The sequence below is a fragment of the Salvia hispanica genome, chromosome 5 (genome assembly GCF_023119035.1).
Source record: "Salvia hispanica cultivar TCC Black 2014 chromosome 5, UniMelb_Shisp_WGS_1.0, whole genome shotgun sequence".
Lineage (NCBI taxonomy): Eukaryota > Viridiplantae > Streptophyta > Magnoliopsida > Lamiales > Lamiaceae > Salvia > Salvia hispanica.
The window spans coordinates 8,059,035-8,121,034 of NC_062969.1; the positions used below are offsets into that span (position 1 = coordinate 8,059,035).

General features: G+C 34.9%; 7 protein-coding genes across 14 annotated transcripts; 2 read left to right on the forward strand and 5 right to left on the reverse strand.

Moving 5' to 3' along the window:
• Positions 1 to 12,379: 12,379 nt before the first annotated feature.
• Positions 12,380 to 15,274, reverse strand: LOC125191244 (cinnamoyl-CoA reductase 1). Its single transcript, XM_048088759.1, has 5 exons — positions 15,041 to 15,274; positions 14,802 to 14,956; positions 13,850 to 14,035; positions 13,253 to 13,605; positions 12,380 to 12,789 (listed from the first exon to the last, which is right to left on the reverse strand). Exons 1-5 carry the CDS (start codon positions 15,159 to 15,161, stop codon positions 12,606 to 12,608), a joined length of 999 nt encoding a protein of 332 aa, XP_047944716.1. The 5' UTR covers positions 15,162 to 15,274; the 3' UTR covers positions 12,380 to 12,605.
• A 15,106-nt stretch (positions 15,275 to 30,380) lies between these two features.
• On the forward strand, positions 30,381 to 32,143 carry LOC125188898 (probable CCR4-associated factor 1 homolog 6). Of its 2 annotated transcripts, XM_048085991.1 has the most exons (3): positions 30,382 to 30,633; positions 30,827 to 30,939; positions 31,205 to 32,143. In XM_048085991.1, exon 3 carries the CDS (start codon positions 31,252 to 31,254, stop codon positions 31,942 to 31,944), a length of 693 nt encoding a protein of 230 aa, XP_047941948.1. In that variant the 5' UTR covers positions 30,382 to 30,633; positions 30,827 to 30,939; positions 31,205 to 31,251; the 3' UTR covers positions 31,945 to 32,143. The 2 variants fall into 2 exon arrangements, with proteins under 2 accessions (XP_047941947.1, XP_047941948.1); XM_048085990.1 differs by having other exon boundaries at positions 30,381 to 30,633; positions 30,827 to 32,143.
• A 2,915-nt stretch (positions 32,144 to 35,058) lies between these two features.
• LOC125188385 lies at positions 35,059 to 39,310 on the reverse strand. 7 transcript variants are annotated; one of them, XR_007170734.1, is made up of 6 exons: positions 38,755 to 39,310; positions 37,230 to 37,496; positions 36,826 to 36,973; positions 36,236 to 36,355; positions 35,850 to 35,937; positions 35,059 to 35,632 (listed from the first exon to the last, which is right to left on the reverse strand). XR_007170734.1 is itself a non-coding variant. In XM_048085195.1 (5 exons), exons 4-5 carry the CDS (start codon positions 35,919 to 35,921, stop codon positions 35,240 to 35,242), a joined length of 465 nt encoding a protein of 154 aa, XP_047941152.1. In that variant the 5' UTR covers positions 35,922 to 35,937; positions 36,236 to 36,277; positions 36,826 to 36,973; positions 37,230 to 37,718; the 3' UTR covers positions 35,059 to 35,239. The 7 variants fall into 7 exon arrangements, 3 of the variants coding, with proteins under 3 accessions (XP_047941152.1, XP_047941151.1, XP_047941150.1); XR_007170731.1 differs by having other exon boundaries at positions 37,230 to 37,500; XR_007170732.1 differs by having other exon boundaries at positions 37,230 to 37,515.
• A 70-nt stretch (positions 39,311 to 39,380) lies between these two features.
• Positions 39,381 to 41,683, reverse strand: LOC125188384 (60S ribosomal protein L7-1). The gene is made up of 5 exons (XM_048085192.1): positions 41,373 to 41,683; positions 40,925 to 41,022; positions 40,709 to 40,846; positions 39,811 to 39,913; positions 39,381 to 39,729 (listed from the first exon to the last, which is right to left on the reverse strand). Exons 1-5 carry the CDS (start codon positions 41,559 to 41,561, stop codon positions 39,514 to 39,516), a joined length of 744 nt encoding a protein of 247 aa, XP_047941149.1. The 5' UTR covers positions 41,562 to 41,683; the 3' UTR covers positions 39,381 to 39,513.
• Positions 41,684 to 42,500: 817 nt separating this feature from the next.
• Positions 42,501 to 45,356, reverse strand: LOC125187444. Its single transcript, XM_048084038.1, has 4 exons — positions 45,071 to 45,356; positions 44,894 to 44,943; positions 44,724 to 44,776; positions 42,501 to 43,209 (listed from the first exon to the last, which is right to left on the reverse strand). The coding sequence occupies exons 1-4, from the start codon at positions 45,310 to 45,312 to the stop codon at positions 42,853 to 42,855; spliced, it is 702 nt and encodes a 233-aa protein (XP_047939995.1). The 5' UTR covers positions 45,313 to 45,356; the 3' UTR covers positions 42,501 to 42,852.
• A 7,759-nt stretch (positions 45,357 to 53,115) lies between these two features.
• Positions 53,116 to 54,837, forward strand: LOC125187702 (deSI-like protein At4g17486). The gene is made up of 3 exons (XM_048084333.1): positions 53,116 to 53,566; positions 53,812 to 54,099; positions 54,283 to 54,837. The coding sequence occupies exons 1-3, from the start codon at positions 53,431 to 53,433 to the stop codon at positions 54,471 to 54,473; spliced, it is 615 nt and encodes a 204-aa protein (XP_047940290.1). The 5' UTR covers positions 53,116 to 53,430; the 3' UTR covers positions 54,474 to 54,837.
• Positions 54,838 to 55,031: 194 nt separating this feature from the next.
• LOC125186556 (DCN1-like protein 4) lies at positions 55,032 to 59,651 on the reverse strand. The gene is made up of 9 exons (XM_048082936.1): positions 59,410 to 59,651; positions 57,945 to 58,029; positions 57,145 to 57,219; positions 57,022 to 57,058; positions 56,338 to 56,421; positions 56,147 to 56,207; positions 55,945 to 56,051; positions 55,575 to 55,640; positions 55,032 to 55,436 (listed from the first exon to the last, which is right to left on the reverse strand). Exons 1-9 carry the CDS (start codon positions 59,489 to 59,491, stop codon positions 55,347 to 55,349), a joined length of 687 nt encoding a protein of 228 aa, XP_047938893.1. The 5' UTR covers positions 59,492 to 59,651; the 3' UTR covers positions 55,032 to 55,346.
• Between the last annotated feature and the right edge of the window lie 2,349 nt (positions 59,652 to 62,000).

The window sequence follows — 62,000 nt, forward strand, 5'->3', positions numbered from 1 at the left end:
AAGTCCGGCTTGATAATATCCTCAAGAAGTGTTCGGGAAAAAGTTGTACTATTCAGAAACTCAGCCGATTGAAATGTATTTCACGAATAATAAATAAAGTTTTTGAACTAGGCTACTCTTGGAAAAATATAGTAGTATTAATTAATTAATTAATTAATTAAAGTAAAATAATAGGCATATTTAATTAATTAATATTTATATTTTACAAGCGAAAAATAATAAATTAAATAGGAAAGTCCGGAATTACTCGTAATTTGGGGTTGGACGAACAATCAATATTATTTGACCATAGTGTATGATAATAATATTTGGTTTAGTCTTGAACTAAATTGAAGTTCAATTTAATTAGTAAAAGACCAAATATGTTTTGTCCAACTCTAACATCCATGTATCCTTGATCCGCTCCGTAATAACTCTATACAAATGAGACTAGATAGAAATCCTGCATCATTTTCAGAATTTTCAGAAATTCCAGACTTGGGAATTTTTCTTCTCTCTTCGTAAAGAGAAATTCTATTTTGGTTCTATTCGAATAATGTTTGGTTTTGACAAGTTTTGCCCACCTAAAAGTCATAAATTGAGTTTGCAAAACATATTAAAAAATTCGTGGTCAAGTACTACATCATCACATGGAGAAGTCACGAGCAATTTTTTATTTTTCGGATAACCAATTTGAAAGTTTTGATGGCAGTATTTTCATAAATTAATTATATTCGAATATACAATTAACTGTTTAACATATGAATCAATTAATCATATGATCAGCCAAATAGATCGATCATCATCTGCTCTATTGGTACACGAATCTCTTTCAACTATACCCCAATATGGTTTTGATTCATAAAACTGCAAAATCAATCTTTGATGACCTTTCACTAATTACAATTTCACAATAGCACAAATTAGACTAGTGTAGTTTCTTCTTGTGCAATAAATTAACTGGCTAATTATCAATCGTAAAATAACAGAATGCACTTACGAAGTGGGAATTATGGCAACACAAAAGGACAGCAGAAACTGACAAAACATGAGTTGGAAAAATTGGATAAAATGAGCACTAATTGACTAATCTCCTCACACGTAAATTGACGATCGTAGAATTGTCGACAGACCAAATTGTCGGCCGTTGACACCGACGTTACTTTTTTTAAACCTTCAATTCCTGCTTATTTATTTCATTATTTATCATCTATGTTTTCGTATATTTTATTCCTATTTTATAAATCACGTGACATAGATGAATTGTTAATGTGTAATATGTAATGGTAAAAATAAATAATTTACTAATATTGAAACTTCATATGTGATTTAGTATAACAAAGGATACTGTCTTTAGTAGAGATATAACAATGGTTTGAATTTTAGGTCTCTCAATAATTTTTTGGTTTCTTCTGTCAATAGTCAATAGGAGTGTGTCCACGTAGTCTTTAGAAAAAATTTAAATAGATGCTACTACAATTTATAAATAGGTTCACAATTTTGACACGCCTTTCAAGATTATTTTTTTTTCTAAATACTTTAAAGAAAAGATTTAGTATTTCATTCATATATGGAAGTTTCAATAATTTATAGTATAGAACTATTTTCATAGGAAGACCTATTGAATTATTATTAAGTTGCATCATGAAATTATATATGCCCATTTGGGTATGGCGTCAAAATTGAGAAAGGCAATTGTCGGAGTTTCTTAGATTATAATTTAAAAATGTTACGCATGTCATATTCTACAATGTAGTCCTAATTATGGATTTAAAATTTCAAATAGAATTCTTGACTTCACTATTTTATGTTGACATTAAGAAAATAGTAATCCTACAAAACAATGAAATGATGGTCCACGCGCACTTTTGCCATATTTTGATCATGACTCGTGGCTTGTGACGCCATGCATTACATCATCAATTTGGACAAACTAGTTCATGTGCTTTTTATATGAGATATTTACATTGTCTTTGTTGTCTCTTGAAATGTGAAAGACATCAATAACAAATTAGTATTATATTCAAATTAATGATTGTTAATCTTAATGACACAATCATTTTTTGGTGAAACACATTATAAATGACGTAATTGTTGAAGAAGACTTTGTTATAGTGTTAGAATTACTCTTTAAATACAAATATGTTAGTAGTATGTTATCCTTGTCTTGTGACTTCGATTGACCATATTATGATCACATATTTTTTTCCCCATAGTTGAAACTTGAAAGTTACAAAGAGACCTACGTTATGAATAGGAGGGTTGTTACATACGTGCAAATAAATTAACTCTACTAACATATTGAACTGTAAAAATTTGCCAAAAAAATGTGATTTTATAATAGAGAATTCAAAAATTAGTCACACCCACTATTTTGGGTCAATTGTTATTTATTGGTAGAAGAAAATTTGAGCTGCTTTTTTTATAATAATCCTTGTGGATTTTCAACGTGGATTAAATTGGTCTTTGGTCTTCTTAGATTCCTGTATTTACTAATTAACTTTCCTTTAATTCTTTTTTGTCCTCACTCTTCGTGTTTGTGTCTCATTCCAAGTTAGGGTCAACCCGTCAAAGAAACGTAATTTATGAAATCTAACCTAGCTACTAGTATTATAAAACCATAATCTAGGAGTATTTTTTAATGACATATTGTCTTAATTAATTAGCAGGTCTTAATTTAGAAATTATAATCGCAGCTTTTCTTTATTCATAAATTGACAATGACCAACTAATAAAATAAAAAATTAATATATGTATTTGCTTAGAGGTAATATTAATTGTAAATATATATAACAGTAGTATTAATAGTGTACCCCCCTAGTCTCATAAAAATATGTGCACTTTCTATTTTCATTCGTTCCACAAAAATATATGCATTCTATTTTTGGAAAGTTATCCTAATTTATTATCCTTATACATCAACTTATTTACAATTTATACCACCATTAACCACTACTAATAATGTGAGTTTCACTATCCACTAATATTACTTTAACTATTCTTCGCATTCTCTTTTTTATTTTACTAATTTTTACTACTATTTTAATTCTTATATTATATATTAATTATTTATATTTTTATTGGACATTCATATATTATATATTAATTATTTATATTTTTATTGGACGAAAGAAGTATATATATGCCAAAACAATGGGCATGTGATAGCCGAAATTGGAACAGTGATTTTGGTATTTATCAAGTTTATAAATTCAATGGGCCGAATAAATGCTGATTGAAATTAGACTTTAGTGATAAGGGTTGACGTGTATATATCTTTGTCGGTGTTGCACGTTTTATATCCATAGACTTTAACGTCAGTTCAAGAGGAAGAGAGACTTTATCCACGCCTATATATTTGTTTAATGATTATCATACTCAATCTGGGCATTATTAGATTGACTTATTAATCTTTCTTATAGTAAGTATTTGGTCTGAATATAATTTAATTAAGAAATTTCTTGTGTCACACTTTTTAATATTGCAAACCAATTATAAATTAGCACGTTGTATGTTTATAATCCCGACTTCTCAATCTTATCTGCTATGGTTGGTAGTGTGGACACACTATATGAAGACTTTTTTGGAGTTTCAAATTTTCCTTTTGTTTAGCTCTTTTTATTGTTTTATAATTATTTTTTTTTGGGGTAGGGGGGGGGGGGTGTTAATTAGGAGTTGAATTATTTCTTGATTAGTGAAATTAAAGTCAATAGATAAATGGAATTGGGCGAAAGGGTTAAACAAGCAAAGTGAAGTATATTATTGATAAAAATTGGTTCATTTACTTTTAGTATTAAAAAATTAGGTTATGTAGGTGCAGGTACACCGAGAGAGTGAGAGGATTGCAGGCCCAATTAGCCTTTAACAGCAATGGCGCAATTTGAATTATTATTGGGCCAACGAGTAAAGGTTATTGCCCATTGCAAAAACTGAAATTTAGTCGCCTAGCCTATTAGACTATTTATTTTTGGATAAAATCATGCCTATAATGTTTGCTATAGAAAATATCTATGGAAAAATTTAATTATTGAATAAATCATTCAATTAATGTTTGTTATTTTAATTATAGTATATAAATTGATATTTTTGACGATATTAATTAATAATCAATTTATTTCAATAAAATAAGAAGAAAAAAAATTTACCTTTCGTATATTTTAAAATAAGTCAAAATTTGACTCTCTTATATAAATTTATGAAATAACCGATGCTATTATAATTTTTTTTCAAAGAAGTGCTTAAACATTTAGATTAAAAATATTAAGAGAAAAAGAAGAAAATAATAGAAGTAGAGAGAGAAAGGAGACATAATATAGGGGAGAGTTTACAATGGAAATGTATTTGACTATTTTCTTTACTTAAAAAGAGATCCACATGCCACTCTTATAATGATGTATTAGGAACTGTAGTACACGATGTATTAGGTGATCCCTTCTGTAAATGGTATATCCATTTAATTAGTTAATGAGTAGTACTACTACTATAATATTTGGGAAGAATATATATTTACTTTAGACACGATGGGGCAATATTTATTCAACTAATCTTTGATGGGAGCTGAAGCACCTAACGGTTTTGACTGTGTGCATAGTAAGGAATAACAAGTTTCCTAGGTCCAGTGAATCCACTAGATCACAAGGTCTAGGAACTCACGGATGGTTGGAAGATCTCGGTCGTCGGACACACAGAATACCTCTTCAAAAACCCTCAATCACGTATACTAAAATTTAGCACAGGAAAGTAGGGATCGATCCCACAGAGACGGATGCGAAATGAACATGCTCAAGGATTCGGGAACTATTTTTGGGTTGGCTGCTGCCACGCATTTTTGGGTTGAGGAAATTAGACTAAACTTGGAATTGAAATCTGCTACGCTAACAGCTAGATCTAGGCAAAACGGAAATCATGCATGTAAACTGAAAACCGAGACAATCACTAGATCTAAGAAACTATTCTAAATTACCTAGACCTGGGAAATAATCTGACGGTGGGGACCATGGCTGAAAAAGCAGAGTACGGACGAAAAGCTGGAAAACAACTAACTAAAGTACTAACTAACAGCGACATCATCATCTTCAAATCAAATTGCATAAAAACTCAGTAGAAACAGAGATGAAATGTAATCGGAAAACAAAGCAGACTAGATTTAAGCAATTTAACGAAGAACAATTAAAAAACTAACAGATCTACGGCTACTAGACGGAGTAAATTGCAAAGAGAGCAAAGAGTCTGAAATCCATGCACAACTTGAATCCCCTGTTCAGATCCAACCTCGGATGCTAAACCGTACTTGTCCTCAATTTGTGCACCACGTCGTTGTTGGAATGCAAGTTATTCTGCATGAACTGTTGTGAATTCACTAGGTCGTGGACCATGTCATCCAGACTCCTTTGTGGCCTGGAGTTGAATTGATTAAAATTTGATCCTTGACCTTGGTTCTGCCCTTGGTTCTGCCGATAGTTCCCTTGATTTCCTTGGTGGTTATTGTACTGGTTGCTAGACCCTTGATTCCCTTGGTGATTCGGTTGAGAATTCTGATAGTTCCCCTGGTTATTTCTCTAGTGAGGTGGCACATAAGAGCTCCCTGGATTGTTCTGATTCCTATTTTCCCAATTAGTCTGGTCCTGATTCATGTACCCCAGTTGCAATTGCCCCTCTTGACTTTTTCCCGACCAGTTGGACTGCCTCTCCGGAGGGTGTGCATAATTCGTGAGCTGCAGTGGGGGTCGCTGACCTTGATCATTGTCAGTCCATCTAAAATTGGGGTGAGTCCTCCATGGGGCATCCCTTTGTCTTCCTTGGTTCCAACTTCCATCCGGATTCCAGCTCCCCATCGAATTTGCTTGGGCTTGGCATTCCCCTTCACAAGGCCGACCATAATAAGGCTGAAGTTGCTTTCCTCTGGACCAGGGGGTTTCTCATTTTCCGCAGAAGCATGAGGGTTGTACTTCTCAATTGCATTCAACAGTGCTTTCTCCAATTTATCTATCATGTCTTCCACATTCTTGTCATTTTGTTCCGTTACTGAATTGGCTGACCCCCTTCTCAATATGCTCCGCGGGTTATCATAGGCCTTCTTTGCCTCGATCAATCTTCCCAAAGTTTCTCTGGCTTCACTTGCTTTATTTTTGGTAAAATTTCCCCCGCTTGAGGAATTCATGAAGTCCTTTGACTCAGGGTTTGCACCTTCGTAAAACAGATAGTAAGTCTCCGCTTCCATCATCCTATGGTTCGGACAAGCATCCAATAGTCCCTTAAACCGGGACCAATAAGAGCTCAGAGACTCATCATATTCTTGCTTGCACTCCCGAATCTCCTTCTTCAAGGCATTCGTCTTGTTGGACGGGATAAAATAATCCAAGAACTCCAGCTTGAAGTCCTTCCATGTGTTGATCGAGTCTGGAGGGAGCCTCAACAGCCAAGTATTAGCCTCCCCCTTGAGGGCAAACGGGACTGCACGCAAACGGTAGTCCTCCTCAGTCGTCTCGTTGGGGCGCTTTTGAATGCTACACAACTTACTAAACTCGTTTAAGAATTCGTAAGGACATTCGTTCCTTCGTCCAGAGAATGTGGGAAAAACTCCGAGCACATTTGTCTTGATATTAATAGACCTTCGGCGCGGGTTTGAGACTATAGCATGGGCGGGTTCACCGTCGAGATGTGCGGTGAGTGACCCTATCTCCGGATCGGGATCTACTAAATGAGCCATATTTGGGTCTTCCTCCTCCTCAGTCTCGGAATGCTCTGTTTCTGTTGACGACTTCGGGTCTTCTTCTCCTGACGAATTCCACTCCTTCTCACTTTCTGATTCGAACGGAAATGGGTCCACCGTCCTTAAACCTGATCTGGTGGTGATAGTGGACGTAGACTCTTTGACTTGCCACTTGTATCGGCCGCTCCCTGACCTAGATGAACTAGCCCAACTTCCAGAATGGAAGCCCGTGTTCATAAACTGTCAAGAAAAACAAAATAACAGAAATTAAACTATTTACACCAAATCCTCAAACGCAATAACAATAAACGCCATCCATCCCCTACAACGACGCCATTTGAAGCTCCTAACGGTTTTGACTGTGTGCAACGCAATAACAATAAACGTCATCCATCCCCGGCAACGACGCCATTTGAAGCTCCTAACGGTTTTGACTGTGTGCACAGTAAGGAATAACAAGTCTCCTAGGTCCAGTGAATCCACTAGATCACAAGGTCTAGGAACTCACGGTTCGTTGGAAGATCTCGGTCGTCGGACACACAGAATACCTCTTCAAAAACCATCAACCACGTATACTAAAATTTAGCACAGGGAAGTAGGGATCGATCCCACAGAGACGGATGCGAAATGAACATGCTCAAGGATTCGGGAACTATTTTTGGGTTGGCTGCTGCCACGCATTTTTGGGTTGAGGAAATTAGACTAAACTTGGAATTGAAATCTGCTACGCTAACAGCTAGATCTAGGCAAAACGGAAATCATGCATGTAAACTGGAAACCGAGACAATCACTAGATCTAAGAAACTATTCTAAATTACCTAGACCTAGGAAATAATCTTACGGTGGGGACCATGGCTGAAAATGCAGAGCACGGACGAAAAGCTGGAAAACAACTAACTAAAGTACTAACTAACAGCGACATCATCTTCTTCAAATCAAATTGCATAAAAACTCAGTAGAAACAGAGATGAAATGTAATCGGAAAACAAAGCAGACTGGATTTAAGCAATTTAACGAAGAACAATTAAAAAACTAACAGATCTACGGCTACTAGACGGAGTAAATTGCAAAGAGAGCAAAGAGTCCGAAATCCATGCACAACTTGAATCCCCTGTCCAGATCCAACCTCGGATGCTAAATCCACTCTGGATCCAAGCATCCGACACAAACCCGGCCAAAAACATACCCATAACTACAGAATCGCCAAACAACCTCCGATCAACAACAACAACACAGATCCACAGCCGAATTCCCCAGATCAAGCACAAAATTGTCCAAAACAGAGATTAACATGTAACTGCTGAAATAAAACTTCAAACTATACAGAATCAACGTAGATCAACACAAGATAAACACCATCATGACAGAAACTAAATGCATAGATAAATCGGTAAGTAGCAACAACCAAATCGACTTCCAAAATGTGAAGTTCGACGAAATAAAATGCTAAAACAGAATGTAAAATAGATTGTATCTTCGCCCTTCGCAAGGACGGTGTTACGACTGACTTTCCCTGAAGATGAAACCCTTAGAACCCTAAACTACCCCAGAATTCCCATTTCTCAAGTGTGTGTTTTTGTGTGTGAGCTAAGAGCAAAATCGTATATGGCGTGTGATGCATGCTCCTTTATTTATAGGCGTTGAAGTGGGCCCAGCGAGGTATAGATAGTCTTTGTTGCCCTCAGCTATTGACTCCCTTCTTCTAGCCATTCTTTTCCCTTCAGTTCTGCTCACTTTCCTTTATTTCCTTCGCTAGTCCATTTCCTCCGGCTCCTCCTGAATCTAGCGATTTCGTCACACACCTGGCTTAAAAATTGTGTTAGACCCAGTAAAATATAGTGTTTTTCACCACATAATCGATGCATGAAATTAGCCTTATCAGGAGCCCAGATACAACGTAGTACATATGATGATTTGAAAAATATCGAAATTTGAACTTAAAAATAATCATCACAAGTTCACAACCATAAAATTAGTGTAATAGAAAAATCTAAAGAATGATGAATACCCAAAAAAATAGGTAGGACCTCAGCCTCGGATCAAATCAGATTAGGTCATCCACAATTCATCCATTAAATTCATGCATTCACTCAATAAACAATACTCACAATCCACCATTCTCTAATCTAACTATTTATTGATCTCATTCTTCATTTCTTTAAATTAAAAATGCAAAAAAAAAAATCAAAACTTTAAAGTACCATTTAATTTCAAACTTCAAAGCCTAAGATCATCATTAGCGCATGGGTCGGGCCGTAGTTGGGTCCCAGCCCGCGTCACGCAGAGATGGAGGCGTGCATTTTCCGGTCTGGGCCGGTCCTGGGGGACGCAGTCGCAGCCTGAGGATGCTCCCGGGGCCCATCTCGCCTGCGCGTTAATCGTGCTCGTGCCGCACACCATGCGTCCCTGCCCGCCGTTGGATGTTTTCTGGGCCGGGCCGCAAGTCCCCAACATTGATTTTTTTTATTATTTTTTTTGTTTTATTGGCTATATATATTCCATTTGTGCACCATTTTTTCACACTTTCTCAATTTCAACCATCTTGTATTCCAATATTTTCGACTTCTATGGATTGGTTTAACATCGACGAACGACAGATGGACGAATTCGTCAACGCCAACAATTGGCACGTGCCACCGTCGCCCGATGCAACGCCTAGTCCGGGGTTGAATTGTAATTTTCTTTTTCTAGGATTTTTAATTTCTTTTTTCCGACTAAACAATGAATTTTCCCGATTTGAATTGTTCAATGTTTTCTATTTTACGAGTAAAATAGGTTGAAGTTGTGAATAGTGCAATTTAATAGTTGTGGCCCAAGATGAAGCCTGCATGGTTAGAGCAGTTGTGGCCTGGAACTCAAATTTAGGAGAATGATAATATGGAGGGGACTTGGGGCTAGAAATGGGGATGCGGTTAAGGTTGCTCTAAGATGCTGGCTAACTGGTGACGGAACCAAGAGAGCTGCTAATATTTGTACAAAGTAAATCAATTCAAATTGGCGTGGCCCCTTCCAATTCAGTCTTAAAAAGGAGTAATATACATAATTGAGATATTGAAATTTTTTCAATATTATACTAGGAGATTGTTACTGGAATCCATATATCTAGGCCCAAGGCAATCACACCTCTCATTAATGACCAAATAGGATGTGGATAATTGGATATAGAAAGAAGAGTATAATCCTTTTTTGGTCCTAAATATATGACCAATTTATGATTTTGGTGCAGAACATTCACTTTTCAAAAAGTAAGTTCAAAACATACGAAAAAGCTCTCGAATAGGTCCTTTTTTGACGGTTCCGTCAATTCTCGACGGTCAACCGTCAAATAGCAAAAATTTGACTCGATTAGCTTATTTTAATTACTGTATCTAATTGATTTTTTTTTCGGATTTTACATTTTTAAATCCTAAATGGAAATAGTGAAAATACTCTAATATTAAACACAAAATCCAACACTTATTTCATTCAAATTTCTCCCTCATTTTCTCCCGCTCCTTCTTCTTCTTCTTCCTCCCCAAGAACCCTAATTCTTTTTCTCCATCTCTGCGACCGGATTCATGACTTCGGAGACATCCGATTTAGCTATGCTTTCTGCTATTGTAAGAAGACGGCGGCACTCCATATTGTCAACGGACAAGGCAAACCGTCGAGGGGGAAGCTTTACTTCATATGTGAGAGGAAGGAATGCTGTTTCTTCAAGTGGTACGAGCCAAATCGTGATGTCGAAGCTCGGGCCTGTTCTTCGTCAACCTCAACCGGTGGTGCCGATTTTGAGGAGCTGACTTTGAATTTTACCGAAATTAATGAAAAAATCCAGAAATTAGTGAATGTTTTGAGCTTGTTCTTTGTTTTGTTGTTGTTGTGACACTTTTGTTTATGTTCAAGTAATTTGATGTAGTGTTTCCAAAGTGAATCGTATTTGAATTTTGAAGTAGATAAGTAATTTGAATTTATTGTTGTAACACTGTTGTTCGTATTTGAATTTTGAAGTGAATCATTCATAATCTTCTTAGAAAAATAGCCAGAAAGCCCTAATTGGACAATCCTAAAATACAAGACAAAGTAATCCTTCATATAAATTATTTACTTCCATTTGGTCCTGAACATTTATGCACACCAATTGCAGACTTATAGGTACAAAATTTTGTAGGTGATGTTGGTTTCATACGTTATGAGATTGCTTCTTCGTATGTGATTGCTTCTTCGTCGACTATGGCTATAAACTGACATCAAATTGAATCAATAAATGGACAACAAAATACAATACAAAGTGGTCCTTTATATTCATTTTTTAATTCGAATTGGTCCTGAATATTTACATGATCAAAAAGCCATTGGCATAAGGTACTGCATCAATCCTACCACTAAGAAAGCTAAAAAACAACCATAGTTACATCCACAAAAAAATATTTTCATAAGGCAATGTATCAACCTTAACACCATCAGCATCCAAAAACCATTAAAACCCAAAACCCATCAACACCATATATTCATTGTATTTGTCACAGAACATGACACGATTTTTCGACTTGCTTCCTCGTCGTCTTCAACTTCTGGAATCGGAGAACAATGAACTTCTGGAACCAGAGAAGAAGAACTAGGGTTTGAACCCACAACATCCGACGAAGCCGACGCTCCTTGTTCGTCAGGCGGACATCCTTCTGTCGTCTTCCTCTTTCTCAAGTATGCGTGTTTCACTTCACCGAGACCGTCGGCGTAGCGTAACAGCGAGTTGGGCGTATTCCAACTCATGAAAACTAACATTAATTGGTCGGAATCGGGCTTTTTGGTCGGAATCGGAGCTAGGGTTCTTAGGAGAGGGGAGCGAGAGAAGATAGAAAAGAGAGTGACATTTCATGTTTTTCAAACTTAGAAAATTTTGGAAGAATGGAGGGTTTTAATTTTGGAAGAATGAGGAGATTTGTCTTTTTATTTAGAACTCTAATATTGAATTATTTAGCAAAATAATTAACATAATATTAACCAACTAATAATCTTAGATTAAGTCTAAGCGGGTCAAATTTTTACTAAATGACTGTTGACCGTCAAGAATTAACGATTCCGTCAAAAAAGGATGCAAATAATACCATTTTTCATTTGTTTTGGACTTACTTTTTGAAAAGTGAATGTTCTGAACCAAAATCATCAGTCATGTATTTAGGACCAAAATGGTACTATACTCTAGAAAGAATGGTGTTGACGTTGATTTTGATCATATCCTTAGTCTGCATAGTACTAGTAATTGCATTGGAGTATCAAACTAGAGATAGTGACACATTAATAACTCTCTGCTTCTCAGTAAAAAAATTGCTTCGTATGTATAACAAGTGGTTCAATCATAGTACTCCTATTTGATTGTCATTCGACTCATTCCTAGTATGGTCCCACAACATACCATCAGTAAAATTTAATCTTAGGGGATTTAAGTTTAGTTCTCGTTTGAAAAAAAGATAACAAGTCGAAAATATAGTTAAACATATTCCAATAATTGCGAAAGTAGTAATTCAACATTTCTATTATTCACTTCTTGCGTGTTAATTTCACCTAACTCGATAGTGAGAGTAAGAAAAGGCACCTCAGGATACATCATGATACTCATGGGCATGGGCACATAAAGTGGAATAAATTAAAATTGAAAATAAATACGTGAGTGTGACCATATTATTTAAAATTCGCATAGCTAAGTGCTAACCAATCCAAACGCTGTTAATGAGTAGTACCATATAAAATATAGTGAGTTTTACATGACATGGTTAACACTTTGTAAATTTCTCATTACATGTCATTTTTATCATCAACTCTTTTTCTTCACATAAACATTTAGAAAAAAGGAGCAACAAATAATGCCATAATATAATGATAGTACTACACATATTTAATATGATTTGGACTTTATTCTATGTCTCCAAATAGGTCAAGACTGAATACGAATGGGCTCCTCATTCTGAGTTGGGACTGGAATATGGCCTTTTTCTTGAAGACTCTTAACTGTGTCGTACAAAGTTTGCTTCACTGGTGTGAATTCAAGCCCCAAATCCTTCAGCTTTTGGTTTGAGAACTTGTATGGTTTTTTCCTTGGGTTTTTCTCATCAGAGCACCTGCATCATTCAAAATTATATGTTAATAGTGGAAAAAGTATAGTAGAAAAGTTGTGCAGCCTTTATCCCACCCAAAACAGGGAAGCAATTATTAGTGGGAAAAATATATATTATTCTTTGGCTACCCCACTATGATTAAAAAGAAGAGCTACAAGCATGATGGATTAATATTTGGTGTATTGGGGTTGGTTTGGGTCCATTTTTGATAGTGACCTAAGAGTTGGTGAAAACTCTTGAGCATCACAAAAAATGGTGCATTTCTTGAAGTGGAGTATACTTTTTTCCATGATGATTAATGCCCACAAGAAACTTCGTTTTGCTTTACTTATATCATAGTGGGTCAAATCAAAATACCCAAGGCAAACTATAAACGTATTACCAAGAAGCATGTGTGGTTAGTATTCAATTCATGCTTACCTACTCCACGAAAAAGACATAGTCAAACAAAGACAACGAAACTCACTTGGTAGGTATGGGATACTCCGGGAAGAATTTGGCAAGAATCTCCACCACTTCGCCTCGGTGGAGGACGCTCTCCGCGCAGAGGTAGCGCCCGGAGGCCGCGGGATTCTCGTACAGGAGGATGTGGGCCAGCGCGACGTCCTTGACATCAACATAGGCTTGAATTGAGTTGGCATAAGTCTTTGCTGAGCCAGTCAAATATTTGAGTATGTGAAGGACACTAGCATTCACAGTTGGTTGGAGAAGTGGGCCAAGCACCAAAACAGGGTTGATCACCACCAAATCCACCCCTAATTCCTTGGCTTCATCCCATGCAGCTTGCTCTGCCACAGCCTTGCCGTAGCAGTACCAGTTCTGTACACAACATGTCCCAAATTAGATATATATTTTATTCATATGTAATTATTCTTAGTATTATTTTATGCTAATATCCCTCGCGCCTAACATGATAGAGACATCAGAGGCCACCAAGGAGACAATCAATATGGTCACATATCGACAATCGATAAAAGTTAGATAAATATATTCACATGCGTAGTGAAATGATAGCATGACAATTTTTATTATGTTAATCTAGAGAATAGAATAGAAAAGAAACCTTGGTGTTTTTGCAAAACTCAAGGTCGCTCCAGCAAGTCTCGTCCACGACTTTTTCAGGGTCTCTGTTGGGATCCATGTAAATTGCACCAATTGAGGAGGTTATCACGACGCGGTGGACCTTCGCTTCCGCTGCTGCGCGTATCACATTCTTGGCGCCGTTAACAGCCGGTTCCACCATTTGTTCCTTTATTATTAACACATAAGTTAATACTACAATTCATCAAAAATTAACTTTGGCAAACTAAGCATACCTCTTGGGTAAGGTCATCTCTTAGTAGACTCAATGACATAAGTTATTACTACTCCAGTACTATGCCAACTTGCACACACTACTTTACTGCTCCCTTCAGTTTTCACACTTTCCTTTTGGTTTATTAAAAAAATATGTTATATTTCCATTTTTTTTTAAATAAGTTTTCTCACACATTAATGAACATAAAATATATTTTCTCCCTTTTTACTAAACAAGCAAAACAAGATCTCCTAAAATCTGTCTCTTATGAACAAGGGAGAGTAATACTTACGTTTATAAGTTAGGTGAATAACTTTATATTTTTCGTCATATTAAATCACAGGTTGTCACATTGATCACATAGTACTATGATAGTACTAAAAATTAATTTTAAGGCTCCAAGATTTCATTGAGCTTAATCAAATATTTAATCCACCAAAGTAGGAAATGTATCGTTTTTGGTATAAAGTGATTTTTGTAGCTTAAATTGGATTGGCTAAAATAAGAAAAAATTATACTCCACTTTTGGTTGGTGAGAAAATTGATTATGAATTGGAAATCGTGAAATTCGAGAAAATTAAAAACCGAAAAACATAAGCAGCAAGATATGTGAATTCACGTCAAATTGAATTAGCAACAACCCACCGGAGAACCGGTGTGACGTAAACATTGAGTCTCACACACACACGCAATTGCAGGATCGATTGGAAAAACTTACTGGATCATCGGTGACAGGCGACGCCGTGTGGAAGACGCCGTCGCAGCCATTAATAGCTTCGCGCAAGCTCTCGTACACGTTCAGATCCGCTCTGCACAGAATCAGCCTCTCATCCGCTCCTTCAAGCTCTCGCAAATGCGAATTCTTCGGATCATCTGGAGATCAAATTAAATCCAAAACTTAAACAAACAAGCAAAAAAAATAAGAACAAAATTAAAATCAATTTCCACAAAATTCACCTGGATTTCTAACGGTTCCTCTGACAGTATAGCCTTTCTCGAGGAGGAGCTTAACCAGCCACGAAGCAATGAAGCCTCCGGCGCCGGTGACGCAGACGAGTTTCCCGGGGACAGAAGGCATACCGCTTTGTTTATGCTGTGTGTTTATGCTTTGTCTGTGTGTGTGTTTGTGTGAGAGACACAGAGGCGCGAGCGAGCATGATTTATAGAAGGAAAATAAAATTCGTCACTTTACCAACCACGATGCTATAACAAATTGGAAATTAGTACTAGTATAAATTACATTTTCGAATTTAGTGTGACATAGAATCCATTGCAATTGTGGAAACAGAATCTTTTTTATTTTATTCACCTAAATCTGAATTTTTAAATTTTATTTTTAAATGGGATAGTGATTACAGATTAATCTCAATACCACAATAAGGATTAATGTGTATTTTTTATTTATCTTTAAGTATATTATTAGAATTGCAATAAATTGTTGTATCCAACATACTCTGGCAGGCGCGTCTTCTGTCAGTGCGGATCCCCAAAACTAGTACTCTCTCCATCCCAAGGAAGATGACTCATTTCTTGGGCGGCACGAGATTTTATGCAATTTTATTTTTTGTGTTGAGAAGAGAGAGTAAAGTAAGAGAGAGGGAATAAACTATAGATAAAGTGTTTATATTTTAAGTAATGGGTCATCTTAGTTGGGACAAACTAAAAAGGAAAGTGGGTCATCTTCAATGGGACAGAGGGAGTAAAATCCAGAGGTATTTGTATGTTTAATATAGAATGTGTGTGATTTCGTTCAACGGTAGATTATTAATGTCTGATGTCACAGGTCTCGGATTTGAGTTAATTATAGTATGACATTTAAAGTCATACTCCTTTTGTCCGTGAAAAAATATTTTGTTTTTCTACTTTTTTTTTTCATTTTTAAGTAAGTAGATTTCGTCATTCAACTAATTCATTAATTACACTCACCGTCTATTACAAAATTAATATATAAAAATAGAATTCATACTAACTCTTGTCACCATTTTCATTCACAAAATTAAATAATTCTAAACACTCCTATTAAATCAAAATTAGACTATAAATAGCAAAGGAATAAAGTACTCATTTGCCTTAAAAAATATAACTAAGTACTACAATAAAAGTGTTCATCCCAATAGGCTAAATCAATTGGCTCATTTAGACAAAAAATTTTAATCAAAATAAAGAGTAATTTTTATTTATTTGAACAAATAAATTTTATTTATTAGAACATTTATTAAGTTAAATAATTTTTTTTTCTTCTAAAATAGTAACTTTATTGACAAGAACATAATTTTGTTCATTAGAAGAACAATATCTTTTGTATATTAGAATAGAATTTTTATTCATAAGAAGAGTAACTTTTATCAATAAAAATAGTAGTACTAGTAATTTTTATTTAAAAAATAATAGTAACTTGTAATATTTATCATAACGATAATTTGGAATTTAATCAACCCTGTAAATACTAGCCAAGAAATTAACTGAATATTGTCATGCTGCGACATTGATATACCATTTTAATCCATTCTATATAAATGGTATACCATAACAGGTAAAATTATCAGTCGTAAATGTGATTCTTGATTTAATTTGCAGTTAAATGTTAATCTTCATGAATAACCTGTTGTCAATTAATAAAAAAAGTTTACTTCACAATCCAACCAGCCAGTTCCTATATATGCAAGGTTAAGAATGAGAGTAAAATCTCATCGGCTAAATCATTATAAACAAGCCGTTCAATGTCAACAAAACCTGAGAATTGAGATATAAGATAAATATTCAAGGCTTATTCACAAAAAACTTATCTACTAGTATAAATTTTCACAATTTACAATTCACTCACATGCATAAAAAGAAAATAGTGAGTATGATACCAAAACATCAAGAAAGAAGTAACTTTAATACAGTAGTATTTAGTTAATGGAGTAATTACTACATCAAGAAATGCATAATTTCGTCACAATTACTACTAATATTCTCATATTAATATTAAGGGATATTGGCATCTAATATCATGAAATTTTAAAAAGTTGGATTTTTCCACCAACTTTAAAATTGGCAACTAATATCATGAACTTTACCCCGGGTTTGTTTTCCCACGAATGAAAAAATTCATGTTATTTTAATAGATTGAAGAACAATTTTGGAGGGTGTGCTTCAAAAAAAAACTATCTTCAAAGATTGAAAAACTTGAAACTCTCAAAATTGTTGTCGAAAAATTATGAAAAAAAATCCGTATCATAATATTATTTGTGAAAAATTTCTCATTCGTGGGAAAAAACAAACCCGGGATAAAGTTCGTGATATTATTTGCCAATTTTAAAGTTCGTGAGAAAAATCCAACTTTTTGAAAAATTCATGATATTAAATGTCAATATTCCTAATATTAATATTAATATTAATTAAAAAGAATAACACATGACATGTTGCTGCATGCAAGTTGGGAGGTAGTTTAATACTACTACCTCTGTCCCTGAAAATTTGACACAGTTTACCATTTCGGTCCGTCCCTAAAAATTTGATACACTTCACTTTTACCATTTTTGGTAGTGGACCCCATATTCCACTAACTCATTCCTACTCACATTTTATTATAAAACTAATACTTTAAAAGTAGGATCCACATCCCACCAACTTTTTCAACTCACTTTCCATTACATTTCTTAAAATCCGTGTCGGGTCAAAGTGTAGCAAACTTTGGGGGACGGAGGTAGTATTAATTAAAAAGAATAACACATGACATGTTGCTGCATGCAAGTTGGCAAGTACTACCTCCGTCCCGCAATAGGAGTCATATACTCCCTTCATCCCAAATCAAGTGATTGATTATTTTTTTTGACGTTATTTTAAAAACATGATAATAAATAGTTAAAGTAGAGAGAGTACGTACTCCATATAAAAATTTCCTTATAATCACTTCTGTTTCCATTTCTTATTTCTTTCAAAAAAATCAAATACATATTTAGAAAATTATATAATTGATTAATTCCGAAATTAATAAAAATTGATAACAATGCAAAATTATTGTTAAATCTTGATGATATATATTAATTATACGTTATGTAAGACAAAATCATTTTCGAAATTTATATCGATTGATACCCAAAATTTTAGGATTGGTTGTTAATTGATTGATATATTAGTAAAGACATGAAATATAAATCTCGAAAAAATTGAAAATCATAAAATCGGCAATAAAAAGACCAAACTCTATATATATTATGAGTGTCCTCTCAATTATGTTCGAATCTGGCTCATCTGCATCTACTGTTTTGGTTTGAAAATCATAAAATCAATTTTGTTCAGTAGTGAAAAAGACAAATATCAAATGTGAGAAAGAAGAGTAAAATTAAATTTTAACAAAGTTTATGGATAATGGATGGAGCTGGTATTATTTTATGCTACAAACGGAACGAAATTAATATCTGATTATTTTGCAGGACGAACATTGTTCATACGAAATTAATTTGAACATTGTTTTTGCATTTTACATATAGTTATTTTATACATAAAAAAATTACTATGACCAAGATCACCAAATTTACAAATCGAATAAATATTGACGTCTTATTTATGAGTTATATCTCTCTTTAACATTAAAAGGATTAAAGGAGAAAAGAAAAGGTGATCATAGTTTGAATAGTTTGTAATTAGTAAATTTGATGATTCTGTTTTTGAAATATATAAGAAAAAAAAAACAAATTATTCATTGAGTGGGGAAGGAATTTTCTATGAGCTACTAGAAAGTGAAGTGGTTCAGTTGTAACTTGTAATGCTGTGCTCAGAAATGAATGACATGTGTTTGTTTGCATTTGAAGTTAACTTTTTTTCATTTAAATAGACAGTAGTTCACTTGATCTTCATAGAATTATTAAATTAAAAGGTTAAAGTATGTATGTGCGTGGCTATTTTGGACTACCCTTTTGTACAATAAGAATTTCCAATGACTAAAAAGTAGTGATGTCGTTGATACGTGTGATTATTGCAGCAGTGACTATTTGATTTCAAAAAAAGTACTAACACCATTAAATCAATATTATGATGATTTTATAATCTCAAACTTGTTATCTAATGATATGTAATGTCTCTTGAGATCTTGATTATTTATTACTACTCCATTCGACCTTCATCGTCGTATCTTATTGACACATTTTTCTTTTTAGTTTATCCCAAATAAGATGACACATTATTATTTTTGAAAACTTTATCTCTGCAATTAATACACATAATTACTTTTTCTTTCCCTCCATTTAATATTTACAATTACATTTCCTCTCTCCGATTAAACACATTAATCAATTGCTCCTAAAATCTCGTGGCGACTAAGAAAGGTGTCATCTTAGCCGGAACGGAGGGAGCAGTAATCAATTCTTGCAAAATCAGGTAAATAATTTGATCCCACAATTCACATATTTATTGATTGGAGGAGCAAGCGTGAGTAATCAATGCCATTACTACAACTCAAGGAGAGTTCTAAAGAATAACAATAAGCTCATAAATATTGATATCTCAACCGATAACCAATTGGTTCAATAATAACCAAGTGATTATTTTACAAACGAAATCATGTCATTAATGACATAAGAAACAATTAAACAAATACTAATAGAGTAGTTAATTTTTGATGGGGTTAGTTCATTTCGCTGTTGTTCGATTTCTAATTTCTTATGCTTTATTTTGAACCACGCCGGCCTTAATCTCAATAAATATTTAGGAAAACTTATTTGTTTTCCCAATTACCACTTGCTCTAGTGGTATTATATTGATGTGGAATAGTTAACAACCCTTTTAACTAACAATCAATTTTGAAAATGATGAGGAGTCAATAGTGGAGGCATCTCTACTATTTAGACGTCAAATTTTCTTCCGTCATTACAGTAGAATTATAGCAGTTATTTTTCTCGTGGTTTATTTTAAACTTTGCATCTAAATCAATATAATGTGGTATATTATTAAGAGCACATGTTGATTCACATTAGTATATTTGCAAGTGAGATCTTGTCCCTATCCATAACTATATTTCGAAATTTATATAGCCACCTGGAAGCTAAATTAAATAAAGAATCAACGTAATCGGAGACTTGGAGTATGTATACATTTTATTTAACAAATTCAGAAGTGGGAACATTGAAAAAAATAATTAGAAATCATTCTACTGGATAAAATGATTAGAACACAACTTTGAAGGTAGGTGAAGTCAAAAAACTCAGAAATTCTTTTGCCACAAATTGGCGAGGTCAAAAAACTTGTGTTTTAACGCGTTGTGCAAGTCCAAAAATTAAATGAGTTATGACGGATCTCACTTGAAAAGAGAATTTTCTTCTATAAACATTAATTGAAGCAGCATTTAATTAGTAATATTTTGTCAATAGTAATATTTTATGAAATTGTCAACGATATTTTACCAGATCAATCTTCCTTGATTTTTTGTTATCATAGACTGACTGAAACTTATCATCGGTAAAACTAAAAATTTAGAGAGGGTGAATTTTGCGAAGTCAATTTAGCCTCAAATATTTGTCAATAAGTGTGAGCGACGGATATTTATGTAGTAACGACTATATTTTGAATTGTCAAAAATTGATTCTTTTATAGTAGTAATAGATAAAACTCGATAAATTATAAAGCAAATACTCAGTGCATGTTATATTGTTCCCTCCGTCCGCGATTAGGAGTCCTAGTAACTTTTGCGCTCTTGTTTTATAAAAATAATAAAAAATAGTTAAAGTGGAGAAATGGTAAAGTATGATAGAGAATAATGTTGACAAGAGTCTTCTCAACATTATTCTCTTTTTTACTTTACCATTTCTCCACTTTAACTATTTTTTTATCATTTTTATAAAATAGGTGCGCAAAAGTGACTGGGACTCCTAATCGTGGACGGAGGGAGTAGTAATGAGGACAGTTGAATAAAAATATATCTCAGCTAATATAACACATTTCTTAGTTAACACGAGATTTTAGGAATTATAAGTTAATGTATTTAATTATAGAGATAAAAAGTGAGTTGAGTATTAAATGAAGAGAGAAAAAATAGTTGAATGTATTAATTAAAGAGAAAAAGTTACTTTTGTGACATCCCCAAACCACCTGCATCATTTTACACAATTGCATATTTTCATTGTCATCTTAGGACTAATTTTTATAGTATATCTTAATAGTTAAATTTAAGTCTATAGTATATGTTTATTATTACATGCTATAATGCAATGGGTTGGCTATATAATATATATATTTTATGGATATCATAAGAATAGTTTTTATTTTTCATGACTAATAAATAGAATTGTTTATATGTAGATAAGTTAAACAAAATTATAAAGTTAGATGATTAACTTAATTGAGTTATATGTATACAATACATATTTTTCTTTAATTATTATATATGAATATTATAAGTGTGCGTATGTGTGTCTTTGTGTACATGGAACTATATATGTGCATGGTATATATATTATGTAAACAAATATATACTAGTACTATGCAATACGAGATTTGGGATAAGAACTCATTTTAGAGTCCCACGTGTAGCCATTTGAATTACACGTATTAACACAGAAAAAAAAGGGGGCATTTGGTTAATATATGTGAATCGGTTTACTTGACTATATTACTAATAAGAAAAAGGAAAAGGATTATGAGAACATGAGTTTAGCTAGTAGGGACGAGAGGAATTTTAGGGAAAAATAAAATAAAATGATAGGATTGAAATTTAGAAGAGGAAGCACACGCATATTTTCAGTTTCAAGATTGAGGGCCATGGAACATGAGACAGAATCAAAAACTCGATTAGATTATCTGTCGTAATCAGGTGTGTATAAATCACATTTTTAATTTTACATGCGTTATATGATTAATTGCTATGTGTTAAATTGAAGTGAATAATTGATTATACGATGTGATACTGATATGATATGTGTTTAATGGTGATGATGAGGATATATACTTGGTGCAATAAATATATTAATAGTATATTAAATTGGAATTATTGAGTGGAATATGATATGGATATGTGATTGGTGCAATAGATATGTTTTGCATATGGTATTGGAATTATTCGAGTCATGAGATTAAAGAGGATATGTGACTGTCTTGCTCTGGATCTGATATACAATGGCAAAAGACCTACGGGTCATATACAATGATAATGGACCTACGGGTCAAAGAAAATATGCAAAGAGGGGCCTTCGTGGAAAGGTCAAATCAAAGAGGGGCCTTCGTGGAAAGGTCAAATAATTAAAAAGGAACCTGCAGGTCGTATACAATGGAAATCCCGGGCAGATACCAGGCTTGCTCAGTCACAGAATATTAAAAGGATCATAGAGGCATATGCATATGAATATTAAATTGTTTATGATATTTATTACTTCCGGTGATATATTTTGATGAAAGAATGAGTTTGATATTTGTGTGTGAAATTAAAGGTAAGGTTTATATGCACTGAGTTGTGGCTCATATAAACCACTAATATTTTTCAGGAATAAGATATCAGTAAAATTATTCGTTGACATGGGTCGTAGGAACTCCACATGTTATCAGGGTCGGTGGCTTACGCATTTTGGCAACTTCTCCTCCTCATTATTTTTGCATGTAGATAAATGTATAGTATATAGAGTGGTGAGAGGGTCCACTACGGTTTAGAATGTTTTGAAATATGTACTTGATAAATGTTGATTTTTGAAATTATATAATGTGTTTTATATTTACTTGACGTGTGGATTATTTATTTTAAAATCTTGAGTTTATTTATAGTAAGTGCATATGTCATAAGGGTTGAGGTGTGACAACTTTATTGTTTTAAATATAGAAATGTATCATCTTATTTGAACAAATTAAAAAGAAAGGTGAGTCGCCATCTTAGCTGGAACGGAGGTAGTGGTAAATAGCAAATTAGTGTGCATTATTAAGCAAATTGAGTTTAATAAGAAAAAATAAAGGACAAGTTAATATAGACCATGGTTTATTTAGCTTCTACCAACTCAAAATAGAAATACGCATATATGTTTGCGTAGTGGTAGAATGATTAATCCTTAATCTTAAAGATTCAAGTCCACCACAAACGACCTTTAAAATTTCTGTTATTTATCAATAAAAATAAAAATGTACTAGTATCTACTTATATGTGTGTATGTTGATGTGTTTTCATGTGGTCTTTAAAAATTTCTAGTTGTTCATTCATTAACAAAAAAGGATGTATTTGCAATTGCTTTTAATTTGTTAGATCTTGACAAATTTTGTTTGAATTTGTCTTGGCCTTCTTTGGCGTACTCGTAAGCCCAGAGTAGACTTATTGTTTTTTGTATGCCCTTTTCTACGAAAACACATTAAAGAATAATGATGACGTTTAAGCGCCTTATTTATGTGGCACTAGCATTCCTTATAGTCATTCCAAAATAATTCAATCATTTGGCAAAATATTTATTAGCAGTCTTATTTTGATAATAATAAAGGGCCTATACATACATATACGAAATTTTAAATAGTAGTATTACATAAAAATTAAAATGGGTTTTTTTGGTTCATTGGTTGGATGGGCTTTAGCATACCAAACTTTCTTGGTGTTTGGCAAACACGAATTCCCAAGAAACAAGTGTTGATTTATGAGCATAGCTAGGAGGGGAAAGCTACGGTATATCGTATCAAAAATGTAAATGCCGTATTTCATATCAAAATATTGGTGTTTGCTGTTACCCTATTGAATTTTTCAATATACAGAAGTTTGGGTATGAAACATTTCCAATCCAGTACCAAAATTTTGGAATACCAATGGCTTGGCCGTGGAGTTTATGGAGTACGGAGTAGTATTTTTTGTTTTCCTGCACACAACTATGATTAAAAATGATCAACATGAACCATTGTCAACCTCTCCTTTTTTTTATGAATATGTTTGTGAAATGTCCTCACACATCCAACTTCCGAGAATAAAGAAGACTCATAATAGGTTAATTCCACTGGCATAACAAGTACGCAACCACAATTTACGAATTAATGCTGCAAATGAGAACCTGAAATCTTCATTATCTTCTATGCAACATTCTTTATATCTCTCGATAAAAGTTGTTAGTGAAAATTCATCTATATATATGAATGCATATAAATTTTGTACGTATGATGTAAGATTTTTGCATAACAACCATTTACTTTATTTCAATCAACCCATTAAAAATCGGAATTAGGTTCATTAATCATGGAGAACCTTTCGAACTACACGCATTTCTATTGATATTAAATTTATGGTCGCATATGCAACTCTTATCGGATTACAAAAATGACTACATAAAGTCATAAATATTATGCTATAATATTATTGTGGATACGGTAAATTGAGGTATATAGTCACTAAAAAAGACTTATTAAGTTTGAGTAAATTCAAATGTAAAGTTAAAGCCTACCTGAAGTTGTAGACTTGTAGTCAATTACTTGACGACCGCCCACGAATGGCTGCAGTGGCTCAGGAATGACAATGGTGCCATCCTCTTGATGGTAATTTTCGACCAAATAGACGAGCATTCTTGGAACAACACATGATGTGTAGCATTGAGCATGTGCACAAACTAGGTCACTCCCAAACTGCCCTTTCCCTCATAGCATCTCTAAGGAAAAGGGTAATTGGAGAGGTAAAGGAAAATAATTATCATATTTACCTCTTCTTGATAAAATTTCATGCTCCAATGGAAAATGTATTTGAGGAGGTATTATACCTTCTTTTATTTTGAGAAGGTATCTTACTTCTTTTTATAACAAAAGGTAAAAAGTAAGTTATTTTTGTTTGCCCTTTTAGTTTACCTTCTTCCCTTGGAGTCCATTATTTTTTAAGAAGGTATAATTACATTTTTAAGAAGGTAAATAAGAAATATGTCTTCTCAATTTACATTTTCCCATTGGAGATGCTCTTAGAAGGAGTTGATGGTATTTTACTCTTGATAGCTGATACATATTCTAAGTGATAAATGAAGTGATAAATGTTATTAAGCCATCATGAATAATAAATAGTAGTAGTTGAGTAATTTCAAAATAATATTGAGTGTTTGGACATGCCATAGTTCTCCTTCCATCAATGTATGAGACGGATGGTTTCCTAAATTCGTATGGATGGCATGCAAATGAAGATAAAGGAATAATATGAACGCACGTCCCAACGATGAGAAGAGGTCTTCCTCGAAACTAATAAGTTCTACCTTGCTAAATTGGTAAAAAGAATAAATATACTACTACACCACATAATTGAAGATAAAGAAAAAAATACTAATAGCAAGAAAATAGGGAAGAGCAAAAATAATTACCTAAAGCCCGTTTTCATGACTTGTGATAGAGCCCAATTTACGAGGCCCATCTCCAACAAAACTGCTTCATTCTATGTCTTCAGGTAATACAACTTTGAACCACCAACCTATGAAGTAAATTGTCAATTTGAGAGTTGAATACAGAACGATCGCATAATCATTTTTGTTTTCCAGTGTTCATTTTTTAATACAAATCAAACTGGATTTATTTTTAATGTTTAGTAGGGTATATAAATCATCTAAAATGGAATTCTATGAAAAAAAAATGAAAGAAAGTTTTAAAAATAACAATAAAAACATTATGTAAATTAGATATTTTAATAAAGTTATAAACTGAAACTTTTTTTTTACTTACGATAATTGAAGGACCTGAAAGTGGAAAAGTTATACTATATTTCAATATATAGATGAAAAGTAATAAAATTGGAAAATGAAAGGATCATTTTTGTTTTTGTGATTAATGGGAAAATTGAAAATATTTTAGAAGAAGAAATAGTGAAAGGTTTTAAAAAGAGTATAAATAATTGTTGCGATCCAAAATTATTGGTAGGATAGGATTGTAAAATTGTTCACAAGCCTGATTTAATTCATTTAATTGAAATTTTTGCATAGATTATTGGGAAGGTTTACTGGGTTTATAACTCTATTTTGTTATTTCTAGCGCTGTGTACAAAATATGTACTGTATAAGGTTATCGGTGTTTGATTATGAAGCTCTCAAGATCGCAATTTTCATTTTCATAATATACACATCTGAGACATCTCCATATATTTGAGATGAAGGTGATTAAGTTGGGACAAATGAAAAAATTATTTTTGTTCTCGTGATTAATGAAAGAGGAGAAAAGAGCAGGAAGTGAACGGTTTTGGAAGGACTATTAATATTTATTGGGTTGTTGCTTTATTTTCAAGTGTATCGACTCCCTCTCATTTATCTCAAATCTAAAAGCGTTATAGTTTGTATGTCGACGATTAGGGCTGGCAAAACATACCGAAATACTGCACTTACCATACCGAAAAAATACTGAAAATACCGAATTTTCGGTATACCGCACTTTTCGGTACGGTATGATACCTTACCGGTAGATTAAGGTACGGTAAAGGTATGGATTTTGCATATACCGCGGTATACCGCATCATACCGCAATTACGGTATGTACTGCAAAATTACGGTATATACCGTAATTTTGCGGTATATACCGTTAATAAATATATTTTTTTAATATATATATTATTTATAAAATTATAATAATATTTATATTTTTAAAACTAAAGAAAGATTAGAGGCATAATTCGTAAAGCAGTAGCAGCCATCATTAATTCATTGTTTTGCCCTAATTCTAAATCTCAATTCTTCAATATTTTATATATCAAACAGGTATGATTTGCGGTATACCGCGGTATATACCGAAATATCGGTAAGGTAAAGGTTTTCAAATTTTGACATACCGAATTTTCGGTATACCGCATTTATATATCAAACAGGTATGATTTGCGGTATACCGCGGTATATACCGAAATATCGGTAAGGTAAAGGTTTTCAAATTTTGACATACCGAATTTTCGGTATACCGCAATGTGGTATACCGAAAAATTTGGTAAGGTATAAGTATGACATTTAGTCATACCGCAATTTGCGGTACGGTATGCGGTATGACATTCTCGGTGCGGTATACCGTACTGTGCCAACCCTATCGACGATAACTTTGCTTTCATATTTGGGATGTAATCATGTGATGTACTATGTTTTTGTCTACAAGAAAATTCAGATAGTAAAAGTAAGAATTTTCTATTTCTTTCACAAATAGAATATCCTGACAAATTATGCTCAAGATCCAATATTCCGCCATAAAAAATAATACTCCCTCCGACTCATGTTAATTGTGTCACTTCTTTTTGCACTCATTTATGGAAAAATGATATTAATAAATATTTAAATGGAAGAGAGTAATGTAAGAGAAATAATAATATAAAGAAAACTCTACTTCACATTATTCTCTATTATTTTATTTTTTTTCATTTTAATTATTTATTATTATTATTTTTTTAAAATGAGTGAAACAAAAATAACTTAAAAAATGTGGGAAAAGGAAGTAATTGGAAAAATGACAACGTTCGGCTGAGGAAGGGAGCTGGATCCCCTGCTGTGCAAAATGCCACAGCAGGGGATGCAGCAGGGGATGCTGTGGTGATCCAAACCCTTCATTCTTAAAATGAAAATAAACAATACAAGTATATAAAATTAGTTTGTGGTGTAGATCACCACAGCATCCCTTGCTGTGGCCCTGCTGTGGCATTTTGCACGGCAGGGAATCCAGCTCCCTGAGGAAGTCAAGTGGGCATCCCATTCTAGTATTAGTATTTTCTTAAGAAAATAAAATTCATGTCATGTATCGAATAGGTTAGATACTAATAGAGAATAAAATATGGGATGAAAGTAAATGATTAGAAAATCATTTTTTTTTATTAAAATAGAATACAATTCAACTGAAAGATAATATGAGAAAGAACATACATTATTATCAATAAGATTAATAAATATAGGATTACATCACATCACTAAATAAATACTCCATTATTAGTCGAAGAGAAACAGTTTTTATTAAGACATGCGCAAATAATCAATAGCAATTTAACATTTATAAATAAACTATTAAGTGGGGCTAGCTTATACTAGTAGGCACGCCATATCATTCGTTAAGTTCATTTTCAAATTGATAATGAGAAGATGTCTGCCTAAAATGCTTCTCCAATTTGAAGAAAAAACAAAACCCAATTGTTGGGCTATAGTACTATACTATCTCAATAAAATAAAGCATAATGAACAGATTAAAAAAACATGCAAACCACGTTTTTTGTATTCTGTAAATCAATTATTCCCTCCGTTTTCGTTAAAAATAATTTTTTTTACAAGACACAGTTTTTTTGATAGAATTGTGGATCATAATAAATAAAAGAATAAAAAAAAAATTAAATCTTTTGTTATGAGATTTATTATTATTATTATTATTATTATTATTATTATTATTATTATTATTATTATAAATACAGAAAGATGTCATTTTAATTAGAATTTAGAACAATCTAAAGAGAAATATGGGCATCAAGATTTAAGGGGAAGTGTTTTTAGGGATATATGTTGCTGTCCACGTGTCTTGCCTTATATTAAGAAGTCAAGCTTATGGCGAAAATAAATGTATTTCATAAACCAAATGGTATTATTAAAAAAGTAATATCACATGTTCCGAACAAATACTATCACTAATTATAATTGCAACATCTTATAAATCCAATATCAATTAAAATATAACTCTGTGTAAAATTTGTCTCAGGATTTTCAAAATAATACAGTAATAATTACTTTGACGCTTCATCTGATTTATTTGAAAAGTTGGAGTAATCTAATTATCTTCTTAACCTTATAAAAAAAATTGGGATGTGAAATTACGAATGCAGGCTATCCTATACAGGGTTAATTAAAACTGAATTGAATCTCATTTTATATAATTAAATCAAATATCAAAATTAGGATTATAATATCGAATGAGTAAGATATATGACATCTGACAACCAAATTTAATTTATTATAATGATTAAGAGTAATTATGTCAATTAATATCACAATCGATTATGATAATATCTCGATTCTTGTAAAATTTGACCAAATCACGTAATTTACTTATAATGATATACACATTCAATATTATTTCATCTCTCCCAGATAATTCGTCTCACTTTGACCGAGTATGAGTTTAAAGATATATAAGAAAAAGTGAGTTGAAAAAATTAGTGGAATGTGAGTCCTACTTTTATATATTAGTTTTATAATAAAATGTGAGTATTAATGAGTTAGTGAAATATGAGGTCCACTACTAAAAATATTAAAAAGTGAAATGAGACAAATTATGTGGGACAGACCGAAATGAAAAAATGAGACAAATTATCTAGAACGGAGGGAGTATAATACTGCAAACTCAATGCTATATAAATGTATATTTTTAATATATGATTACATTTACCATTTTCAATTATAGTTGGCATTGCTTAAATAATTTAAAATTTTTAAATTTCATATAACTCCATCTATTCAAATAATTTTTTGCACGCTATATATAAACCTAAAAGTAATTTTACAAGCATTTTAACGAAATTCTAATCGCATAGGCTTGCTAGAAGAAATTTGCATGAAAAATATATGTAAGCATCTATTTTAATGGTCATTATAATGTACTAGTCAATCAAATGTTATGATGATATTAATCTACTTTTAAAATTTACTTTATGATCAAAATATTTTTAAATTTGGTATTTGACTATTTGTGCAAATGACAACGGCCAGTCAGTCTTAATTTTCATTAGATTGGTGTACTTCAAGTGTAGTAAGTTACATTCAATATTATGAGCGGTGAATGTTGAGTTGTTCCGTCTTATGCATGTTCGTTCTAGACAATCTTGCTTGATTGTCATCTATTGTTGTCTTTGTGTTGCATGATTATATTCCTTATTATTTTCTTGCTTGTGTTATTTACTCGGCCTTGCTCAAATTATTTTTGTTTTGGAATTGAATTTGTTGCTAATAATAAATAAAATATAAAAATATGTAGGATTAGGGAATAAAATAGGAGATATATCTAAAATAAATATTGAAATTTCTAATACCAAATGTGTAGAATTAAAAATATTTATTGACTTGCTTATTTTGTCTTAGTGATAAATGATAAATAATGAAATTTCTAATGAAACCCGAATGCATTGGTATATTGAAATATGATTGAATATGGAGAAAAGTAAATAAAACACACTAAGTAATTAATGCTTACTATAATTTCATATCAAAAGACAAATAGGAGAGCATTAAATCAAAACACGAAAATAACAGAATATAGTAAAAAGTCTATGTATACAGTGATTAAGGAAATACTGGGAATAGATTGCAATTTAAAATTAAGGGATAATTGTCCATTTATACAGCTCTAAAACAACTAAATAAGCGCTGGAATCGAAATCCATCTAACTTTTTTTTTCTTTTTCTTTTGATGCCCAGCACAGGAAAATGCGTCGCTTCTGTGTTCACATCACTTTCTAAGAACTCTCTCTCTCTATCTATCTATTCTCTCTTCGGTTTTTTATTCGCTTCGCAGTTCTCATTTCGAGGCCCAAACCCGCTCTCCTCCTGTATCTGTATCTGTATCTGTATCTGTACACCGTATAATACTTGCTTGTTGTGTTTGTGTGTATCCTTCCTATATTTGACTGGTTCGCCTCCTTTGAATTTAGAGTTTCTCAGGTAATTTCATTTCTATTCCATTAAAAAGGGTTAATCCTTTCTGAATCAATTGTTTCTGTATGTATTTGATTAGGTTTAGTTCCTTTTTTTTGGATCTGAATTGGAGACTTGTGATGCTGATTTTTGCTTAATTGATTTGTGAGGATTTGTTGATTTCGAGCTGATCTCGTGTTTTGGTTTTTGTTTTTTGCAGATCTGGTGTATAAATCATGAATCTTTAATCCTTTTGTTTCGGGGGTTCTTCTAAAGCTCAAATCTTGAGCGTTTGGGCCATTAGAAACTCGCGATCCAGCTCTTTAATTTAAGGTTTACTCTTATTTCAGCGGATCGCGTAGATCTGGTGTGTTTCAGCTGATTTCGTGAAGAAACGACGACTTTTATTTTAACAGATCTGCTTCTAGTGCTCTTCGCAAGATCTAATTCCTAACCGTGTCGGTACAGAGAAATTTGGGGGTTTTCGATTTTAAATATTGTGGTCAACTTGCTCTGATTGTGTTTGTGAAAATGTCTGTGTTACATAAAAGCGATTCGATTCAAATCCGGGAGGTTTATGCCGACAATCTGGATGCAGAATTCGCGCTGATCCGTGAGATAATTGATGATTATCCCTTCATCGCCATGGACACTGAGTTCCCCGGTATCGTGATCCGGCCGGTTGGAAATTTCAAGAACACCAATGACCTCCACTACCACACATTGAGAGACAATGTGGATTTGCTGAAGCTGATTCAATTGGGGCTAACATTCTCCGACGAGAAGGGGAACTTGCCAACGTGCGGCACTGATAAGTACTGCATCTGGCAGTTCAACTTCCGCGAGTTCAATCCGAACGAGGACGTGGCAGCACTGGAATCAATCGAGCTCCTGCGCCAGAGCGGCATTGATTTTGCCAAGAACACTGACAAGGGCATTGATGCATTGAGGTTCGGGGAGCTCCTGATGTCGTCTGGGATCGTTCTGAATGGAGATATGCATTGGATCACGTTCCACAGCGGCTATGATTTCGGGTACTTGCTCAAGATCTTGACTTGCAGGAAGCTGCCGGAGTCGCAGGAAGGGTTCTTCACATTGATCAAAGTGTATTTCCCGGTGCTGTACGACGTGAAGCATCTGATGAAGTTCTCCAACAGCCTCCACGGCGGGCTGAGCAAGCTGGCCGAGCTGCTGGATGTGGAGAGAGTGGGGATCTCCCACCAGGCGGGCTCGGACAGCTTGCTGACATCGGCAGCGTTCATGAAGATGAGGGAGAAGTTCTTCAATGGAGCAGTGGAGAAGTATTCTGGTGTGTTGTATGGTTTAGGTGTTGAGTAATAGAGCAGGCAGAAGGTGGAATGGAAGAAGAAAAAAATAAAGAAAATGTGATTTCTAGGATGTTGGTTAAAAAAACTAGGTGTGTTGTGCACTGCCAAGATTTGAGGTGCCTCGCATTTGTACACTATACAAGTTTTAGCTTTGTGAATTTGAGTTATAAATTCTGTTTTCTGAAATTAATTTCTATATATTTGGCTTAGTCCTGTGTTTTATTACCTATGCTTAGAGAGAATATATCACATTGAGTTTGGGCAACACAAGAATTGTAGTACATTAGTAATGTAGTGATGGGTGTGGTTTATGTATGAATTTTGCCGGAAGAAATGGGATTTCATTGGTAGAGTAGGTAAACCGTAAACCATATCCTTTTTTGAAGTTTTTTGAAGGATAATAGCCAAATTTCCTCAAAATCTATTATTTTCAATGAATTTTAAAAGTGACGGAAAATACGATGAACTTTAATAGACGCGTGGATTTCGATAAAAACATAACTATTTTAAATGCAGACTTTATGAAAATAATATTGCATGATTATCTTAAAATAAGTTTATTTTTTTGAGTGAAATTATGATAAATCATTCGAGTCAAATATAGAAGGTGCAATTCAGTGCGATAACAGTAATAGTTTGATCGATTTATGTACGTCCATTTATCTTGATTTTAATTATATTTTGCCTCTTGGAATAACTTGTTCAGCCTGTTATATTAATAGAAAAAGGCATTAAATTAAAATTTGTATGGAATAAGTAATAAATTTTCATTTTCTTTTGAATATGACACTCGTCTCATTTTCATTCTTATAAATGTCTCATCTCTATTTATGTTTATTCTCTTTTCAACAACAACAACAACAACAACAATAATAATTATAATAATAATAATAATAATAATAATAATAATAATAACCAAATGACAATAACAATTTAACATTTTTCGTTGAATTTATGTTTCCTATTTCCTGTTACAATCGTATACAAATACTATAACACATCTCAATTAGTAAACCAGATTATTCTTTATTCAAATTTTTTTAATTAAAAGTAGGATTGGAGATATCGTAGTAATAAAGAAAAAAAAGTCGTTTACATACATAATTATAAAAAATAATTGCACTCTAATATTTCTATACAGATTGGTCAGAGGAGAGAACCTACAATTAAAAATACACCCATTACAATAAAGTCAAGAACGGCATGATAAGTGGTTAGATGAAATAATATTATATATACATCATGCCTGCCATGTTACTCATCATATTCATAATTCTGTATATAAAAATAACATTTGTAATAATTCTTCACAAATCATATTGCTTGGGTTGGCAATGATCATCACCACAAAATTACAAAAATAATCGAGATGTAGTACGTGCATATACACAGATATTAAGCCAGAAATTTTACACGCTCAATTGAAAACCTTGTGGGAAAATAATTGACAAATTGAACGCAACAATATGAATCAAAATTTTATCTAAGTAAGCATTAATTTTATACGTATCCAATAATTCGAGACTCAGATTCCTTTAATACTTTGTGGGTACATGTTTTTGGGCCGTATTATTGCTCATGTCGGTTGTTGTTCTTGCATCTAATACTCACCAATAATTTTTATGATCTCAATGGATATAAAACAAATTCATGATTTGAATTGAATGGTTTCGGGAAATCTGAAAATTACATTGTAAGTTGAAAATTAAGTTGAATATTATAGTACTCCATATTAGAATCTAAAATGAACTAACAAGAATGGGCTTTTGGGCTTCTTGCTGAATAGTGCTAAAGTTTAGTCGGTAAAAATCACTTTGCCTTTTCCTTTTCGTCTTTAAGTAAGAAAAAGTATTGATTGATTACTCAACAATCATAATCACAATTGGTATTAGCAATAACTTAAATTCACTGTTGTTACACATCTAAAAATAATTGTAATATAATATATCAATAAATAATTTATCTTAGTTTGCTAAAGATTAAAGTAATACATCTACAAGCAACTACTCCTTCAATCCATACTAGTAGAGTCATTTTGATATTTTGACACGTTCCATAGTAGTGGAGTCGTTTCCTTTTTTTTTGTAAAACCCAACATATTTCTTTTCACTTACTTTTTCTTTCTCTTACTTTATTTTCTCTACTTTTTCTTCCATATTTTATTATATTTTTATTTAATACATTACACACATTTTTTTTAATATCTGTGCCAGGTTCCGGATGAAGTGGGGAGGTTGTTATAAGGTAGTAATTGGTGGGATTTAGAAAATCGGGGGAAACAGTGTCGTTTTGATTAGTGGCGGATCCATAACTTGAAAATAGAGGAAGCAAAATAAAAAACACAGACATGCTGCAAAACATATTTTTGTGCTACGTTTAGTCTCTGTTGTGGGATAAACAACATCAACAAATTATCATGTCGAGTTCAATAACACAATGCTCTTAGCTGGATCTTGCAGTGTTGTGGCACCAACTAAAATATTGAATCCATTGAAGCCATGAATTTTGTTCAAAATCCTTGCCATAATCTACCGAACTGAGTATGTGGCAGCTGCAGAAGCTGCAAATCAAGCAATTTGGCTGAAGAGAGAGAGAAGAAGCAAAGTTCAATAGAGTGATACCCTGACAACAATTCGACCACAGCGAATTTGGTGTACCATTGTCAAACTAAGCACATCTATATCACAAGTAGTATCATTAGGGAAGTAAATGCAAGTGGAGAAATCCAACTTTAAGTATTGCAGCACTGAAGTTAAATTTCAGTTTCTGAGAGAGAAGCTTGGGGTTACCGGGATGAGTACTGAAGATTAATGAATTTTCTATATTCATGAACCAATGCTCCAACTCCTAGTATTAATCATATGTACTACTTTTAATATAGATACATGTATTAGTGTAGGTCCATCCAACTAGTTCATTCCCTCTAATATAATAGGACTGTTTACTCACTCAATTATTCAATAAGAATTCTTAACACAGTATCATCTTATTGTACTTGTTTCAAATATCTCCACATAAATTTGAAAAAAATAATCTTGCTAAAAATAAAGCTGTGGAGCCGATGTGACCCATAAAAACAACAAAATCACACATAACATAAAAGAAGTGGAATTGAAGCGATGCATAAAAACAACAAAATCAAACATAACATATATATATGTAGAACTAATAGAGCAAAATCTACAAATTCTTAGGTACAAAAAACTACGAAATGTATAGCCACAACAAGATGACAGGCATTCAAGCATATAAGAGAAAAATTGTTGGCTATATAAGATCATAATCATCATTATAAAATGACATATCTAATTGTCCTCATTCGTTACAGGAATCTTCTTCTCCAACGAGGCTTTGATGTTGATTACTTCCTGTGTCATATCTTGGAATCTCTGGATCACTTTAGCTTTAAAGTTTTGACATCGGTTGATATCGAATTTGACATAGGCATTAACAAGATGAGTTGAACGAGTGCTGGCTTCCTTCAGACTGATGAAGTCTTGAGTCAATCCTTCAAAATCACGGATTATGCCAGACAGATTCACCATAACTTTGCTAAAGCTCGGCTTCATATATGCAACACTCGTTTGATCAAGCTCAGTAACATCACCAAGGCTAATGCAGAGGCGTCGACATTCAGATTTCAACGTATGGATATGGCTTTCAAACCGTGTAACCCTATCAAGAAGCTCCTTCTCCATCTTCATATAAAACCAATTACTCTCTCAATCATAGCATAAAACAACAAAGTTTTACAGAATAAATTAGATAATATAGTATAAGAGCTTTGCTAGTCCATTTAAACAAAAATTGGGGGTTGTTTTACTCCTATCTCATGAATTCTGAATTGAAGCAGGATGAGTTCCACAAACACAGAGTGTGATTAACAAAGGCATGATAGAGAGTTTAAAGAGGAACCTTAGCAGCATCTTCATCTTGTCTGGCGGGGTTGAGCCTCTTGATGGAAACTCGAGTAGCTTTTCCTTTCATAGCGAGAGTTTGCTCTCTGCTTTGAATAGTGAGAAGGAGTGAATGTATATCTATCGCTAATGTGATAAGAATGTCGATTTGAATTCTAGGGTTTATTTGATTGATGCGTGAAATGTTTTTGTTGGTGGCAGAAAAACACAAAATGAGTGACAAACTTTGGAGAGAGTGATGTAGATCGCAGATAGCATGGTCAAAAATGCGTAAAAATTGGGCATGAATAACAGAAGATGCGAAATCAAAGGTGATGCATCGGTTATGAATATTCAGTTGTAAAAAAAGCAAAGACAAAATACTCGATAAACATGTTTGCTCACCTGTGCAGAGGAAATGTGAATCGGCGAAATAGGATTATCTTCCTGGAGAAGAAAACCAAGATTTTGAATGAGGGACTTCAGTCTATCCTCTGCATCACTTGGACTGCCTACGCTACTACTCTACATATAACACAAATTAGTTTTTTCATGTTTATAAACTCCCAAAAATGCTTCTCATATGGACAGGGCATTTTATTATTATAGATTCAGATTTTTTTTTATTTTAGTTTTATATAGTGTAGATTTACTTTTATATTTATGTTCTTGTAATTTTATTATTATTATTATTATTATTATTATAGTTATAAAAATAAAAGTAAAGTTATTACTCACAAATCACAATTATTATTATTATTATTATTATTATTATTATTAATGAAAACTGGAAGGTAAAACAGAGTAGTAAAAATTTATTAGCAAAATCGCAATGTGTGGATTGGTAGATTACTAATTGCAGGCATTTCTACTAAACTCTTTATCCCAATGTGGATGGCAACATCACTCAAGCCTTGATAACAAATAGATTCATTTACAATCTCATCAATCATGCTATACAATCATGCAAAACCTTTGATCAATCAAAACACTACCTTCATCATTACCACCTTAGCGCGCTCTTTTGTGATTGCACCAATAATTCATCGTCTCATTCATTTCTCTCCAATTCACCACCCTTATCCCGAGCATCCTTCTGGGATTCCTCGTAGGTGTCAAAACTGCACTGCCTCTACAATTGTCCTGACAATCAATCATATACCATCAAATAAGTATAACATCCAATACATAAGATGAACAAATGTGAGTTTAGCAAGCATATTAAGCAAGGAATAGGGCCTCCAAACATGGAACAAACTACAAAGATACAAAAGCTGAGTTTGACAAGTGGCAGAACTATTAATGAATTGCATCTCAAAATTAACTCGTTTCTAGTTTCTACACATATGCATAATGCATACAAATCAAAGCAGAAATTATGTAGTGGAAGACGGTCAACCTTTCTGGTGTGTGATCTCAATCTCTTGGTAGGAGTTGGAGCTTCCCACTCTTCAGATTCTGCTTTGAATTTTTGACGAGAGTGATGGCAATGCTTGGCATCTGCTTCCTGCTCAGGGAGCCCTCGGCCCTCCACCAATTGAATAGAAAAGGGAGGAACCACAAGTATTTTCAATTCAAGTCCCTTCTTCATACCTGTGTTTTCCCCCTTTTCTATTTAAGTCCCTTCCCGTCCGAGTTAATAGATCCACTTGTGTGCTCAGGGAAACTGCCTACTCAAAAGATCACTGATCAAGCAAAGAAATTTGAACTGAATTTGGCTTTAAGATTTCAAATATATGAATTGCTAACATAGTTAAGTCATATCGATATTCTATTTCATATCGACACATGAATGAACAAGTATAGGACAATTGTAGTCTGTAGAAGATATGACTGTATACAATAACAAGAATATCAAACAGCGACTACACAGAAGTGAATGCAGGAAAGAATTTCACTTGTATTAAATAAACTGAATGCACCTCTTCTCTCATTCGAAACTACAAGAACACGCTCATTTGCACTACAGACATCTGTGGCCAAATGTTTTGCTCTATTCTTCTTTCTGAAGTATGTACTGCTAGATATCATGTGCTAATCAACATATGTATGCAACAATTTTATGCAAATTCGGAATCCCAAATCATGATATCCAGTATAGGAGCAATAAATCTACCCTTTAAGATGTACGCAAGCAGGAAACCATGGAAAGCCAAGAGGCAACATGAATGATCAATGTCATCATACCAACAAAAACCTTGGATCTCCATGGCTTAAGAAACGAACCTTGAAGCTTTCACCTAAGCCTTACACCATATTCAAAACACACATCAATTACTTGCCATGCTCTTCTAATTGAGTGTTCTCTAAAAAAAATACCTTCACTAGGAAAAAGGAATAACTGCATACTGAGTCATGATAGCACGAGCTTTGCATATATTGAAGCTAACCGACATAAAACAATACACTAACTACAGACTATGTAGAAAACTGTGTGGTCAATCTGAAGTTCTTCTAAAACTGCTTCAAAGAATGTCGTTTTACACTTACACTAACCTGCTGTTAACCCCAGAATCAATTTTGAAATTCTAATGTATAAGTTCACGGCTTTGCATCTCAGTTCCAAACCAAAATTTCATTCATGCATCATTTCGAAAAAGTAATTGATTTGCAGCTCAATTTCGATACCTAATCTGCTGACACATCTCTTAAACCATTCCACAAACGCTTTTGCCTAAATTCATTCATATTGTGACACTTTTGCCCAAGTTCATATTGCTCTCTCCGCAGTGACTCCATATTATTAGTATTATAACAAAATTATCGAATTGGTGGTGCTTGCTGCAACGATCTCAATGGCATGTTGTATGCAAATAATCCTAAGAAAGAAATGATTGCGAGCAACAAACATCAAACTTTCGACTCCATGAAAAATAACGAAGTAATCCATGAATCCAAATATGCCAACGAACAACAACAATCACCTAAATCCTTGAGCAGCAAAATCTCAAACAACGCTGTCATCACCAATTCAATTATTCAAACCATGTCAAGCTCCCGGTGTTGATCCAGCCAGATAGCCCCTGATGCCCTATAATTGAACAGGTAGAGAATCACTGCAGCGAGTAGAATCCCGATCAAATCAGCAACCGCATCCTTGGCAGATGCACCAGCTGATTCGAAATAGCCCAATTCGTCGGCAAACTCCTTAGCGGCGCCGGCCGCAAATGATAGGAGTGATCCGATCCAAATACTGCGGCGGCGGAGGAATGGGTAGCGAGTCCTTGCCGCGAGTAGAGAGCAAACGACGGAAATGAAGAAGCAGAAAAGAACGTGATACAGTTTGTCGGCGGCCAACCAGTCGTCGCCGTTTTCCATTAAGTCTGCTAATGTGGAAGAATTAGCAAACTAGCGTTACTATTTTTTTCCGTGGAAGCAAATGAGATAATCTGCTAATCTTCGTAGTTGTTTAATCACCAAAAAATTATTTTTGTACAAAAAGTTAGTTGCTTTTGGGGAAGAAACCATTTATGTTTTTCTTTAATTTACTTACTTATTCTATACCAGAAATAATGCATCCACATCGAATTCATGGGTATCAAATTCTCAATTTAAACATAACGCGAATATATCACTTGCACAAAAACATTAGCTGCCAAAACATGAGAATTAATCCCGATCAAAAACAAAGATTTAAAACTAAATAGCTTCCAAGTTCAAGACCAACAACCATTTCTAATATGCTAATTAATCTTGCTGATCAACTCATTTATCTTATCCTTCCTATTTCCAGAATCTCCTCCGTCTTCGAACCTTTTCTTCTTTCCTTGCAGCACCTTTTCCGGATTGTTCAGCACGAAGGGGCAGAGGAAACTGGTGACTGACTTGAAATGGGGACCAACAGCAACAATCTCATTCACAATGTCTTCTATGCATATGATGCTATGCTTACCCAATTCCTGCAACAAGCATATTATCGTGTTAAAATTTCTTACCAACCGATCGATCCACTGGGAAATGAAAAATATAACTAGCTGTACCTGTTCCACAATGTTGTTATCGGTTAAAGGAATCCTCTCCTTGCCAACTCTTACTACACCTTTCTTGTAGATCAAGTCCTTGACACTCTTCACATTGGGATATCTACACCACAAACAAGTTGTTTTTAGACTCACGAATTGAGAATTATGTTGCTGTGGGATATTAATTGAGCTTGTTCTTCACCAGATATCTCACTGTTCAGATAGACAAAAAAGGAGTAAACTTTGAAGAAATGGGAGCACAAGAAAGATGGCAGCATGAGGGATAGAGATATATGCAACAAAAGAAATGGAATAGAAATCATTTTTTCATCCCTTTTTTATTAAAGATTGAGCATGATTTGTTCTAGATGTTCCTTGACATTCATGCTAGTGGTGAATATTTGCCATCTACATGCATCAGTAACAGCCATCATGGAATTGACTTAGGATGTTTAGCATTATACTGTGAAAGGTAGTGTTATATTAAGACTAAACACATTTCTATAACTGATAAAGCAGCAGGCTTCAAGACAAATTTCAAAGAACCTGATGCATAACAAAAGGTACGAGCATGAACATAGGTTACAAGAAAACCAAATTCAATTATTTCCTGCAGAGAGCAAAAGTTATGAGCATTGATATGATAAATAAAACACGATTTTTATACTGCTACAAATTTCAAATAAGTGTTCTATTTAAACAAGCCACACATATGTGATAGGAGTAGGATTGGCAAAAGACTAGGCCTTGACTTCACATTTTCTAGGAAACAAACCATAAATATTTCTAGGAAACAAACCATAAATATAAACGTAACCAAGAATTCCAATTTGTGAATCTGAATTATAGAGGGTAGTTGAAGTACTTCTAAAGCAATAAAAAACCAAAGTATCAGAAGAAAATGGGAATGACATACCCATAAGTTACATACGGCTCCACCTTTTGTAACATTTCCATCATTCCTGCACTAGCCTTCACAAAAACTCCAGTCCGTATTTTCCTTAATTTCAAAGAATACAGAATCTTCCGAGTTTTTGGATGCATGTCATTTTTTCTGAAGAAACAAACTTGAAACTCAGCAACACTTGTAAACCAAAAATAACAAACACAAGCATTGGTTATTTAAGCTGACCCTCGTATGCGAATGACAAACAGAAGATTGGATTCCGGTGTTACTGATGCTGATCTGATTCGCTTCCCCCTACTCTTCATTTGAACTAGGTCCAATTCCTGGAAACAAAATGGCAGATATGAACAACCCTAACTCTTATACATCACCATCAAAGCTCTTCAGGAATATCAAATTCGCATATTTCAACAAAATTGTTTACAGCAAGCTCATGACAACATCAAAACCAAGTTTCACACAGAAAGACAAACGATATACTAACATTTGGTATAATCTACACTTTAAACAATCGACCAAAGATATCCCAACATATAAGTGCACAAAAAGAAGAAAAATACACGCACATAAACATTCACATTTGAACATCCGGAAATAAGCATAGACTTGGAAGATACAATTATACAACAGACATATGAGAGAAAACGAAAAATAGTAAAGGCAGTGTTATTACCTTATCACGATATTCTCGGATGAATTGCTCGGGCTTCTTGATGATAAAATTACCGCTTTTTTGACGCTTAGCCCTCTCCTCTTGCTGGAGTTTTCTTCTGACTGCCCACTGTTCATTAGTCTTCCTCTTCTTCAGCACGACTTCCGGTATGTAATTTAGAGCCGCTGGGGCCGCCTCCTCCGTCGCCATTTTTGTATTTTACCCGACGAAATTAACAATAATGCAAATAGAAGAGAGAATAATTGGAAGAGAATCAATCGATTTCGCAGACGCTAGCCCAGCATCGACGGCGGGAGAGTTAAGAGAGGGAGCGAACGTCTGTCTAAACCCTAAATAAAACTCAATTTCACAAGCTAATGTTATTACACAGTCGCCCCTATAGTTGTAGTAATTATAAAAAGACCTTTTAAAGTTTTCTTATTTATAGTTAGGTCACAACCTTCATAACTTATTATTTCTTCACTTAATTATAGTAGTAATTGATATATCATTTTAATTTTTTTTCAATTTCCTGTACATTATAATTTATTTATCCTAATTTATTTAAAATATGAAATTCATTAAAATTCTAAAATAATATTTAATTCAAAGCGATAAAATACACCATCTAAATTGCACAACTCACTTGTTGTTACAGCTAGAGTTTTTCCAAATGTATTTCATAGAATAATAGCGACGGACCTTGGTGTGTGGGCTTGGTTGCAGTGGCAGAGCTTGACTAGTGTCAGTGTATCTTTGTCGGCAATATAATGACTTCACAAAGGTCAGCATCTCCGAATATATACCATTGACGGCGAGATAGTAACTGTTATTGTAGTGCCGATGGTTAGCTGTGAGATGTATTGTCAAAGTTCTACCGTTTAAAATGTCATTCAAGAAATTCAAGCTGGAACACCAACATTGTTTTTGTTGATGAAACAATACACTAAATCTGAGTAATAAAAATATGGAGATCAAATAAACATCAACAATCCTATTGAGGATCTGTCACAAAATTAAAATATTTTAATTTGGAGATAAAATACCAACCCCAACATATTAGTAGTAGCAAGACAAGGTCACAATAACAACACAAGAAAAGTCATACTAAGACGATATAATCAACAATGATATTAAGTTGCATCCTAATACCTTGAAGAGAAATTTGACAAAGGAACATCCATTTCATGCCAAGAAGATTATCCAAAAAAAAGTAAAAGCTATATACAATCAGAAAATTGGCCACTCCTAACAACCCAAATTCTACTATCAAATACACAAGTTGGTAAGAACAGTCGACGACTCAATGGAACTAGCTACTTCAGCTTCTAGCTGTATTAATCAATGATACCAATTTGGTCATACAAAAAAATGAGCCTGCTTTGAAAGTGTTTTCATCAGTTACCATCTTCCTGAGGCACTTGACAACCAAATTCTTGGCAAGTTCCACTACACAAAATTTGCTTAGTAATTCTCATTTTTTCACTCCTTAAAGGGTCCATCATTTTTTTATGTTGTTTTGATTGCTCTGTGAGGGACTAATATCTGGTGCAAGTCCACTTGTCTTTCCTTCACTTACAACTGTTCCTTTCTCTATAGACGTCTTGCCTACAGACTCATTCGGCTGAGTAGCTCGCTTTTGCTCATTTTGATCTTCTCTGCCTGTTTTTGTGGCGTCGTCTGCTGGCTTCTTTGAATTTGTTACTAAATCCTTCAATGTCACCTCGAGCTTATCTAGTCTCTCTTTGACCTCCAAAATCTCTGGATTAGATGCTACTAATGCTTTTTGTTCAGCAGCCTTGAGCTCCATCTCTTTTGCTTGAGCTTCAAACTCAGCCTGTTTCTTTTTTTCCAAAGCCTGACAACATAATCCACAGGACCCAAAGGAAACACAAACATGAGAATATCACACCACATAGCCAGATATGAAACGTATCACATATATGCATGAATAGTCATTCCTTTTCAATTTATGAAAAATCTGCAACAATTAAGTGTTGCCTCACCTCAACTATACAATCATAGATGATCCCCAAAGTTGTTCTTCTACAACTAACGATTCACATACATTACATACTCATTCTTCTACACCTAACGATTCACATACATTATTTTGCTATTGCTCGAGAAGATATCACATAAGTATTAGAAGAGTAGTATAACATCATGATGCAAGCCGCCCACATATCATAAAGAGGTGTATGTAGATACCCTTAGGAATGAACGACCTTCCAAACAGATGTACAGCTACACACACAGACATGCACATACAAATCTGGGTGTGCAACTTCAAAAGGACAAAGTATTCAAAGCAATAACCCTTTGAACTCTAAACCAACAAACTTAATTATCAATTCCTGCGACACCAAGAAAACCAAGACTTGAACTAATCTATTATATTTAAAAATCTAACAAATTCAACATCAAGGTTCAGAATGTGCTATGATATACAAAAACAAACAGAGAGTCAATCCCTTTAAAGAATCTATTTTCTCTGATACAAACTCATGATACCAAGTCACCTGAGTTTTACTTTATTTTACAATCATGTGTTAGTATATAAAAAGAGCAACCCCGTAGGAGGTTACATCAACAAAACTAATTTTTCGCTTAAGTTCAAATGCTCATGAATCATGATGTTAAAACTTTTTTTACATAGCATTTTCAAAACACGTCTTTTTGACTGGGGACAAAACTTCCTTCAATTCGCAATCTAAACTTTTCATGGCCCCACAAAATCTCACCAAGACAGTGTAACAATGTGGAACTTCACAGAGAGCAGCAGGAGAGCTTATCCTTTTCCCTTTTATAATCCCTCAACAATCCAAGCACTATAAAACACAAACAGCAATCTTTTCCAAATTAAACCCAACAAAGTTGAGCATTGGTGGAAGAGTTGACAATGAGAGGACATATGCATGCATGAATGCATCTTTTATTAAAACTGTCATGACAAGCTTCTAAGCAAGTATCTCATGAGCATTATTTGATTAAGAAAAGAAAAGGTATCACCAAACTAGGCAAGTACTCGGAAGTCGAATGTGCTTCATTATCCTTCCTAATCCAATAAAAGAATACTATAACAATATTCAATCTATCTGAAAATATCTATTTAGAATGCCAGCAATGCAAAAGCATACGTTCGTGATTTTATACTCCATTTAGTAGGCATCTCTAGACATGCATTCAGCAATTCACACATAGCTAACTAGCTGTGACTTTGAAACAAGAAGAAGTCTGGATTCTCCACTACTAACACATATGTACTTCAGTATCATACATAATCTCCTATTTTCTAGGTACATATTGATCATTATGGGAAAAAAATCTACATTAAACAATGATAAAACTACATAATATGTAAAACCATACCGCATCCATTATTTTCATTTCTCCGCGGGCATACTGAGCAACAAGATACACAGCTGACACAGAAAATCACAGAATTCATCATTAATCCACCGAAAACAAAAACTCAGCTCAATGTCGTAACATATATGGAAAAAAAATGCTCTTTAGATTAGAAGAATAAAACGCGGTACCCAACGACGGCAAGCAAGCAAAGAATAGCTGCACCAGATGGAAATCCAACCTAAAAAGCATTAATTAAACTCAAAATCAGCTCAATCAATAAATAAAACTAGTCGTTCTACTGCACGCCAACTGATCGACGTAATGCCTGTAGAGAAATTCCGGAAAAAAGTGAAAAGAGAGCTCACCCAAATTTCTTCTTCTTGGGAGGGTCGGAGAAGAGGATTTTCGCGGCTTTCACAAAATCGAGGTCTTCAAGAGCTTTGTATTGTTCATCGTACTTACTCAACGATGGAGAAGAAGAAGACCCATCGCGAGTGGCGCCGCCGCCGGTCGTAGTGGGTTTGTTGTTTCCGGAGGTTGAGCAAAAGGATCGGTTCGGACATGGGATCCGATTCAAAATCTTCTTCCCCGCTAGAATTCTTCTCATGATCTTGTGCTCAACATTCCATTTACCATTAACGAGGATCGAAGTGTAAAGTGTGAAGTTGAGCTGAATTCAATTCGATTAATGGGCTTAAGTATTTCATTTAGGCCCAATTTGTCCATTTGAAAGAAGCCCATTACCCAAAATGAGTATCAATTTCAAAATATTTCAGAATTTTCAAACAAATTTTGAAAAGGGGGAAGTAATTAATAGACGATTTGGGTGGGAAATTCCGTAATTATTTTTACTGAATTCTGACTGTAGCTAGATATGAGATAATGTATGAATGCAAATGTGATCATGCCCGATTATTCAATCTATTTTCCCATTCTTCTATTGAACTTTTATTTTTTTATTTATCTACCGGAGAACATCAAATTATGTTTCCATAAAGTTGTTTTGTTAAAATAGACATGTAAATAACAATTTCAGTTTCTTAAAATGTGGGTCGGATAATGATAAAAGCTCATGTAGTAGCAAGAGCATCCGCAATGGTAAATAGGCTAGCCTATGTTTTTCTTCCTTCCATATTTTCTAGCACTAAAATTCCTCCTGCCACATCATCAGGACAAACAACTAGACAAATAATAGGCTAGCCACAGGCTAACCACATCATCAGCACTATTAAAAAAACAACTAAATTTACGAAATCAAACACAAAATACGGAATTAAATTTACGACACATATATGGGAAAAAATTCATTAATTTTATGAAAATAAAAAAAATTACATTAATTAAAAAAATTACATTAGTATGCCTTGAATTTGTATAGGATTATGTTTCCTAATTGGGATAGGATTATGTTTCCTAGGCTCAGTCTGTCTTTTGTGTGCCTATATATATGGGAGTAGAGCACATAATTCTGTGATCTGAGATCCAATCTATATTTGAAAACCGCAGTCATAATACAATTTGTTCTCCGTTCTTACTCGTGGATGTAGCCAACACAACGTTGGTGAACCACGTAGTCTATTTACGTTCTTATGTTTCTCGATTCACAATTGCCCTATTTGTCATAACAAACTGGTATCTAGAGCCTTGGTTTTCGAACTAGGGTTTTGAATTCCGCTGCGAGGATTTTGTCTGGTAAATCGAGATGTCTGCTCTGAACGTGAAGGTTGACAAATTCACCGGGAGAAATAGTTTTGGTTTATGGCAGATCAAGATGCGATCTCTGCTGAAGCAACAGGGTTTATGGGAGCCGCTCAAAACAAAGAAGGCTACGGAGGATGATAAGGAGTGGACAACCCTAGACGAAAAGGCCCACTCGACCATCATATTGAGCCTGTCCGACGATGTTATCATCGAAGTTGCGGATCAGGAGACGACTGCTGCTCTTTGCGCGAAGTTGGAGAGTCTATACATGACGAAGTCTCTAACCAACAAGTTGCTCTTGAAGCAACGTTTTTTTCGGTTACGCATTAGGAAGGTACGCCCCTTCGGGATCATCTGGAAAATTAGAATAAAATTTTGCTAGATTTGCGTAATGTTGAAGTTAAAGTAGAAGACGAGGATGCTTTTTGCTTTAATTTTGCTTATGTCTTTGCCTGAATCTTACGAAAATTTTGTTGAGTCTTTTATGACTGGCAAGGAAACTCTTTCGTTGGAGGATGTTCGATCTGCTCTCCACATCGAGAGGATCGTCAACGAGGCAACGAGTTCAGCCACAAAAGATCTGCCATCGGGATTATCTGTTACGGATAAAGGACAGAAGAAATTCGGACAGAAGAAACAGAACTCAAAAGGTTTAAAAGGTCCTAAAGGCCCTAAGCCAAATGACATCTGCAGATATTGTAAAGAACCAGAGCATTGGAAGGCTGATTGTCCAAGGATAAAGAAGAAATTGGGCAAGAAGGAAGATGATAACGTTCTGCAACTGTGGCCGAAGCTGATGACACAAATTCGGAAGAAGAATTAGCCTTGGTTGCGGATGAACAGCCACACTGTAATGATGTGTGGATTTTGGATTCTGGAGCGTCATATCATCTCTGTCCTCACATGGAGTATTTCAACACTTATGAGCAGATAGATGGAGACAATGTTACCATGGTCTGCAAGGTGGTTGGCATCGGCTCAATCAGGATTAGCACTCATGATGGGGTCTTCTCCACCTTAAACGATGTTAGGCATGTTCCACAGATGACGAAGAATCTGATATCCCTGGGTACATTTGATAGTAAGGGATTCAGTTTCAAAGGTGAAGGTGGAGTAATGCGTATTTTTAAAGGTTCGAAGGTGGTTCTGACATCTTTGAAACGGGGTACCTTGTACGTTTTGAGAGGTTCCATCGTGGAAAATTTTACTGATATTGCATCATCCGAGGTTGCAACTAAGGATATGACCAAGCTGTGGCATATGAGGCTCGGTCATATGGGAGAACGTGGCATGAGAATCATGTCGAATCGTGATTTTCTTTCGGGCCATAAGGTGCAGAAACTTGATTTCTGCGAACACTGTGTGTTGGGGAAGCTTCATCGCAGCAAGTTTCCAAAGAAGGGTGTTCATCGAACGAAGGAGACACTTGACTACATTCATATGGATTGTTGGGGTCCCTCACTTGTTGAGTCTATTGGAGGACACAAGTATTTTGTGTCGATGATTGATGACTACTCAAGAATGACTTGGGTGTTTATGATGAAACATAAAGGTGAGGCATTCAAGAAGTTCAAAGAGTGGAAGACTCTAATTGAAAACCAGACTGGGAAGAAGATCAAGCGATTGAGAACAGATAACAGTCTGGAATTTTGTTCGTCTAAGTTCGATGAGTTATGTAGGAGTGAAAGGATCGTTCGCTATCACACCGTTAGACATACACCACAGCAGAATGGTGTGGCAGAACGCATGAATCAGACGTTGTTGGAGAGAGCAAGATGCATGCTCTTCCAAGCCGGTTTGACTATGAAGTTTTGGGCAGAGGAAGTAAACACGACTTGTTATCTGATCAACTGTGGACCTCACACTGGCATTGACTGCAAGACACCGTACGAGGTATGGTCTGATTCACCTGCAGATTACTCTATGTTGAGAGTTTTTGGGAGTACTGTTTACTATCATGTGAGTGAAGGTAAATTGGAGCCAAGAGCTAAGAAGGGAGTATTTGTTGGTTATGGAGATGGAGTTAAGGGGTACAGAATTTGGTCATCTTCAGAGGGTAGAATTATTCTCAGTCGGAATGTGGTGTTTGATGAAAATTCTATGTTTAACTCTATTGTGAAGTCTATTGCTACAGAGGATTTGGATGGTGTTGATGAACAGGTGGAGCTGCAAGTCACTCACGATGTGAGTGAATCACAACTCCAAGGTGGAGAAGATCAACACACTACTGCTGAAGCCGCTGATACTTCTAGTTCGGATGTTCATCCACAAGCTCGTCAGAAAAGTATCACTATTGACAGAGCCAGGAGGACAGATGTGAAGCCTCCGTTGAGGTATGGTTTTGAGGATATGATGGCATATGCATTGCAGGTTGCCAATGAGGTCGAAGATGAGCCTTCGGTAGATGAACCACCTACCTAGAAGGAAGCTGTTTCGGGCACTGAGCGTGCCAAGTGGCTCGCTGCAACGCTAGAAGAAATAGAATCACTTTTGAAGAACCTGACTTGGAATTTGTTCAACGGCCTAAGGGGAGAAAGATTGTCACTTGCAAATGGAATTTCAAGAAGAAGGAAGACACTACACCAGATGAGGGCATTGGATACAAGGCTCGTCTAGTTGCAAGAGGGTTCACGCAGAAGGAGGGGGTTGACTATAATGAGATTTTCTCACCAGTGGTCAGACACACTTCCATCAGAGTGTTACTTGTGATAGTTGCACATTATGATTTGGAGCTTGAGCAACTAGATGTGAAGACGGCTTTCCTACACGGATTGCTTGAGGAGGATATCTACATGACTCAGCCAGAGGGATTTGTGGTTCCGGGCAAGGATGATTATGTGTGCAAGTTGAAGAAGTCCTTGTATGGACTAAAGCAGTCTCCGAGGCAGTGGTATAAGAGGTTTGACAGTTACATGATCAAGCTGGGATTCAGCAGGAGTCCGTATGATTGTTGTGTGTATCACAACAAAGCTGATGATGATTCTATGGTCTATCTTGTTCTATATGTGGATGATATGCTCATAGCTGCGAAGTCGAAGTCTGAAGTACAGAAGTTGAAAGCTCAGCTTAGTGCTGAGTTTGATATGAAGGATTTGGGTGTTGCGAAGAAAATTCTGGGCATGGAGATTTCTAGAGATAGAGAAAAGAAGAAGCTTTCTCTATCACAAAAGAGCTACATTGAGAAGATTTTGTCAAGATTTGGCATGTCTGCATCTAAGGTTATTGATACTCCAAGTGCCACAAACATACATTTGTCATCTGATCTTGCACCGAAATCCGAAGTTGAGGAGGAGTGCATGTCTCGAGTCCCGTACTCTAATGCAGTAGGGAGTTTGATGTACGCCATGGTCTGTGCTAGGCCAGATATAGCGCATGCTGTCAGCGTTGTTAGCAGGTTTATGGAAAATCCTGGAAAGGAGCACTGGCAGGCTGTGAAGAGGATCTTTTGTTACTTGAGAGGTACGTCTGATGTTGGTCTCATTTATGGAGGTGATACTCACTGTTTAGTGACTGGTTATTCTGATTCTGACTACGCTGGAGATGTCGATAGTAGAAGATCTATGACCGGTTATGTTTTCACTCTTAGTGGTTCTGTTGTTAGTTGGAAAGCAACTTTGCAGGCTGCAGTTACTTTGTCTACTACTGAAGCAGAGTATATGGCGTTGACAGAAGATACTAAAGAGGGAATATGGTTGCAAGGGCTAGTTGGTAATCTTGGTTTACATCAAGATCAAGCTGTTGTGTTCTGTGACAGTCAGAGCGCTATTTGTTTAGCCAAGGATCAACTCCATCATGAGAGGACTAAGCATATTGATATGAGGTATCATTTTCTAAGAGATGAGAAGAGAATTGAGGTGAAGAAAGTAGGTACTACTGATAATCCTGTTGATATGTTCACCAAGTCAGTCCCGCAGAACAAGTTCCAATATTGTTTGGACTTGCTTAATGTCATGAGCTGTTAGTTGCCCGTGGAGGGCAAATCTGAGGCAAGAATGGAGAAGTTTGTTCGTCTGGTGTTATGATGATGCATCTGCAAGAGAGAATTCAAGTCAAGGTGGAGATTTGTTAGTATGCCTTGAATTTGTATAGGATTAGGTTTCCTAATTGGGATAGGATTATGTTTCCTAGGCCTAATCTGTCTTGAGTGTGCCTATATATATGGGAGTAGAGCACATAATTCTGTGATCTGAGATCCAATTTGTATCTGAAAACCGCAGTCATACTACAATTTGTTCTTCGTTCTTGCTCGTGGACGTAGCCAACACAACGTTGGTGAACCACGTAAATTCTGTGTCTATTTACGTTCTTTTGTTTCTCGATTCACAATTGCCCTATTTGTCATAACAATACATAAAACCAAAAAAAATATCGCCGTGCATTCCTCCGCGCCCACAATTCTTCAATTAAATCCTTTTGGAGTTGTATATGCGCATCCACTTGGCGCATGTCGCCATGTGCCTGGAGGCGGCCGGCTTCATCGTGAGGTACCCCCCTTCGTACGTTGGGGGTGGCCACGCCGTGGCTTGGACCAGCTTCATTGTCATTGGCCCAATTAGTCAGTTGTACACCTTCATCTTCGACTATCATGTTGTGCATGATAATACAGGCGTACATTATAGAAGCAATGCAGTCGACATCCCACAAACGCGTTGGACCCTTAATTGCCGCCCATCGAGACTGGAGCACACCAAATGCGCGCTCCACGTCCTTGCGCGCCGACTCCTGTCGTTCCGCAAAGTAGGTCTTCCTGTCCTCATTTGCGCATCTGATCATCTTCACAAAGACGGGCCACCTAAGGTATATCCCATCCGCCAAGTAGTAGCCCATATCATGCCGGTTGCCGTTGGCGACAAAACTGATGGTCGGACCGACCCCCTGGCACTGCTCGTTGAAAAGGGGCGACGAGTTGAGGACGTTTAGGTCGTTGTTCGACCCGGATATCCCAAAATACGCGTGCCAAATCCACAGCCGGTAATCAGCCTACGGCCTCGAGGATCATCGTGGGATTCTTTCCCTTGTAGCCGGTGGTGTAGAACCCCTTCCAGGCAGCGGGACAGTTCTTCCACTCCCAATGCATACAATCTATGCTGCCTAACATCCCCGGGAACCCATGCTTCTCCCCGTGCATCTGCATCAGCTCCTGACAGTCTTGGGGGTTAGGGCTTCGAAGATACTGTTCCCCGAATATTTCAACGACGCCCTCACAGAAAGTCTTCAGACACTTCAAGGCACTCGTCTCACCTATGTGGAGGTACTCGTCCCACATGTTTGCCGCCCCTCCGTACGCCAACTGCCTGATTGCCGAAGTGCACTTTTGAATAGGGGTGTGGCCGGGTCTGCCAGCCGCATCGTGCCTGAAGCGAAAACATAGATATCGACGCTCCAAAGCGTCAAGGATACGCATAAACAGCTCCATGCGCATCCTAAAACGCCGCCTGAACATGTTGGCGTTAAACCGCATGCCGCTCTGCGAAGTAGTCGTCATATAGCCGCTGATGTGCAGCTGCGTGGTCCCGAGGATTCACCGCTCGGCGGTGGACCACGGGTGGAGGTCGAGGTACCGCCAGCTGCATAGCCCTTTGTAGCAGCCGGTCTATCTCACCCTCCGTATAGGCCTCCAATGCTTCGTCCATTTGCCATTCGTACTCCTCATCACTACTACCACCCGCATTACTCATTTCGCGTTGTTGTTCTTGTACAAAAATTAAGAGAGAGAGAGAGAAAACTCGTTAAAACAAGCGGTGCGAATGAAAATGACGTGAAAATCGCGTTTATATAGTGTTTCGAAAATTTAATTAAAAAAAAAAAATATTTGCGCTGGCCGATCGCTCGATTCCCCAGCCTACAATGGCGGCGAGCGCATCGGCGAGCGCTCGCTGATATTCTCGCCGATTGCAATATTTCGGCGAGCGGACCGACTAGCGCCGGGTATCGGCTAGCCCGTCGCTCACCTATTACTGTGGATGCTCTAATATTATAACGACTATGTCCTATTGATTTCCGGATGTATTAATTAATTACTAAATCAATTATTAATTTCAAGTTTGTTTTTATGATTTTGTAATTATATTTGCAACATGTATCCACGACTTTTTAAATTGTTTAAGACTAAGAATTCATTGTACTTAAGATTAAATGAGTTTAAATTAAGAAATTGCAAAATTTAAAAAGTGTTAGTACTACTCTATATCACTTACATGACCAAATCTCATATGAAAAATGTTTGTGTGATAGAAAGTGATGTATATCGAACATGTTATGTATAGAGCTATTAAAAATGGTGTATATTTGGTTAACCTAATTTAGCTCAAAATATAAATCAGTCTATAGTTCTATAATATACTCCAACAAAGTTGGTCCTCAGTCACATAATGTAAAACATACATATCATATACAATAGAAACAAATCACTAATTTTTTGATAATAAGTTGTTGATTTTTAATCATTTAACTAAACATATTCAAACTTGCATTTATTAGTATATAACTGGGCCTTCACACTTTGATAGTGTTAACTACATGATTTCAATATAATTTCCCATTCAGAAAAATAAAAATCTGAATCTAGCAGAAATTTTAAATTTCGAATCTCGTTTATGCATTATTCCTAAAATATAAAAATATTGTATTAAATATTTGAATAGAGTATAAAATACATAGAGTTCCACTGCATATCATAATGAGTGTACGTTACTTTCTCCAAGGAGAGGAATATATTTTAAAATTTGAAAAAGAGAGAATTGGATCACACCAGCTCACATTCCAACCAATCATCTCTCTCTTTTCCCCCTATTTCTCTCAACATGATTTAACCCCCCAATAAATCTCTTCAAAAATCTGCAAATCCCATATTTGATTTCTGTATTTAAATCCTCCGCCATTGTTTGCCACTGCGCCGCCGCCGGATTATTCTCACATTTCCACCTCAGCTTGATAAAAGCCGAATCACATTAGATTTATCAGTATTTATCAGTAGATTTTCCCTCTTTGGATTTGGATTTCAAAATTTCGATTGATTCTCGCAATGTTATGCGGGAAAAGTCCGGTTAAAGGGGGCGGTGGATCCACGGCGGCTGTGTATCTCAACGTGTATGATCTCACCGCCATTAATGGCTACGCTTACTGGCTTGGCCTCGGCGTCTATCACTCCGGTGTAGAAGGTCCGCTCTCTCTCTCTCTCTCATTCGTTGATTTGAAAATCAGTAATTGCATTAATGAAGCTGTTTTTTTAGAATGGTTAAATCAATCGGATTTGAAAATGATGTTTCGTCTCACAAATTGAAACATCGTTTTCGGTTTCGATCTCAAATGAGTAGCTATAGCTGAAGATTATGATCCGTGCAAAACCAGATCTAAATCTGGTGAACAGAATTAATGATTTTTTGATGATTGAAAAAATTGGCAGTTCACGGAGTGGAGTATGCATTCGGAGCTCACGAGTATCCAAGCACAGGAATTTTCGAAGGAGAGCCGAGGCAGTGCGAGGGATTCACATTTCGAAAGTCTATCTTGATTGGATGGACTGATATGAGCCCTACGCAGGTGAAAGTTTTGATGGAGCAACTTGCTGTGAAATACAGAGGAAATGCATACAATTTGATCAGCAAAAACTGCAACCATTTCTGCAATGATGCCTGCATCAAACTCACCACCAATCCCATCCCAAATTGGATCAATCGCCTTGCCAGAATTGGTCAGTCCTATTTCCTTTTCTTTACCATCTTTGACCTTGTTTGGTTGGTCTTCTCGTACATGTCACGTGTATATTGATTAATGCAGTTAGTTAGTAAATTAGATAATACTATAAAGTTGGAGACTTTGGGTTATATGAATCAGATTAAGGCTAATTAGAAATAATATTCTTGATTTTATTTAGGTTTTCTTTGCAAATGCATCATACCAGTGAACCTAAACTCCACAAAAGTTGGACACAACAACAAAGTGCAGGACAATGTTGGTGAAGGGGTGAAGAAGAAACTCAAAAGCAGCTCAAATTCATCATCTTCTTCATCCTCCCCTCCTCCCACCGTGGCCGCAGCTAGCAGAAGCTCGTTGCTGGCATCATAGCCTCCTCCAGTGGGGTTCTTGAGTTGAATACAAACTAGAGGTCCCGTCCCAACAGCTATAGCAAATATTGAATGAGGGGAAATGTATGTTCTGTGTCGATTCTTTGTGATCTTATTATAATGCTGACTTTGACAGCCAATGTAAACTTTTCATCTCATAGATGCCCTACAAAGCTCTGTATATTTACACACCACACACAAAAAGGGGCTTTTGCCCTTCTTCTTTGATGCGAGTTTAGATGATCTACTCTCGTGTGATACATACAAAGAGCTAGGGCTTACTTAGATCAATGGCTCTCAAGGATTTGCCCTGTGTTCTCACTTGTAACTACTTTCATCTCAATCAAGGCACCTTTTTTGATTTATCTAGCACCAAACTTTATTTTTTCTTCTATGTCTTCTATCTGTAGCTTATTTAATTTCAAAGAATACCTGCAATTGGGGCCTACCTTCTACACCAACCGATCAAAGCCAACCATCACTATCAAATCTCTTCAAAATTTGATTCAGGAGCAACCATCAGTACTTAAACTTATTAAGGCTAGACATGGAAAAATCATGACAAAAGAAATTATACATAGCAAGGAAATTTTGTTTGTACAGGTAGAGAAGGTCCTAAATCAAGAAAACTGCAAATATAATCAATAGCAAGCTATCAGTTTGTCATCAATTTCATGTCCAATTTCAAGTGAAGAAGACAAACAATCACAATCAATATCTAGGGAGCAGTAGGAACAATGTTAGCAGCTGTTATCCTGCTTGTAGGTCCTATCGAGATATTCGCAAAGTGCATGGTGCACCAAATGTATACTTTACTTTGAGGCACACGTGCAGGTAACGATCAGATGTCACCCAACACGGCATGAACTTAACTTCACTTGGATCTTATCCAATCAACAAAATTGTCCAGGATCAAAGGCCATGCGTGATCTGGATCATAATTGCTAAAATCTGGAAAACTGATCTGTTACAATATCATCAACCAATATCGTTAAATAAACCATAGTAATTATATTCCTAGAATGACGGTCAACAAGAAAAGTCGTCACAGTAGTTCTAGATGTCTGGATTTGTTTAAGATATAACTGGATCATCAACATACCTCGTTGCAGAACCGATAGAAACCCATCCACTGATCCATGTTAATAACCTTGTAATCAATCTGTATCTGTAATCAGCCACATATGTAATGAATACTTTTGTAATAATGACATAAATGAATGTGTGCTTATTCAGATATTCTTCCATATATATATTTCCATCAACTGTGTTTATAACTTCATGACTATTGCTTTGAGGGACTTTAATATATCCGGTGATAGATGTAAACGAGGGGTCTAAAACGTTAAACCTTTGTGCATAAATGAAGTAGAAGAAAACAGACATGGAGAAATCTCTATTATGATTGTACGATCAATCGTTTTGAACGTATGAATCATGCAAATGGACAGCAATATGGTAAAATGGAGTACCTTCAGATACTGATTAAGTGCATCCACTTGAGGATGGAATTGTGACCCGAGAACGAGATCCAGCAGGAGACAAATGCTTTCAATGTCTATGCTTTTTTGCTTCTCCTCTGGAAGAAGTAGAGAACATACAGCACAAGAAGGTCAGAAATAGGAGATAAAGCCTCGAAAACAAAGCTCTGAACGTTTATTCCGAGTAACGTACCAGTCAGGCAATATCTAAAGGCATATGAATAAAAGTCTATGAAGTTTGACGACCTTCTGACCTTTTAAGAGAAAAAGCAAATTCAATCAACAATAAGCACTAGAAGAAAAATTATGGTACCATCATTGTAAGTGCCATAATCACTGGAATTCAGTTTCATTTAAAAACCAGAATGCGACCATAGTTCGTACCTCTTTCTCAAGATCCAGAAGTGCCTTTTTCACTTTAACCATGGTGTCAGCTCTCAGAGCTTTAAAGCCAGTTCGCCACTCATCCTGAAATCCATTGAACTCATGAGAGAAGGTTGATCAAATTAAGTGAAAATAAATAAGATGAATGTTTCAACAAGTCCCTCTGCTTACAGCTATTTAATCTTCTATATACCTCATCAAAACAAGGCATAAGAGACGTACAAATATATCGAAACAAGTGATAAAAATAATTCTTCTCCAACTCTCTTTCTCAAGCATAAGATCCGTAATTTTCCCTTGACAGTACCATAGCAACCTTACAGATAGCGATAAAGCCAAAGAGTTCTACAATTTTCAGATACACATCACATCTAATTACTAAGCACCAAACAATACAAAACCAACTACAGTATACAAATATCAAGCCAATATCAGCGACACATTCTTACATATCCTATAGTTGTCTTAGACCCAAGATTCAATGATATATGAGGCTGGAGAATACACTCTACAAGTTGGGGTAATTGCATTTATATTTAAGTTCCTTATTTAGAGAAACACAATATTCAACTCTCCATTATTGAAAAGAAAACTGAAAGTAGAGAATAGCATCATAGACTATGTTTAAACATTCACCCAACAGGATCTAAGTAGAATATGAAACTACAATAGAACCATTCCTACCAAGGTGAAGTATCCTTGTTTCTCTGCTTGCATTTTCCTAAAATCAAAGTAAACAGATTTCAATATCTGATAAAAAAAATGTTCAACTGTAGTTTACATAAAACAAATACAAGAATAACTCACCAAGCAAGCATTAATATTCTCACATCTGTGTGGTCAAGTTCCAAATCCGAGCACAGTGACTCAATTCCTTCTGGGCTGCTCACAAAAGATAAAAAATCAGGCACGTCCAAGCAAATACATACGAAAGAATAAAACTTGTGATTGAGAATAGGAGCCAAACCAATGAGTACTAACCAGTAGCTAAGAGAATACATAGAACTTACAAGCAACAATAGAGGGCTGAATTACAGCTGAATGGGCTGTTATAAAAATGGTATTCTGTTCTTTAGATACTAAACAGACCCATGGAACTGAAGTGATATTGCTAGAGGAGCAAAATATTCTTCTTCAACTTAGCTAAATTAAATTAATTGGACCTTATGAGGAAAACTTAGGAGATGGACTTATTAGATGTGGTAACTGAAGCAAAATTATCAACCTCTAGATGCCTAAGAGAATGAAATGGACAGATGGAGCTAATAAGGACATGGGAATAGAATTTTCTGGAACAATTTTGATGGAAGTCTATGCCTAACTTTTTCTAAGGATCGTGGAAAGAAAGAAATGCAATTTCCCGCCATTCTCTTGCAATAAAATAGTTACTGATATATATGATACAAATCAAGACTCTGAATTCATAATTTGAAAATGATTATGCGAAACAAATAAAACATTTTCTTAATTCTGACCCATGATTAAAATGTAGTGTAAATTTCAACCTCCAGTGGGTTGCAACAATGAACTTTACTCAGGTTAAAGTACAGAGAAAGCAGATCATATAAGACCAATAATACTTTACAATGCAGATTGAGGGTACTTACTCAATAATACGAGAGGAACTGTTCGCATAATTATAGAAGAGCTGGTCAATCCGCTCTAGCTCTTTAGAGGCTGCTTTACCAGAAGCTGAACCATAGAAAAACATATCTTGCAGTAAGCAAATGAACATAATTGAAAAGAAATAGAAGCATCACAAGATGGAAAATATTACTCATATAGCTGTTCTTCAGTTCTTGCAATTTTCTTTACATAACAAAATTGATAAAATCTACATAACAAAATTGATAAAATCTAGTAGATAACAAAATTGAACAAATCCATGGAGTGTGCGTTATTTACTTACTTAAGACAATTTGTAAAAATAATAGCAAAATTGATAAAATGCAGAACCCTCTCCATGCTAAACTTACAAATATAAGTTTCAAATTAAGTCCTTATCTTTAGCTTTTCCTGTGTAGAAAACAAAGACATAACTATGGTTGTAGTAGGATGCATAATATCTTCAAAGACATCCAAGAAACCACATTATAGGTAAACTAATTGGAAAACTATACTCCGTAGCTTTTGAGTATAAATTCAGCACTGTCAACTAGAACTTTGAAAAGATGGCAGGTTTCTAGCAGTCTTTCAATTATTTGATTCCCGCAATGTCATCGCCCAACACAACACTGCTATCTGTTCCTTTCCCAGATCTAATAATTTAGAGATCTTAGTAGCTAATTCGATTGATGGGATCAGCCTTGTTTTCACAGCCAATTCTCATGACAATCTATGAAATTTAAGACCTTTGATTGCAGTCGTCTAGTACCAAAGTTATCACGTCATGTTTCAATCAATTACTACAAATTACAGAGTGTATCCAACTATAACTCCTACCTCTTGAAGATACAAAACTCAGAAGCTCATTAATCACTATGTTTCTTTCACTTCAACATTTTAAAGTGACAATTAATTATGCTGGCCGTCTACTGTCCAATAATTGATAGCTTATACTACTATCTTCTGAAAGACGATTGAGTTATACTAATTGGCATTATCAATGAAACCAAAGGCAAAGAGCATTACCACCAACCATATGTATAACTAAGTCAACTTACTCCAACAAATTCTTGATAAAAAATCAGAATTTGAAATAAGTAAAAGCAAGCAATGGACATTGTTCATTGCATCGCAAACATCAGTCACTTTTTCAAGCATCTCAAACACAATCACTCAAGGAAAGCATTTAAGACTTCAAATAATCAAATCACACAACGAATTGCATTCCAATTCCACCACCATGCTAGTGAGAATCTACTTGCTCCCATATATTAGATGCCCAATTAATAAATTCTTATTTTGGAGTTAAAAATTAACATGATCAAGGATGTAAAATCAAATCGCCTAAAATAATTCTACAAATACATACATATATGCATCAAGATCATATTTTTCTCCTCACCAAAGCAATTAATTGAACTTGATAAACATCGAACACACCCAAAATCCAAGTAAAATAGAGAGAACCTGCGCGAAAAAGATCCACCGTTGATGAAGCGCCGGAAGATGTCGAATTTGCGGAGCCTTTTTTCGATGAAGTGCGAGGCATATTTTCCAATAACTATCTCGAGAAATTGAACTAGAAAAAAAATCAATAATTTTCACAGATAATTGCCCCTTTTTCTGTTTCTTCGACAAGAGAGAAAAAGAGGGCGTCAGCAAACTGAGGAATCTACTGCTACGAAATCTTCAGAAAGCGAGGAAATTAATATTAAACCAAAAATAAAATTGTATATTTTTCGATGGAGGAATTATTGGAGTAAATATGGAATTCAATTTAAATTGCCTTTATTAATTGCGCTTCGCTGGATTACAAAATAATTGGAAAGATTTTATTTTCTTTTTTTTTTATGCATCTCATTATATCATCAGCAACTGCAGTACTCTGTACTCCTATCCTTTATTTCGTTGACTTTTATGGTTTATTGTTATTAGTGAAAAAGTATTAACTATTAGTTTTTTATTATACTTTAACTTAGTACATCTCCAAAAGAAGGAAGATATATAAAAAAAGCATATCATGTATTTTCCTTTTTAAGAGAAATATATCCTCTCAAAAATTAGCATACTCGAAAGGAAAAAATAATGGAAAGGTAAATTATTTTTAAAAATAAAAAAATTGTACAAGATATATTTCGAGGCAAAAAAAAAAATATAGTAATATCTTCTTAAATACATTCTCCTTAGAGAACGAATTTTCATGGAAAAGGGTAAGTATAATAGTTAGAAAATTTTACCTCCATTAATGCAGAAGTAAAGATACCTCTTTTAAATAAGAAAATGTATAATACTTTCTCAAATACTTTTTTCATTTGAGAATGACTTTTCACGAAAAGAAAGTAAATATGGTAGTTATAAGATTTTATCTCTCCCCTTATAGATGCTACCATTACATATTGATTTATGGAGTTATTCACATTAGTATTAAGAGTTTAGTAGAAAATCAAATTATAAGAGAACTTTACCAATATTGTTGCATGAATGTTACTAGATGGATGACAAGTGCAAAAATTATGACACATGATGTTTATGGAGTGTATTATGATAGCGACTACAAAATATCTAGCTAGTCATATCTAATACTAGTATCTATAAAGATGATTGATAATAAAGTGTGAGAAGTTAGAATGACGAAGACAATGTTGATGAGGTATATAGTTTATTCTAAAAACACTCAAAAATTGCATACTACTATTATTTATATTATGCAATTCATAATCAATTGGTGTGTCCAATTCACTAATTTTTCATTATAGTTGCAATTGGTGTGTCCAATTCACTATTTTCAAAAGTGGCATGTGTTGTAAACAAAGTACTAGTATAAATTACATTGTCATGTTAAAAAGTTTGAACGACTCCTCTCGTTTTATGCAGTCGTAATTGCATGCTTGATTTTAATTTTCTCAAAAATAATAATGGTGGTATTTGTTTGGTGCATACCAGTATGAGAAATAAGATTGTGATAGATTGTGATATTTTTCAATGAGTTAGATATCAATATTATGCTGGCTCACCACTCGCACCACGTGGATTCGAACTCATGACCTTTGGTCCGAGCATCACTCTACTGCCTGAACACATGACTTATAAAATATGTGAGATTCAGATTTATTGGTAAAGTGTTGAGAGTTGTAATCACTTATCTACAAAAGAATTCTGCCATATTATGTACCCCTATTTGTATGATTGGTAGAAACATGCCTATGGCTTCTTCATTAGATATGTACTTGTGTGTATATTTCATTCTAGTCTAGATTATTTGATGATAAAAACATGTAATTTCAAAAGTCAGTCCTCGAAAATTTGTCCCATTTTCCATTTTCTTTCGTCCTCCAAAATTTGTCTCATTTTACATTTTACTTTTTACTATTTTTTGTAGTGGACCTCATATTCCACTAATTCATTCATACTCACATTTTATTATAAAACTAATATATAAAAGTAGGACCCACGATGCACTATTTTTTTCAACTCACTTTTCATTATATTTCTTGAAACCCGTGTTGGGTCAAAGTGGGACAAATTTTAGGGGACGGTGATAGTAATAAAGAAGGTGGGATTAGGGCACATGCCAATGCAACCTCATTTGGTGTTGAGACGCGTGGAATAGGGGTGTGGTCCAGTCCGGCTATGCTGCGGGAGAGGGGAGGCGAGTTTGGGCCTCAAATGGTTGACACTGTGATAATAATTGAGATGCTAAAACTACGAATATTGGTGCGAAATATAAATTAAAAAATTGATAAATAACTAACCGTGTGTAATATATTTAAAAAGTATAATTATGACACTCGGATCTATTGAATTGTAAAAAATAGTGTGGCACCACAATAAATAAAATTTGGAGATTTTGAAAAACAGAGAAGCACTATACTATAAATGGATGTCGTATTCTATTCGAATTTAATTGAATTAATCAGTAAATAAACAGAACTATAGTCCACGTGGCTGAGTATGTCGTCATTGGGCCTTCAAGATGTGGACCAAGTGACAACTGATTTTGGTTTGAGCTTATTATATTGGTTCAAGAATTTGAGATATGATAAGTTTATGAAAAATAG

Coding starts and splice junctions, on each gene's coding strand:
- LOC125191244 (XM_048088759.1), bottom strand. CDS start 15,161: ATGCCTTCTGTCCCCGGGAAACTCGTCTGCGTCACCGGCGCCGGAGGC. Junction 14,957..15,040: donor AGGAACCGTTAGAAATCCAG/GTGAATTTTGTG, acceptor TTTGATCTCCAG/ATGATCCGAAGAATTCGCAT. Junction 14,036..14,801: donor CGCCTGTCACCGATGATCCA/GTAAGTTTTTCC, acceptor TTAATAATAAAG/GAACAAATGGTGGAACCGGC.
- LOC125188898 (XM_048085990.1), top strand. CDS start 31,138: ATGTCTGTGTTACATAAAAGCGATTCGATTCAAATCCGGGAGGTTTAT.
- LOC125188385 (XM_048085195.1), bottom strand. CDS start 35,921: ATGAAAGGAAAAGCTACTCGAGTTTCCATCAAGAGGCTCAACCCCGCC. Junction 35,633..35,849: donor AAGATGAAGATGCTGCTAAG/GTTCCTCTTTAA, acceptor TTTTATATGAAG/ATGGAGAAGGAGCTTCTTGA.
- LOC125188384 (XM_048085192.1), bottom strand. CDS start 41,561: ATGGCGACGGAGGAGGCGGCCCCAGCGGCTCTAAATTACATACCGGAA. Junction 40,847..40,924: donor TTTGTCATTCGCATACGAGG/GTCAGCTTAAAT, acceptor TTGTTTCTTCAG/AAAAAATGACATGCATCCAA. Junction 39,730..39,810: donor ATAACAACATTGTGGAACAG/GTACAGCTAGTT, acceptor TGCTTGTTGCAG/GAATTGGGTAAGCATAGCAT.
- LOC125187444 (XM_048084038.1), bottom strand. CDS start 45,312: ATGAGAAGAATTCTAGCGGGGAAGAAGATTTTGAATCGGATCCCATGT. Junction 44,944..45,070: donor CCCAAGAAGAAGAAATTTGG/GTGAGCTCTCTT, acceptor AATGCTTTTTAG/GTTGGATTTCCATCTGGTGC. Junction 44,777..44,893: donor TGCTTGCTTGCCGTCGTTGG/GTACCGCGTTTT, acceptor TTTCTGTGTCAG/CTGTGTATCTTGTTGCTCAG.
- LOC125187702 (XM_048084333.1), top strand. CDS start 53,431: ATGTTATGCGGGAAAAGTCCGGTTAAAGGGGGCGGTGGATCCACGGCG. Junction 53,567..53,811: donor CTATCACTCCGGTGTAGAAG/GTCCGCTCTCTC, acceptor AAAAATTGGCAG/TTCACGGAGTGGAGTATGCA. Junction 54,100..54,282: donor CAATCGCCTTGCCAGAATTG/GTCAGTCCTATT, acceptor GATTTTATTTAG/GTTTTCTTTGCAAATGCATC.
- LOC125186556 (XM_048082936.1), bottom strand. CDS start 59,491: ATGCCTCGCACTTCATCGAAAAAAGGCTCCGCAAATTCGACATCTTCC. Junction 56,422..57,021: donor AACAAGGATACTTCACCTTG/GTAGGAATGGTT, acceptor AATGGATTTCAG/GATGAGTGGCGAACTGGCTT. Junction 55,437..55,574: donor TCTATCGGTTCTGCAACGAG/GTATGTTGATGA, acceptor ATATTGTAACAG/ATCAGTTTTCCAGATTTTAG.